This window comes from Anastrepha ludens, chromosome 4 (genome assembly GCF_028408465.1).
Source record: "Anastrepha ludens isolate Willacy chromosome 4, idAnaLude1.1, whole genome shotgun sequence".
NCBI lineage: Eukaryota > Metazoa > Arthropoda > Insecta > Diptera > Tephritidae > Anastrepha > Anastrepha ludens.
This window is the reverse complement of record NC_071500.1, coordinates 64,657,138-64,729,226: the sequence shown is the minus strand read 5'-3', so window position 1 is coordinate 64,729,226 and position 72,089 is coordinate 64,657,138. Positions and strand designations below refer to the sequence as shown.

The 72,089-nt window shown below is 36.8% G+C and overlaps 1 protein-coding gene across 1 annotated transcript; it reads left to right on the top strand.

Moving 5' to 3' along the window:
• Nucleotides 1-29,755: 29,755 nt before the first annotated feature.
• On the top strand, nucleotides 29,756-56,359 carry LOC128859613 (protein rhomboid-like). The gene is made up of 4 exons (XM_054096560.1): nucleotides 29,756-30,737; nucleotides 52,540-52,999; nucleotides 53,294-53,617; nucleotides 55,298-56,359. Exons 1-4 carry the CDS (start codon nucleotides 30,192-30,194, stop codon nucleotides 55,417-55,419), a joined length of 1,452 nt encoding a protein of 483 aa, XP_053952535.1. The 5' UTR covers nucleotides 29,756-30,191; the 3' UTR covers nucleotides 55,420-56,359.
• The last annotated feature ends 15,730 nt before the right edge of the window (nucleotides 56,360-72,089 follow it).

Below are 72,089 nucleotides of genomic sequence, written 5' to 3'. Positions count from 1 at the left end.
GGTACACGAATAATTTTCAATTTTGCATAAAAATAAACCTCGTTCGATGAGCTTATGTTAGAAATCCTTATTTTTTCTTGGTAAATTCTTGGAAGTAATTTTTATCCAATCAAGTCTTTTAAAACGCATTTCTTTTGTTCATGCCTAGACTTTTTTCGTGCAAATTTAGGAGCAATTTCAGATGAACAAGGGAAAATGTTCAACCAGGGTATCTTTAAAGGAGACCGTCAGAGAAGTGGAATACAAGCATGTTAGCAGATTTGTGTCGATTTTTCCATTCCATTCTAGAATATAGACGAATGCCAAGCACCGAATAAAGAATATAGACATTATTACTCTTAACATTTGATGTTTTACTTTTTATCTACTTATACATTTTATTTTTTTTTTGTTTTGTAAAAATGGAATTTTTAAATAATTATATTACATTGTGACAAGGCATTAGTGACTAAGACTATCGATCATTTAATATTTTATTTTTTATTTATTTTTAAATAAAGCTAAACATTTTTACTATTCAAGTCCAAGTGCATATTTGTGGTCATAAAGCCATCTGAAAGTAAAAATATAAGAAAATGGATTGCGAGCTCCTAGAAATCAGGTGATAGGTGAAGAGGACGTTCATATTCAGATTAAGAAGAGCTCTAATTTGTTTGCGCACTGGCGAGTGTGTTTGGTTAGATTAGTGATGACTAAGGGAAATAGAAGATTACTTTAGTAGATATTTTGTCTTTGCAATTTTAGGGTTTGGATATCAAAAGCATGACACTCACGGAAAAGAACAAATCAGCTGCCAAAGCAATGCCACCTTGTGTGGATTCGCGTTGATGGGGACAAAATAACCTTTAAGATTTTAATGCATTTGTTAACGTTGTATTTCACTGCTCACATCACTCATTAAGTGCTTTAGTAAACTTATCACAATTGCTGTCCCGATATTTTAAGTTTAAGTTAATTTTAAGTCCAAATTTCAAGCAAATCAGAAAGACTGAAATAATCTACTAAGGGAAACTTAGAACTAGTGAGACCTTAAGCACATTTGATTGATTTTTTTTTCCAATAACCGATTTTGGTATTTTTCTTTCTCACCGTCTAATCTAAGCTGTAGGTTCTATTTTTCGCTCACCATTTAATCGAAACCGTGGATTCTGTTGTGGGGATAAGCTAATTTTCGTTGCTTGCACCACAACGGTTATTCCTGCTAAGTAAAAAATCTTTAATAAAAACCGTTATGTTTCAGCTGCTTGACACAACATACAGTAGAAGAAGCGAGGCCCAAAACGAACGAGATTGTGTGCGCCACCTCATAGTATTATTACAACAATAAACAACAGTGGCTTAATAAAGCCACGGCTCCAACATACACACGTTTTTTTTGTTTATTCAGAAAAAGTTTTTCGCAGGAATGCATACGCATATTTTAGCTCATAATTATTTTGCATTAAAATATGTTAGAATACCTACCTAATTAAATATGCATGTGGTATTCCGCTTGAAAGGAAAGACCTACGACGAAGTGGTGCAAGGCCTAATTAAAATGATGAGTCTGCTAATTGTGGTTCAGCTGAAAAGCATACGAATCATTAGAAAGTAAAAGGGACTTTAAGCACGCAATAAGCAAGAAACCAAGTGCCCGGACATTACGCATGCGCATAGAACGATTTTGTATCGTATGTTTGATTCAATTGCCATTACTTGTGTATATAAAATGTATATTTTACATACATACGATAATTATATGATTATTTTTATGTGTAATTGCGTGTCTAGGCAACATTGAAACGTAAGAAATTCCGTACGGTGCCTGGTTCCCACTTATCATTGAATACAGAATCGCCAGCTGGTATAGGAGTAGTTAAGTCTAAACTTCCAACGAGTTATGGCTACGCTTGTTGTCTTAACTTTTCCGTGCTAATCTTTTGAAGGAGAAGCATTAATGGGTTGGTGGAAAATTCAAAACTTCTTTCAGATAAAAAAAAAAAATTCCTTTGGGGATACAAATTCTTGAAATCTTTGCAGTCTTGAGACAGTCTAAATACTTCTTCACTTGAAATAATAATAATAATTATGAGCCTCGGGATTAGCCTTATAAATATCGCGTACAAAGTCCGTATTATGTGAAAGGCAGAACCCCACCATCAACCAACTGATTGGACCTTGCCAGTGTGGGCTTAGGCCTGAAATGTCCCCCATCGACCAGATCTTGACAATACGCAAAGTCTTGGAAAAGACCCATGGAAGGAGAATCGATACGCACGTCGATTTTAAAGCTGCATTCGACAGTACGAAAAGGAGTCACCTATGTATATGACGCGATGTCTAAATTTGGTATCTCCGTGGAACTAGTACGACTATGCAAGATGATGTTGCTCAATACCAGCAGCGCCATCAGAATTGAGAAGGACCTCTCCGAGCGTTTGATACCAAACGAGGTTTCAGACAGGGTAACTAGCTGTCGTGTGACTTCTTTAACCTGATGCTGGAGAGGATCGTACAAGCCACAGAACTTAATCGCTCAGGCACACATTTTTATAAGAGCGTGTGATTAACAACGATTAACGATTAACAACCCGTCATCAAACAAACAGTCGGCGCACTCGCATATGGGCACCCACGTCACTGTTGCCAGTTATGATTTTGAGGTTGTAAAAGACTTCGTATATTTAAGAAGCAGCATTAACATTGATAATAATTTCAGACTTCCCCTGCATTGGAAAGAGCAGGTGGAGAATGACTTGGCTTCCTTTTATATTTCTAACTAGTGCCAAAACCGCGTAAGCATTTATCGCGCCAATCAAGAAGAAGAAATCAACTGATTATTTCTCTGAGAGCTTGATAGCGGTTGTCACCATCTTTTGTGCCGTATTTACTTCAATTGTAATCACCTTTTAGAGGAATTAATAAGTTGTTCCTAATTTATTCAAGTCAATGGACTAAACTTATTAGCTAAAATTGGCTTTGGTTTTTAACTCTTCTGTAAGATGCTTTCTTAAGCCCAGGCACTCACCTATCCTGTCTTTCCACTCCAACTCAGTATTATGCTTCCGTGTAGTTTCTATTCCTGGGTGAGTTGTACCAATTACTTTCTAAGGCTTGCTAAAAGCCAACGATTTCAGTAGCCGCAATTTGGTAAAGGGGTTTTCAATGAGAGGTGTTATTTTGATATTCAAAGAAAAATGCTATTTTTTAATATAAATCATCGGATGTTTATTTCATTATAAAGAGGAAGGTATGCCGTTAATTGTAGAAAATAACATCAGGCAAATGACCACCACTACGCTTACAGGACAATATAATTTTCATGAAATTTTCCATAACCGAATTGCAAAGTGACCTTCTCTTTCACGTGGCCTCAGAAAAAAAAATCACAAGATGCTAAATCACAAGATCCCGGTGGTCAATTGTGATCACCTCTTCGAGAGATAACACGGTTCGGAAACTTTTCCCGTAAAAAATCAATGGTTTCGCTGCGCTGTGTGGCACATAGCGCCATCTTGTTGAAAATAAATGTTGTCCAATTGCGGCCATAAAAAATCGTAATCGTCTCTCGATAGCGCAATCCATTCACCAATAGCACCTGTTATTGAAAAACCCTTTATATGCACCGATAAGTTCGCGGCATAAAGGACTTAAGGACATATTTTCCCTGATTTTCATTAAAATTATTTAAAATGAAGAAGTCAATATTTTTTTTTTTCAAAATTAGCATACAGTTTATTTATACATTAAAATAATATACAATGTTTTTTTTATTTTAATCATTTAAAATGGCCGATGTACACTCAATTCTTCCAGGAAGGTCGCAGCGGGGCTTCTCAATGGGCGGGCATTGTAGCATCGGCGTCAGTGACCTGAATACAATAAACCAAATTTTTTTGTTTATTAATATCATAATTTCTATATGAATTAGTTTTTCGAAAAATGATGTGTGAAAAATTTCAGGGAGATCGGTCGATAACTCTTCGAGTTATCGTCTGCACCAATTCGAAAAATATAGTTTTGAGAAAAACGCGTCTAAAATTTGAATACATAAAAATTCAACCTCTACCAGCGCTCGAACGCAAAGAATAGAGTCGTCACGGTTGACGATTTATAATATAAGAAATACTTAAATTTACGTTTTAAAAATTTTTTGACAAATTCTTAAAGGATTATATCATTTTATGAAAAAAAAAAATTTTACAGGTGCTATTGAGAAAAAAAAAACCATTCAATATAATTTTTAAGACCAATTTGACCCACCGTCGCTATCACTATTCGTCTCAGTAATTTAATACGTTAATAATAATACATATATGTATATATTACCTACCCGTTCTTGATATAGGTACTGTATCGACCCTCTCTAGCACTCCGGAATTCACTTATGAGTCCAAATTTCATTAAAAACCACAATGGCATAAGTCTAACAAATATTTTCAACTCGCGAATTGTCGCTATTGCCGAACGGTGTGAGCATTCGCGTTGCCCAATGCGTCCTAATTTTTTTCATGTGCAAATATTCATACAAAATCTCAATTATGCGTTCTCTTCTAATTTCCAGTTCTTTTGATACCTGTCACAATTCAGTTATTTGACCAGTAAGTACGGATTTTTCGTCTTTTTGAACATTTTCTTCGATAGCCACCATCACTAAGCAAACCGAGTGGGACTGATTTTCACAGATCTCTCTTCTTTGTTGAAATAACGGAACTAATTTTTTACCACTGTACATGCGGTCACCGAAGCTGAATGGATTGGTGCGTGACTGCTATACGGGAGTGTACAGGTTCGAAACCCCAGTCACCAAATACCATGAGTTATTGGTGTTATTAATAATGAGGTGTTGAGTCACTGCTAAGAGTATTATCCGTCAGGATTGTCTAAGCAGTGTCGTTGTTCGCTTATTTTCGCTAAAGTATTTCACTATATCCCATTAATGTCTATCACTTATAACATTTGTGATCAAATTCAAACTATGACCACTAAGCAGTTGGGCCATTTAGAAATCTACTTCGCCCTTTGATCTGTTTAGTCAATCTTCAATGCTTCGGATGAGCTGGAATATCCAGCAGCCAGATGCAGACGTGGCAAAACTTTGTTGCCATCAAGTGAGGTTTTTTGTGAGAATACGGCCGCAATCTCGCATATGGAGAATTTGGTTAGCTAGCAAACCGTTAGCATTGTAGTTGCAATACTGCCACTACCATACCCGTATATCTACCCGTTGCATGTGCGTTGCAATAAGCGTGGCAGCAACTTTTCTCAAAAAAATACCTATGACAAATACTTCGTACGCATCTACGCGTGTAGGTACTCGTATACGAATGCAATAAAAGCATAAATGGAAGCTTCATTATTTCATAACTCCCAAAAGGTAGAGCAAATTTATCAAAGCAGATCTAAGGGGTGTTTGTTGGTGTTTTGTGGGTGGCATCTCTTGAAAGTGACTTTATTGTTGCAGGTTGTTGTGCTTTTTAATGTGATTCAAACAATTGCATTTTATTTGTATGTACCTATGCATACATATTTCTTTCTCCTTTGGCATTTGTATTTTTATTCCAATTTTAATTGTTAACGCTATTAAAGTGTTGATTTTTGCTGTTGTTGCACTCTTACCTAAATTACGGAAAAACAAACTAAACAAAAGGTAGAAAGTGCCGCCCAGCATACCACAGTATTTGCATTATTGTTTGCAGTTACATTTGTGCATACATATGTACACTATACAGGGTAAAATCAAGTGAAATGTCTATTTTTAATTTAATTTTTTTAATGCCTCTTACACTTAAATATGTCAACTTAACCTATAAAAATATATTATATTTATTAGCTTAATAAATAAATAAATAAATACATGAATAAATAATAGCTTGGACCGAAAGAAGCAAAAAAGCAATAGTTATGGATCCGTATACCAATGGTTTTGGAGATATGACATGATATTATTTTCTGAAACATTTGCTGCCGCTCACCTCTCTATTTATTGTGTACGTACACACAAACAAAGCAAAAACAAACAAAAAAAAAGGTGCATTACATAAGATGCTCAAATTGGCTTGCTTCTATTTCCAAGTTGGAGGGACATATTTCTCTGAAGGTATTCGAACTCTTTCTAGATCCCCCTCAGCTGCTCTCATTTAGATTAGATTTCGACTTACTTGAGGTTTGCCCTTGAACCTCATGATCTTTTATGCGCTCTACTCATCTCAGCATCTCATCCATACTAAGTTCCCTTATTAAACTTAAGGGGTTATACGCAGTTATGAAGCAAATAAAAGACGGGTTGTCAAGGATTTATCTTGAAGAAACTTCAGAATATTGAAAATTTTTGGCGGTTATAAAAGCATCCTTCAAGAACGTAACAAAATTTTTTATTTATGAAAATGTTGATTATAGAGCGCGCTGCAGGCGATTTCTGGAACCTCCTTTAAAAAAAGACGATTTACGGTGTACATCGTAACTCAGGATTGGATTATCTGAAATCAAAAAACCAAACAAATTTTGTTAATATATTAGATTATCTAGTAATTAATCGTTCGGCTAATCAAAATAGTGAATTTTCACAAAATGGCAGCTTTTAAAAGAAATGATTTCGATTTTTACGTTAAAATTTGGCCGTAAATTGATTATAAAATGGAAAATAAGTATCAGATTTACAAAAGGAACGATTAATTACTAGAAAATGTATCTTTAAAGATTGAGTTAAAACGGTTGATCGATCAAACAAGCCGTTTTCGAGATATCGTGTACACCGACTTGAAAAATGCCTGGTAGAGCCTGGTTGGATTGAGCGTGTGTGCTGGTTACAAATAGATGAGATACCTCAACATGTGCGCATTTTTTCCTGCTGTCATTTGCAGTATTTACGGGTCATTTACAGGATTCTTCTTCTTCCTCTTGATTGATTCGATAACCGCTTACGCGATTTTGACCGAGTTTAACAATGCGCGCCAGTCGTTTCTTTCTCGTGCTAACCGGTGCCAAGCAACACCAATTGAAGCCAAGTCTCTCCATCTGATGTTTCTAACGTAGAGGAGGCCTTCTCTTCCTCTGCTACCACCAGGTGGTACAACATCGAATACTTTGAGAGCCGGAGCGTTTGTATCCATTCGGACGACATGACCCAGCCAGCGTAGCCGCTGTATCTTTATTCGCTGCACTATGCTCATGTCGTCGTTAAACTCGTACAGCACATCGTTGCATCGTCTGCGATACACGCCGCCACCAACATAGGTACAAAGGGGAATATTTCTCTCAAAGGGACGTCTCATCGGATGTTGACATCATCCAGGATTACAGGAGTACCATAGACTAATGTTTTCAAATATCCCTCAAAAAAATCTAGTGGGCTTAAATCAGTTGATATTGCAAACAAAAACATAGTTTCTACCCATCTATGTACGTGAAAATGTTTAGTGTAAATTCTCAATAAGGGCAATTGAAAGCCATGATCCTTAGGACGGTCTTGTTCGAGCCACATGGTTATGGTTCAAAGGAATGTCAACTAAAATATCAACCATTGTACTCTTGAGAAAGTTTGGGTAAACAGCACCTATTAATGGGTTTGGTAAACCAACCAACAAACCAACAAAAACTGGCATGTAACCAAGTACCTACAAAAAGAGTACTTTGCCATATCTCCAAACCAGTAGTTTGCGTGCCCATGTACTCGTATATATGTAGATATTTTTTCCTTTTCTTCTTTTAGTACAAACTATTATCTCCTTAAATACTGCTTTTCCTTTACACCCTGTATATAATATATGAAACATATGTATCTGAAGTAAAAAGAAAATATGTACACAGGTACAAGTGTTCCCGTGCGGGACATGGAAGTGTAGCGCCAAACAAGTGCACAGGGTAGCATTTCTTATATTTTTCGCTTACCTATGTATGCACGCTTATATTATATTTTTATTATTGTAGATAGTAAATGTGTAGTTACATAGTAAAGTTGTTGTGTGCTTACTTACCTTTGTACAACGTATGGCAACAAATGACGACGGCCCACACGCGCTGCATAGCGTCCCACATTTACGCGATTGTTTTCTCAGTTGTTTCGCTGTTGTTGAACGTAAATATGTGCGTATGCATGTACTCTCAATCGTAGCTCTGTGTATTGTGCGCATGCGTGCGTATGCGTTGACCTGTAGAGAGTGTAAAAGAAATGTAAATATGTATTTTTTGTACTTAAATAATTAAATACTTGCAAGTTTCTTAGTGGTTTCGTAAGTTTTGTAATGAAATTAGAGCAAAGTTGTTGAATCTTTTATGGAATTATATTCTTATGCTTCAACTGGATGGTTTTGAACAACCAAGAACATACAGTTGTGGACATAAAAATCGGAATAGCTAATAAGCCTGCTTTCACATGGTTGCATAGGTGTAGATTATGGTTACAGATATACAAATCATACGAAAAAAATATGTATAAATAAATAAATAATATAAATGCTTTCAATATTTTTGCTTTGGATATAAAATGGTTCAAAACAGAACATACGGGTATTCTTTTGCAACCAAAAATTGTATATAAACGAGCCCAAAAGCGCGCGTGAGTTAAATAACAAAATTATAACAATTTACTATAAACTGAACTTTTTAGATCATTGATAAGTGGGCAATAACGAACAAAGCCAATGCAGGGTGGCTATTCAGAAAGTCAAGCACTCATTCGTGATTGCCTCCAAAACGAAATAGCGAAATAAATAGGGTTGGTTCATAGTGTTTTTATATTTTTCTTTTATTTTACAACGATTTGTTTGCTGTTTGGCAAATGGCAAGTATCTATTCGATAGAACTATTTCTGCTCTACAAAACTATGTTAATTGTATAATACTTAGGGGTTTGTTAATTTCATTTATTAGTTTTGAGGCTTAGAAATGGAATACCCAGGAGACAATAATCAACATTTACGACACCTGCTCTTCTTTGCTATTCATCGACGCCAAAAAGCTGCCGAAGCAGCCCGGGACATGTGCAACGTGTATGGAGAAGGTCTCATAGGCGAGTCTATAGCACGGAAATGGTTTGCAAAGTTCAAATGAGCAAATGATGATCTTGACTGACGATGGCACACCCCACAGCCGAAGGCCCTTTGAATTCAATGCAGACCATCTCAAATCATTTTTGAAGGAGAACGATCGCCAAACCAGTCGTGAATTGGCGGAAAAAATGAACTGCGATGTTAAAACGATTCGCAATCACCTTCATTCAGTGGGATTTACCGAAAAATTGGGAGCCTGGATGCCTTACGAGCTGAATGGAAAAAACAAAGAAAGTCGTCTTCAAATTGCTTCTCCGCATCTCGCCCGCCATCGAGTAACACGCGGTTATACAGGGTTTGATTGAAAAGAAATGAGCCTTCCTGCGCGGAGCGTCTGCCAAGCGATCAACCGAATCGGCTGGTGAGGGAAAATGATCGTTGGACCTTCCCCTTCTACTAGAAACCGGTCCCAGTTCGCTGGCAACAGCGGTGCAGTCAACATCGCTCCGCGCGTGAAAGCTATTTTAAAAGTGTGTTAGGATTTTGCAGTGGCGAAAATGCAGCGATCGTTGGAGCAACGTTACTCGATCAAATTTTGCGTAAAGCTAAACAAAACGAGTACCGAAACCATTGGGCTACTCAAGGAGGCTTATGGGGGCCAATCTCTGTCCAGTGCCCAGGTAAAACGGTGGCACAAGTCGTTCAAGGAAGGCCGGGAGGACGTCGAAGACGAAGAGCGATCTGGAAGGCCTTCGACGACGCAAACAGACGAAGATGTGAACCGGGTTCGTGAATTTTTGAACATTGACCGTCGTGCTAGTCTACGTGGGATCAGTGAAGAGTTAAATTTAACTTATTGCAATGTGCGGGAAAAGAAAGCTGAAGGGGAGGCATTTCGACTCCATCGAGGCGATCCAAAAAACTGTGACAGCCGAATTGAACGCAATTCCGGCGGATGAGTTTAAAAAATGTTTCCTGCAGTGAAAGGACCGCTACCAGCGAAGTATTGACGCTCAAGGCTCCTATTTTAAAGAATATTAGTTGTATAAGTCAAAAGGTTTAATAAAATTGCTTAAAAAAAATAAGGCTCATTACCTTTCAATCAAACCCTGTAAATAGCGCTTTTGTACCGAATCGTCACGGGAGATGGGAAATGGTGCCTACACATCATTATGAAGCAAAGAGAGGTGGGAAGAGGTTGTAAACAGCAACGGAAAATAAAAAATTGATTAACTTATTGATATAATTATTGTTGTTTGTAAAATAAAAATATTTGATAAAAATGCTTCGAACGTATTCCCCAACCTAATACTTCCCTTACAGCTCTATAACGCGCTGCAATAGCTCGAATAATAGTGAACATATGGGATAATTAACTATAAAATATTATTAAAATAAATAATTGTTCTATTTTCATTTATATTTGATTTGCCAGCTATGACTGAAAGTAAAATAAGTAGTGAGTGGTACTAAGAAGTATTCCAGTACGTATTTTAGTTATATTCGCATATTTAATTTGTCGAAAAAATTCTTAAGTTAGAAGAAGATGCAAAATCACAAAAATGTTTCCAGCAAATTTCCACATTGCCATTAAGAATATTATAGACACTTTTCTCTGAGAATTGCCGAATATTTTCATCAACAGTGATCATCATACTCGTATAACCCGTCAGGACTGTGATTGTTTTTGTAGGGATGCTCCTACGAGCTTTGCTAACTATTTGCGTTGTTCGCTCTCTCGATTAGTATTGCGATTTACCGTGTTTACTCAACATATTCATAATTCAATGGGGCATTTGGTTTGCTCGAATTAGTCTCACTTTCACTTCCACTTCATTTTTCTTGAAAAATCCAACAAATTCTGAAGAAACTATGCAATATATTAAATAATACAAAGCGGCGCAAAGTTAATCACCCTATCGGAAGATTTATAGTTTTTGCAAATGGCCTCATACGTCAATTAAGCAATAGAGCGCATAAGCGTCACAATAAACATTTCGGTCTTTTTTCTTTTAAAAATAGATATTCAACAAGAAAATTGGATTATTAATTTTGCGTCACCTTATGTTACAGTATTTGTAAATACTTCTTCATTTTGTAACTAAATAAGTTAAAAAATTAATTTAATTTTTTGTGGATTCTATTTTTTGTGGATTTCACCACTACACTTTTCCTTACAACTTCTGAGCTTCCTTGAAATATTTACTATATAGGATATGCCAGTTTTGTTTAATAGTGTTTGAAAGAAATTAATGTTGTACTATTGACCGTTATCGTACACTGTTCTAATACTACAAACTTGACATTTTGCAGTTTTTTTAAATACTGGTCAAAAATACTCATAGAGCTAAATATATTGCCTTAAAATATTTCACAAAAATTGCTTTATTAAATCTGTCAACTAACAATCTGTACACAATTTTCAAGAATTTTTTCCAACTTTATTTTCTCAGAGGTGAGTGTTAACATTATCCTATGAAGTAGGTGCTTGATTCAAAATGGAAACGCAAAACACTTTATAAAAAGCCAACGAATCAGATGGCTGGGGCACATTTACAGAATGCCCAAATGGAGAGCTGCATGTAAAGCGTTACAGAGGCAAGTAATTGGACGGAGAGGTCGGGGAGACCAAAAAACGCTGGATTGATGAGGCCACAGTCGCCTTGCGGACAATAGGGAAAGGCGTAACAGAAGATCGATCGGAGTGAAGAACCGTAGTTATGGAAGGAAGACTGATGATGAGATGCTTTTACTAGAGATACAACAGTTTTCTTGAACTCAATTTCGACGCATCCGATAATTTTGAAGTGTAATTTTGTAAATTTGTAATTTCATTTTGCCTCCATCATGCAAAACTTATGTATGTGTTTGCTTATTGTTTCGGCATGGTAATTTGTTCCTTGTTTTGGCTTACTAATTTTTGTTTTGTTTTGATAATTTATTTCGATAAACTTTCGATTCGAATGCGGGAAGACAAAGATTTGTATGCAATCCGCCAAGTAATTCTCAGTCAAAATTTTGTGAAAATGTAAAAATGATTCAAAGATTAGCCTATCAGAACGGGCTCATTCGAACTACCATTTTGCTATTATATTTGCAAAACAACTTTTTTGCAGCATTAACCGTCGTTTAGAAAGACCCGCTACAATGTATGTTTCTTCTAAGATATGGCCCATGTTTAGCTTATGCTTTATAGGTAAGTTTTTTACTGGCGGCGTGATGACTTACATTACTAGCAATGTGTTTTGCTCACAGTCAAGTGGTGTTTCCCTGAGTTTCAAGTGTGCTCAGAGAATTGCTCATCGGCGTACCGACTGAGACCGAAAATACGGCCTCCTAAGTCTTCCATCTACTTTGAGCATTCAGCGTGGGCTCATCTCGCCTGGAGATATTCATATCTCTCAACAAATCACCTTCCACTTTCCAAGGTCTTCTTTAATCATATTTAGTAGAATTCGTTGGGCTCTGTCGTCATATTACCTAAATTTGATCTGTTATGATTAATATAATTTTCTTTATTGAAATACTATTTTAACTTATTTTCACCAAAGCTATACATACCCTGAGACAAACCTAGCCAAGCTTGCGTTGGCCTATTGCAATACTTTTGTGGCATTTGCGTATTCATTAGAGAGAAGAATTTAAGAAACAAATTAACTTTCTCTGCATTTACTTTGCCCATTATGAAATCTGCAAAGAAATGATACCAAATGTATAAATGCTTGGTTTTGTAAAAAACCAATCGTTTAACTGAAATTTAAGAAATTTTCAGAAAAAATTAATAGGCTTTAAAAGTGTGGTGACCAGTTCAGTTTTTTACACTATCCCATTAAGTTGAGAATGTTTTCACTTTTCCACAGCAGTTGTTGTTCACTTTTTGTTTTGTTTTGTTTATACATAAATGATTGTTTCTTTTTCTCTGCATTTATGTTGCTGCTACTAACACATAGTTTGGTTTCAATTGTGCCACCGAAAGAAATTTTATAATTATTATTTGGTCTTTGTAGTGGCACTTCGGTTATGTTTCTTTAATACCAGTGTTACTTTTGTTGTGATAGTAGCGTAAATACAGTACACTCGCACTTACATACCGACATTTTTGTAATTTCACAATAATAGGACCAGAAATTTTAATAGCCATAACGGTTGGCCAAAGTAAAAAAAATGTCACACAATTAAAGACCTTCAAACAAAAAAAAAAACAAAAAAACAAAATAAAAATAACAAAGTGAACAGAAATAAGTGCAGTAGCGTTTGTGGTAAAGAGAATGTGTAGATAAAAAACAAATAAAAGTAAGCATAGTTTTTTAGACATAATAACAGCTTAGATAATTTGAGCTTGAACTGGAGTAAGTGTGGAAGAGCTCCGAAAATATATAGTAGGTGGATGAAGAATTTGTGGTATGAAGTTGATGACAATAAAGTGAACGAAGTAAAGTGGTGACAAATTTGAAAATAACAAAGCTCTCAAGCAGAGAATATATTTACTAATGTGAGCATATGTATTTGTGGTGCTCCTTTATATGTTTGCAAAGGTGTTGTGGAGTTGGTCATGGTCTTTTGTGGAATGATTTTTGTCATCCTATTTGTTAGTTAGATATGTTTTCTGAAATTGTGCTCGAACAATGGGCTAATAAGTTTCATCTAACGAATAAAATTTACTTGTACGGAGGGGTGTACGAAGACATATCCTCGTGCCGATTGGGCTGAAGGAGAGCAATCGTTCGGTTTTATTAATATTATTATTACCTCGCCGTAGCTAAAGATTTTGACGAAGTATGGCTTGCTTCATTAATTAATTCATTAATTAAAAACAATGCTACCTAATGACGTTTACCGGATGGTAAGAGTTACATCCAAGACAGAAAATTCTATGTTAAATACAACGACGAGTGTTCAGACATCCAACCTATAAACGGATCATTCCTAAGGCAGTGCCTTAGGACGAACGTACCGAAGTCAAAAGACAGCATGGTTGCAACTTTTGGTAGATGACACAGTGCTAATGATATCTCACAAAGATACAAAACTTGCAAAATAAAATCTACAAAACAATTTAAATGTGAGATTCAACTGCTTCAAAAAATGGAACATCGAAATTGACACAGATAAAACAATAGTAGTAAACTACACAAACCGAAGGACAGCCACTGAACCAATTAGGGTGGGCAAATCCGACGTGCACATTGACACCAAAGAAAAATATCTGCGCATTACGATCGACTCAAAACTAAACTGGCAGGAGCACATAAAGAAAAAACGTTAAAGTAAAAAATCCTTTGATGAAATTGTACTGGCTGCTGGGACCTCAGTCCAAATTATAACTGCAAAATAAATAACTTATATATTGAACGCCAATTGCACCGATCTGGAAATATGGAATAGAGGTTTGGGGCACTGCTGCAAATAGTAATCTATGCAAACTACAACGAGTCCAGTCTTAAATACTTAGGACCATGTCAGATGCACCTTGGTCCATACCTAATGCAGATATTCATCGCGACCTTGACATCGATACTATTGACGAGACAATACAAAGAGAGACAAATAAAGAGAAATCTACCCAACGTCGATTTAACCGTCAAACGCAAACATACCTTGCAAAATCAGTGTAGTTAATTGTCAATTAATCGCATTTGCTACCTCTTCTTAGTCACTCGTTTTAAGTGGTACGTATATTATATTTCTTCTAAAGGAACTCGAGCGCATCGGCCCTTCAATATCACTCTCATTCCATCTCATTCTAAACTAAATTACTTATTGTCTAACGACATGTGTAATAAAGAAAACGAAATTATTATTATTATATTGGGACCTGCTATAAATATTGCTCGTTTCAGAAGGGGATCTGCCATGAATAACGATCTGGAAGAATCGGTTTTCACACCATTAGGTGTAGTCAATAATACAATTTCCCTAAAATACCTCAGAATCGCGGATTGTAGATGGAGAGACCAGACGAAATGCAAAATTAGTGGAACGTTATGGCCCACCTACAACCTTAAGCAATCGTCAGCATTAATGAACATGAAACGACGGGTCGCCTATAGACTAACTGCAGTCATAACCGGCTTTTAGTCTGTGGGAGAACAAACAGTCAAAATGGGCATCCCACACAGCATATACTGTCACAGTTGCAAGCAACTGGAGAAAAAGGAAACAATCTTCCGTTTCCTCTGCGAATGTCCTGCCCTATGGAAGGACAGAATGTTAACCCTGGGCAAACCGCTGTTCGAAAGTCTCGAACAACTGTCTGGCTTAGATGTCAACAACCTAATAAGGTTCCCGAACTGCACAGACTGGGTATAGTCATGCTGTAAGTAACCGTTAAACAAGTTAGTAACGAACGTAGATTTGGCAACAAAATGGTGCAGAAGCACTAGTTGGATTCTGGACGAATCACCACTTAAACCAACCAACTAAAGAGTCCGGTACAAAGAGTTCAATCTTGATTCTTCAGTTCCCTAATCTAAAAAACGCCGCAAGCTTTTTTTCCTATTTAAAATATAGTCAGGCACCCTGATTTCTTTTGGAAAATGATACACAGCATTGCCATTGCCGTAGCATTGCTATTTTACACACCGTTGTGAGAATACTTCCTATTAGAAGGCACGCCGGTATAGTCGCTTTTCTATGGATTTCTCTTAATAAACAATTACACACATACATATGTATATTTGTATATAAATTAGGGGGTCAATAAGTGCTTCAACAGTTGACATACCTCAACTTCTATTTTATTTTTGCCTTTTTTTTTACACCCTTACTTTCTGATTAATCTGCCAAAAAGTATTGAAAGCCTCAACTTCTATTTTATTTTTGCCTTTTTTTTTACACCCTTACTTTCTGATTAATCTGCCAAAAAGTATTGAAATCCATTTGAAATATACTCTCCTGAGAATTTCCTTAAAACGGAAATAAGTGAATTCCATGTGCTCGTTAAAAAATGTACTTCACCTGAAAAATCCATCACACAAGTCAAACCAAATTTGAAAAACTTGAGGTGACGCTAATAAATAGTTCCGGTTGCCCTTTCGCGGCCACCACACCAAACCGAAAGTTTTGGAAATGAAATATTGGATAAAGTACTTCGAGCTAGAAGGAGACTATGCTGAAAATTTAGTAATTTTTTTGCCAACAATAATGTTTCTTGTTTCCCTTTCCTGGTACTTATTGATTCACCCTTCTAATATCTGACCAGGCCAATAGGAAGTGTTTGCAAAAGCAGGTCCGGATCACGTGTGTGAATTATGCGTCATAAAAATGGTTCCATATTTTCATTATAGTTTTATTTTTATTAAAATATTTGGTTTTGATATTTATTTGGTTATAGAAAATGCCGCTTGTTCTTCTTTTACTTTGTGTAAAGGTTTAATGGAAAATCCATTAGTACTTTCTCAGTAGAGAAGAGTCCTTATTTTAGCAACGAATAGTAAATTAGGTCTCTTCGATTCGTCAAGCATTAGCAAGTGGCGAATAGAAGAAGCAACTGGAATAAATAAACATATCTTGTCAGCACTAGAAAAGAGCTGCCACAATTTACATTGGTTTGGATGCATTAATGAGTATTAGTAAGACCGTGTTTATACAGGGCAACTATTGTTGCTTCAACGCGTTACTTGAGATGTTCGTGTTCGGTGTTCTCGTTCTATTCAATAGAAGTTATCTATTCGCCATTCCCCCTCTCGCCATCTCTATGCTCGATTAACTTGCTATGCTATGGAGTAAGATTCGGCGTTAGCGATTATGGCTATAGCTCATTAAGTAATTTCGGGCAGATCTCTTTCCGCGTAGCCGACATATGTTTATTTACTTCATCTATTCGCCACACGGCAAAAAAAGAGGCCTCTTGTTGTTAACTGAGGACCAAAAAATTAACAATTGCAAGCAACGGAGTTGCCGTGTGAATACGACGGGGAACACCAAAACAGAATTCGCAAAGTTAAAGCAACAAAATTTGCTCTACATAAACGTGGTCTAATGAAACATGCCTTGAATTTCAGATTAGAGATTTGGTAGCTTTGAAAATAGTGAGTCATACCACTTTTACGATCGTGCTCGATTACTTTGTTGTTGATTTCATATGGAAATTTTTCGTTAGTTGAGCAAAGCCCAGAGATAACGAACAGAGAAGTGATGGCACAAAAGTGCCTATTATTAACTTTAAGCGCGGTTTTGGCGACAGTGTTTGTTTTACTACCAAGTATCCTCATTCCTTGGGTGGATTTCTGTTCATCATGGCAAGCAAATTAAGGGGGGGGGTAGGGTTTCGCGCTAAAAAAAAACACTTTTTTTTTGAATTTTTTACAGAAATATGGCTTAAGATACTTTAATAAAATCAGTTGCATGTTATTGTACATCTTTTCAATAAGTTTTTAAAAAATATTAATAATAAAATATTGACAAATAAGCCCATGACAGAGTTTTTTTGGAGATATGTTTTTCGAGAGGTGCTCTGCGGTGCCAATCGGCATTCGTCGTAGAATCATCTGAAACTAAAAAAGTCGAATTTTTCAGTTAAAGTATGACGTAATGCTCCCCCCTACATTAATAAAAATTTTTTTTTTTCATTTTTGTAGTTTTGGTGGCAAAAAAACGTAAAACGAGCATTTTTGGCGAAAAATTTCGCCATATTTGTAAGTGAAAAACAACCTTAAAAAAAAAAAAATAAAAAAAAAAACAGTGTAGGGGGGAGGTATTTTTGATTTAGAAAACGTGTGCCAAATTTGAAAAGAATCGGTTGAATAGTTTCGGAGTTGTGATTGGCACCGACTTTTAAGAAGTCGTTTCGGGAAAAACGCGTTTGAAAAAATGACTCTGAGAAATTATCGATGCTCCGCATTCGAGGTAGAGTGCCTACAAAGGCTATAACTTTGAGAGTTCTGCTCCGATCCACTTAAAATTTTGACACAACATTCTTGAAATGATTAACTATAAGATGAGTGAAGAAAAAAAATTTCGATTTTGTGACCCTTCTTTTGTAAGCTATCTGCCGGTCGGAGTCGGCGTAAGAACTTAAGAAGACGGCGTAAAAACGCAAGATATGTATAGATGCAGCATGGGCATGCGCCGCACGTAAGACTGTGCAACAATGCGTGTCGCCATCGTACGATCAACAACAGAAATATTTGAAGCAGTAGCAGTCATCATCATCATTACCAGTGCCAACGTAACGCGATCGGCACATTATCTACCGCAAAGCAAAACAAAAAACGCAATATCAACAAATATATTTAGTGGCATCAGTTGCTGTAGTAAATAGTTATCACTTTGCATTGCTCATTCGCATGTACTGTGTAGGTAAGTATGTTCAAGTAAAACATTTACGAGTATGTAGCAAAAGTGGCACATCACCGATTGGTTTCATGCCACACGCAGCAGCAGCAATGCACGCCCAGCTGGCTAGCAGTCCACCAGCCAGCCATCCAGACAATCTGCCAGCAAGCGCATTGCCCCATCAGAAATGTCAACGAAGTTGCGGTTCAACTGGAGCGTTTATTCCGAATATTTCACGTTTGATGAATTTCCAAGCCAGCTTCTTTTATCTTTTTGCTACTTTACTGTATATGTTATGTACACACATACATGCATACATACGAGTACAAGTACATGATCCGCTGGCTGCTTGATATTTTAATACGCTCAATTTCGAGCAATTTCTTTAATGATAATTTTTTAATTCCATTAAGTGACTGTTATGTTGCCGCTAACACATTGTTGTTATTGTTGCTATAGCTGCTATTAATGCTGCATATGCCAGTAACTTCTCTTGTCGTCAGCGCTGTGTGTGCATAAATACATATGTGGAAGTATGTATGTATGTATGCATGCAGATATGTATTATAACTACATAACTAAGTATACATACATAGGTGCAGATGCCATTGCTACTGAATAACTAAAAATGTATGTTGGGAAAACTTTAAATAAAAGAAAAGTGCAGTCAATTAAATAGATTTTTAAGATGTATTTTAAAATACTCGTGGTTGGCACATGGAAAACTGATGCTACTATGAGTGATGGTGAAAGAAAAGGAAAAGCGTTGCTAATTGATAAACTTTAAAGTATTTATATTTGCTCATATATGAGTATGTATGTGCATGTGTGTTCTCCTTCATTACCTTTACTCGTACATCTATCTAATGCAGCTGGTGCATGCATACATACATTTGCACAAACACAAATATACGTACGAGTGTGTACTTATTGCGGGTAGTAAAAGTATGCAATCAAATAATCACATCACAAAAATAATAATAGCAGTCACATCGTGCGGCACGAATGAGTTTTGCACGCAATATGCGTGTGAAAATTCAAGCATTTCTCGCTTTTTACAATAACATTGTATTACTTTGTGCGCTTCAAGTAATCAATTGCGCATATTATGATGCACTGCTACTGAAGCAACAGAAATAAGTACTTGGAAAAATTCATATGTACACATAAATGCATACCTAATATAATGCATATGTACTTATACATACAAACATATAAGTGGATTAAACCGATTTAAAAAGATGAAAGAAAAAATGAATGAATGGAATTGTGAAATGTTTGCAAAAAACAAACTGCATGGGAAAATAACCGTACATTAGCTAATTAGATGCAACAAAAATTTGTATGCAAAATAGCAAGCTTTTACCAAAATATCTTTGCTTCCATTTAACACTTTAATTATGCTACGTGAAAGGTCTACTCTTCCTACTCTTTTTTTCATCTTCAATGAGTCGTTGGAAAATGCTGACCGTTTTTATGGCAAATGTGGCGGCTTTTCGGCCTTTTCGGCAGATGTCATTAATAAGGGATGCAAAAGCTAGACAAGCTTTGGGCCCAGTGTGGAAAAATCTTCGAATCGAACGTAAAATCAACAATGTTGAATTCGAAACGTGGATTGTAGTACCAAAAGACATACAGATAGTTCAAGTGCTTGCCAATAAGTTCCTTCGCCTAATGATCAAAATCTTCCTGTCCAATACAATAACAAATGACAACCTATGGCACTTGACACAACAGCAGCCAAAACCGAAGTGGACTTAAATTTTTCATACGCTACGCAAACCACCTGATTTAATCGCCAGATGAGCCATTACATGGAACCCACAGGGCAGCAGACGTAGAGTAGGACCAGCTCCTATCTGGAGAAGGCAGATAGAAATGGAGAATTTCCAGTTAAGTTGGAACGAGATCAAAACTCGTACAAACGGCAGGACAGCTTGGAATAAACTTGTTACAGTCCTTTGCTCCTTAATGGAACGATGGGAACTTATATATTATACAGGGTGAACGATATGAAGTGTTACCAATTCAAAACACCATAACTTTTTTGTGTGAAATTAGTTTTTATTGATTTCAAAGACAAAATTGTTCAAAAATGATAACAATTTTAACATATATTCACTTTAGCTCGATATGATCACCTTTTGCCTTGACTATAGCCTTCAAACGGTAAATGGGTTACATACTGCACGAATGTGATCTTGAGGTATTTTGGCCCATTCTCGTATAATCGCTTTTTTCAGCGCATCCATACTGGCATATTTTTTAGTCCTCACCTTGCTCTCCAAAATGGACCAGATGGAATAGTCCATCGGATTTGCGTCTGGAGAATTCGAAAGCCATTGTGTGGACGAAATGAAGTGTGGAACATGATTTTTTAACCATTATTGGTTCACACGAGCTTTATGAGACGGTGCCGAGTCCTGTTGGAACGTCCACGGTCTACGATCGAAATGTTTACGTGTACACGGCTCTAAAGCAGCTTCTAAAACATTTTCCCGATAATAAGTCGCATTCATTTTGACACCAGGCTCGATAAAAACGATTGGAGAGCGTCCATCAGCGGTCATTGCGGCCCAAACCATTACTTGGGATGGGAAATTGCTTCGAGTGGCCATACGTAGGCACAAATTCTCGTATGAGCGTTCGGTCAAGTAAGCACGATCGTTTTGAGTGTTTATGAACTGCTCAATTGGGAAAAGTTTTTCATCAGAAAACACAATGTTAGGAGATTCGCCACGTTCGTGCAAGCGCAACAACTCCTTTGCTCATTCGCACAGAACTTTTTTTTACTGGGTTGAAAGATCGTGTGCTTTTTGGAACTTGTAAGCCTTGACCTTGAGCTCATTTTTCAATATGCGTTGAATGCTGTCTTGCGATATTTTCAGTTCTTTGGCCATTTTCCTTCCACTTCGACGTGGATTTGGTTCAAGTCGAGCCTTTACTTTCCGAACCATTTCTGGCGTTGTTCTGGTTTTTTTTAGTCCACCTCCATAGCGTTTTGCAATGCTACCAGTATCATTGTAACGTTTTATAGTGCGATACACAAACATTTTATTCACTTTGAGTTGACTGAGTTCACGAACAATGGCTGGTTGTGATTTTCCAGCCAAATATAACGCAATCACACTATTACGTTTGAATTCCATCACAGAAAAAAAAAATCAACAAAACTGAGACGCAAATGCTTTGGATGGCTTATAAACAATATATTGAACTGTCATTAGAACAATTTTGACGTTGATGTCATGAGCTGTTTTATAGATACAAGCAGTGCGAAGTTGGCAACACTTCATATCGTTCACGCTGTATAAATAGATCAAGGCCTACTATTTGCTGGGCTTTGTAAGAGAGAGTCTTTAGAGAGTCTAAATTTTTTCTGATAGCCAAGAGGCGATTAAATCTCTTGGTGAGGTTGTCAATAATTTCATCATTGCTTGCAAATGCCGGGCACCTCTTCACGATATGGCCGAATATTTCCGCATCCATTTGGGATGGGTGCCAGAGCACAGTGGCATACCAAGGAATTGTAAGGCAAATAAATTAGCGAGAGGAGCCACTATGCGCTATTTAATCGGTTAAGGAAAAAAATCTCCATGTTAGTTGCTTTGATCATAGGCCACTGCCTCCTATGTCGTCATGCTCAAAGATTGAACGTCCTTCATTTCGACTAACGCAGAAGCTGCAGGAATGAGAAGAAGGAAGAGTCTATCAGGCGTCTTCTTCGTTACTGGTCCGTGTGGCATGCCACAAGGTTCAGATAATTTGGCTCATCGTTTGATGATGCCGATGGTCTTAGGGATATAAGCGCCAGACAGATTAATGGGTTTGCACTTAAAGCGAAATGGTTTATCGAGGAGTCGTACATAAGCAGATAAACTGCTACTGTGGTATCACAATGGGTCGGCAACGGTCTAAGTGAGCTAGTTTAAATAGCAAGTTCCACTTTAACCTACCTACCTAGTTAACAATACGAGTACCACTAGTTTTACTCTACTCCAGAATTTAAAAAAAGTTGAGGTACGTTCTCAATTTCTATTGCAATTGACATAATCGATTTTGTATTAAAATTTAACTACTTTGTGAATAAGTTAAAAGGCATTAGCACAAAACAACTAAAAGCCAACTGTACATGTATATAATGTGTGTCGTGTAGTCCAACTAACCGTAAATGTATTAAGTAGCAAAAGGGCTAACATTTCAGTCGAACACAACTCCTTGTTGGCACAGGACGCAGATTTTTGCTTTTACTAGCAAGGATATATCTATGTATACATTCGTTTATAAAGAAAAAATTATTATAAATAGCTTGTGGCACGTGGAAAGTACAATGTGTAATATGAAAAAAAGGATAAATAAAATAAATGAAGGTAAATTGAGTAGCCCAAAAACTGTAGTGTAGTGAAAGACGCCACAACAAAACGATACTCAGCAGCAGTGGAAGTGATAGCAATGAAAACCAGTTAAAACATGAATATGGCAAACACCTGTCCTGTGTTATTTGCACATACCTATGCACAAATATTTGTCGTTTTTATAATTTTTATCCACTTTTTCACTGCATTATTCGCATTTTTTAGTGTTTATTCTGTTTCATTTCATCTGCTGCTGTTTGCCTAAGCTTACAAGTCCTTATTGCACTCATCCATTGTATCCCAAAACAGCGACAGCTCCGTTTTTACCGGTTTAGACGACTGGTAATGCTACCTATAAGGAAGTTACTATAGTGGAAAGGATACGTTTATGTGTGTGTGTGGCATTCACGTCAATAGGTAAAGGTGTGTTGTTGGCCGTAGTCCTGAGGAAGTACTAATTTCAGTCTCGCTTGATTGCGTTGATTTCACAAATCTATGTGTGAATGTGTGCACAAATGTACATTGGCCATTGTGTGCTTTAATATATTTGTGTTGAGGTATATTTACATATATACAAGCCATACCTGCGGGCGTTGCTACGGTTAAAGCTTGTTTGTTTGTTGAATACTCAGCTCGAAATCACTTTTAAAGTTTTGTCCTGCTTTTAACAAAAATGGAAACACCGGTCGGTAGCGAGAAACTGAAAATTTTTGTTCTCAAATAAAAGTACGCTGACCTGTGAAGTATATATATATATAAAGTCTGGTTAAATTTCAAGGGCCGATGTTGAATGTGAAACACACCTAAATGTCAACGACATCGTTCGACTTCTTTCTTTGGGGTTATTTGAAAGAAAAGGTGTACGTCGATAAGCCAGAGCTAAAGGATGAGATAATTCGGCACATTAACGGCATAGAACCTCAATTATGCCTCAGCGTCATCGAAAATTTGGACCATCGGATGGAGGTGTGCCGCCGAGGCCGCGGCGGCTATTTTGCCGATTTTTTGTACCATACCTAATTGAGCTATACCAATATTATCATAATAAAGACAAATGACAATAATTTCCTAAAAAAGATGTATTTTATTCAAAATCAACACCGCCTCTTGAAACTTTACCACCCTTTATAATTATATATATACAATTGGTGCGTACACCCTTTTTGTGTGTTTGGCCGGGCTCCTTCTCCTATTTGTGGTGTGCGTCTTGATGTTGTTCCACAAATGGAGGGGCCTACAGTTTCAAGCCGACTCCGAACGGCAGATATTTTTATGAGGAGCTTTTTCATGGCAGATATACACTCGAAGGTTTGCCATTGCCTGCCGAGGGGCGACCGCTATTAGAAAAGTGTTTTTCTTAATTTTGGTGTTTCACTGAGATTCGAACCTGCGTTTGTGAATTCCGAATGGATTAATTACCAATAAATCTACAATCTACCCCTTCACATATGGCAGATTACCCCTGCAAAATTGACAATCAGCTGTCAATATTGTTGTGAAAGGTTTTTCTTCATAGGAATTATTTTGGTGGAATATTTCGCTGTTTTTGGTTTCTTTAATTATTATTAACGATATCAAGAAAATACCAAGAGAAGGAATAGCTAACTTAATTGCATAATTGCCTGCTAATAATAAACAGTTGGACGAAATCCGTAAACTACGTTTTCTGAGGTTTCAAAAAATTTTGGCAAAACACACGCGAAATTCGATATTACATTTTATAATAAGCAATAACAGGCCAAAACATCTATGGACGCACCTAAGCAATTGAGAGTATGCCAGATTTTGTTATCAGTGAATATAATAATTATCTCGCGTCCGTGTATTGTGGGTAAGGCACAGCAGGTTCTGACATTCTAGACATTCTAGACATTCTAGACATTCTTTCCAGCTCGTTTCTTTGCCGGCGTTCATTTTATTTAGTTTTTACTTTGACGTTTTTCCTTACACTGATACTGATAATAATAATTTTCTACACGCAGAAAATACAGGGTTATACGGAAAAAAGGATAGTTTCGGTAGAGAATTTTTTTTTCCATATGACTCATGGCTTACCTTACAGATTGGGAGGTAAGCTCGAAAAAGTAAATTATCTAGTTAGATGTGAACTTATTATAAGTCACTCTGCATGTAATGGGGAGCTCAATACTCCCTTCGACTGACTTGCTAGTCATGCTATACGTAACTGTTAATCTATTCGTAAAAGCAAATTATGCTGAGGCTGAAGTTTTGCTGAGTCATTAATACAATATTTGTATTTGTGCTAGAAGCGCTCGTAAATAGTAAACGAAATTGCACTATTGCTGCCAAATCCTGCACATATATGTATGTAAGTAAATTTACTCCAACTACCAGCAATAAAAATATTCTACTAATTTTTCTTCAAAAGAGGAAAAACGAACCCTACAAGTGTTCAAACTTGGTATGAATAATTCTTCTACCCCTTTTCTTTAGCGCAAATTTAATCGCGCTGAAGGATACAAATTTGGCAATGGCGCTGTTTGCGTTAGTTGTGGCGTCAGTCGCGACCACTTTTGTGGGCCAGAAGGAGCCTTGGCTGCTCCATACAGTAAATTGGAGTTTCTCTTGGCCAGCTAAAGACTAATTCCTTTTGTGATTATACCCGTTCATATGGAGTTCACAAGCTTGATCCTATGGTATTACAAATTATTGGCTAAAGTCATTGTCATAATCATTTTACACTAGTTTTAAGGCCGACTTAAACTTGGACCATTCCAGCTCATCAAAGCAAATTTGGACTGAGGTAATAGAGATCTTTGAGGGCCAGTTTGAAAAGGGTCAAGTAATGCATACTTTTGACATGCGATAGTATGCATGCATGGCTGTGTATATCTTTAAGCATTTACTTATATGTCTGCATGTACATTTGTATGTATGCAGTTGCCTAAAATACTGCAGTTCTTTTCGTTTGCCAAAACATTTTTCTATGTCAGTTCCCGTCCTTGTTTCTATCCTTTAAAGTTTTATTTCCATCGGTTTGCTTTTATACCCGCGCATTTGTGCACAAGGGTATTCTACCATTTTTATGTAACAGTAATCGAGATAGTTGTAGGCATACACATATGACCTATGTGGGTCAATAATATTAGACACTTGTCAACTAGACAGTTGGCGTATACAAACAGGCAAGCAATGGAGCGCGCAAAGGTAAAATTAGAGATTTCCCCCATTCAAAAACATTTCTTTTTTATTTAGTGAAAAAGTCACTCAAAAACCAAATTTAATGATTAATATTGCATCAACTTGTTTATACCAAGCTCAGAACGATGAATTTAGTTGTCTTAGCCATGTCTGTCCGGGCTCAAGGCAACTTGACCCAATATTTATATGTATATAATATTTCAATGAAACTGGGTAAACATATTATTCTTTATCCAAGGTGGTTTAGTATTGAAAATGGTCGAAATTGGTTAATAATACCCAATTCAGTGTAACCTCTCCTAACGGACATCTTTATTAGCTGGGCATATCTGTTATGAGGACATTTTTTCCTACACAAAGTTTTAACTATAAAGTTGGGAAAAAATGTCTCTCTCTTAAGCGGACACTGTCGTAGCCAGACGCGGAAAGGTGTTTTTCATAAAACTGACACAAAAACCTTTATTGAGCGGACGTGAACCTCTCATCAAAAGACATTCAGATTTCTTTTAATAACAAATCAAACAAAAATCTCTGTTGAGCGGGTGTGAATACCAGGAAGAAGGTGTCTTCCCGGATAAAAAGGAAAAACTACTTGATATTGGTGATATTAAAAGCCTTCCTATTAATTGAGAATCAAATAAGAAGGCATGTATGACACGTGAAGTGATGACGCAATGGATGATGAAATTTGATAGAAAAATGCAAAACAGAAAATACTATAATCGTAATAACGTTTAAAGAATTTCCAAAGAATTTCATTACGAGTAACTAGTAATACGACTTCAGTTCTCCAGCCTTTAGATCAAGCAGTGATTCGAAATTTTATAACTTATTAATATAGCATACCTTGCTTATCTCGGAAAGCTTAGAGACTGGCTCGACTAAAAAAATTATAAATGTTTTAGAGAAAATACATTTCGTAAAAGAAGCCGGGCAAAGGTTCAAACAGAAACTATAAACAACTGTTCCATAAACCCTGCTTGGTTTGACAAAAATTGAAATGTGCCAACTGAATTCGAGCCTGAAGATGATTTGCCGCTAGCAAGTTGGCTTCGCTATTTGAATTACCAAAAACCTTTGGTGAATCTAATTCAAATTCTGATGAATTCATAACAATAGATAATAACACATGGACCGAAAACCTTGCTTTCGGGTTAAATTTCGTTACTGGTGAAAACGTGGAAACTATCAGGAAGAATCTAACAAAATTTTCTTCAAACGTAGAGCGATTTCAGCCAATCTACTTTGTCATCAACTTGTCAAGCATTTCGGGTTTTATAGCGTCGATTTCGGCACGAATGTTTGCTTTAAGCTGACTGCGGCTTGTTGGCGTAAACCTTTCTTTTCAGATAACCCCACAAAAAGAAGTCCGGGGGGTTAAATCAGGTGATCTGTGGGGCCAGTCAATCCTGCCTCTTTTTGACAATAGACGTCCCGGGAATTTTCGTTGCAGAAGTTCAATTGTTGCATTCGCAGTGTGCCATAGCGCACCGTCTTGTTGAGACCAGTAACCGTCTAAACCTTTTTCTCACATTTGCGGGCAGACATAATGAGCCAATATCCATCGATATCGGTTTACGTCGATGGTTTCGATTTCTCGGTAAAAATATGGCGCAAATGCCGGCCCAAACAGATACTTTCCGGTCATGCAATGGCGTTTCATGGATCTCGTGTGGATTCTCAGTTCCTCAAATGCGGCAATTTTGTTTATTCACGCTGCCAGAGAGGTTAAAATGTGCCTCGTCAGTCATTAAAATTTGCTTTCAAAAATTGGGTTCAGTGTCAACCATTCGAGCGACTGTTTGGCCTATTCCAAGCGACGTGAATGGTCTGTCGGCAATATTTTTTGTGTCAGTTACACTTTATACGGAAACAAGTTTACGACGATACGACACTGTTGGCTCCTGGGCAACGATCTCCCTCAGTGCTTCAACAAGTTCATTGGAAAGTCTTGGTCGTTGATGCGATTTGCGTCCGTCTATTTGAGGCTATAAACTATAACTCTCATTGCCTATGAGTTTGCTTGATTCGAAAAATGAACATCCAGTCCAAATTAAATTTTACTGAAATGTGCACGGGTATATAAAGTTCGGTCCGAGCTAAATTTAGCCTCCATACTTCTTTTTTTTGTTTTTGTTTTTTTGAAACAACATTTGTTGCTATGTGTGCTTTTAATTCTTTATACACGGCTCGTTGCTATTACGGTAATAGCGGAGACAAATAAATTCTTGGCTCATTTTTAGTCGTATATAGTAACCCTGCTACAGTGTGTCGCGTCATGGCCCGTTGGTGAAAAAATTCCTGTCAATTTTGTTTTTTGAAAAAATGTGTTGTTTGTTATTTATCATGCCACGTTTACATTAGCAAGTTTACGTACATATGTAAATACCGATCAGATATACAAAAATGTAGTCATAATAAAAGTTGAAAAGTTATTAGTTGGTTACCGCTAAAGCTTTCTTCATTTCCCTCTAAGAAACAGGAGCTAATAGTAAGGAAATAATATAGATATATGTATGTAGCCACATATGTATGCTCAGAATGGTAAGATATGTGATTTTGTTAAGCGCATAGACATGTTTTCCTAATTGAAAAGCTAATTTAAGCTATGACCTTCTTTACTTGGTTTTTTCAACGAAGAGGACTTTTCTTGTTTCTCTCTCTCGCTATTAAACTCATACAGTTTTTTCATCGTCTGAGATATTCATCATCGCTGACGCTTAAAGGTCCTTAAATTTTCCACAGAATCTTTCTCCTGAATGCTTAGTCTAAATTAGACCTTGTTGGCTTAGTTTTCATGGCTGCTATTATTAACTGTATTATTGTTGGCTTCTTAGTGAGACACTCAAACCACCAAATGATACATAGGGTCAAGGACCTGAATTATTCATTCTGCATTTCACCTAAAGGGTGGGCCATGTAAAATTTGCTTTTTAAACCGGCTATAAAAAAAAAAACTAATCAATATTTTTTCAAACTTTTTATTTTATTTTGAAGATTGAACATTGTCATTTATGAATAAAAAATAATATCTTCAAATGACTGCCACGACAGGCTTTCCAGTAGGCCATTCGATAACCCCAATTTTTAAGCACATTTTCGATTGTTTTGGCTCCGATTTCGTGTTTTAAAGCTTCAATCGGCTCTGGATGGTTCGCATAGCATTTGTTCTTAACGGCTCCCCACAAAAAATAGTCCGACGGGCTTAAATCACAGCTCCGAGGCGGCCAATTGATATCGGAATTCAAAAACGGTAGCCAAAAGTTCGAGTGTAACTTTGGCAGTGTGACAAGTTGCACCGGCCTGTCATCCTCTTCAATTTTTGGAAACAACTCGTTGAGCATGTCACGGTAACGCTCGCCATTTACTGTAACCGCGGCTCCTCGCTCATTTTCGAAAAAAATGGCCCGATGATGCCGTCAGACCAAAAACCGCACCAAACAGTGACTCGTTGCGGATGCATTTGCTTCTCTACAGTAACGTGTGGATTTTCTGAGCCCATGCACCTTTTTTGGGTGTTTGGCCGAGCAGTTACAATTTTAAGCCGACTCCGAACGGTAGATGGTTTTTCTTTTCAAAAATGCCTTGCTTTTGGTCACTGTATCATCGGTCGTTCCAGTCGCTGCGGTTACTGAACGCTTCGTTTACAAGCATCGTATGCGCTCTTATGCTCACTAACCGGCTGGCTGGCGGACTGGCAGTCTGCTTGCTTCAAGGCGGTCTGGCACGCGTCTACAGCGCTTTTATATCTATTATTGGCAGCCGTTTTGACACCATTGTAGCAGTCTGTGCCTGCTTTGTTGGCGCGGCGACAGCGATACGGTTTACACTTTGTTTGTCACAAATAAAAGAGAACTTTTGCATTTCCAGACGTTTGCTTTGATTTATAGAAACACGTTGGATACAGCGCCTCGTATGAAGCGAGTGGCGAGTTTCGAGTGTGTCAGTGCACCTATTGCTAATCTGAGTTAGTGTGTGGAAATGTATGTGTGTGAGTGCATCGTGTGTCAGCGCAAATTCCACGAGGCCTGATGGCGCGCCTTGGCGTTCCATTGCGTTTTATTTTCGTACGGAAGTAACCTTGAGCCAAATAAACTAATTTTCTTTTTTCCTCTGATATCTGCTTATTTCTTTTGTAGACACTCGAAGCAGCCGTAAATAAATTGTTGCCAACTCCATTCACATCACTGGCGCATAGCGACAGTGACAGTGCACCAAATGGCGGTGAGGACGTAAGTACGTGGCAAGGCTATAATAGACACAACGTTTGCACCACAACGGCGGCGCCTCACAACAGTCGGTGCCAGCGCGTCAATGTGGAAGATAGCAATTCTCAGTTGCTTGCTTGCGCGAAGTGGGCTGGATGAATACAAATAGTCGTACATGTGCAACATAGCAAATGATTACATACGCAAACACATATCAGCGCGATGTCTGCAGCTGCATTAAAGTCAATGTCAATTTCATCCGCATCACGGCAGCTACAACTCCAATTTAACCAGCAAATAAAGCAACAGCCAAAGATTGAATTGGATTCATCGGCTATGATAGATGCTGATGTTGTTGACGCGAATGCAAATAATCCAAAATGCGCCTATGTAAATGGAACTATAGGCGCTACTGTCCCAGATGCTTCACAAGTACACACACAAAAGGAGGCTTGCGCATGTGTGAGTTCTCCACCCGATGCGGCTATAGTGTTGCGCGTCCCTGCGACGTTTTGTAGCGCCAGCTTTTGCCCAAATTCCGCTCAACTGCATATGCCGGTGCTTCTATCGACCTATGAACCGTTTCCAGCAGCCGTAGCTACTGTTGGACCGGAAACGTTGGCGACAAATCAGACCACATGTCGCACTGCCTGCTCGCTCTTAGCTTTAACCGTGGAGCCAACAGTTTTGCAGGAGAAAAAGTATTTGGCAGACTATCAACGCTGCTGGCCGCCGCCGCTGTTCATTATACTGGTGTCGCTTCTGGAGGTGAGTTTATCGAAATTAAATTTTAATTTGATGCTGAGATATTTTGCAGGAGGTCGTTACTTGGCTGTGGGTATTTTTTGTGTTGCACATACTTTAAAAATTCATTTATTCCGGCGCGTCTGAGCGCGTACTGGATGAAAAAAATTAATTAATACTGTAGTAAGGATGCACATTAAAGTAAACGTTCAAAATTTAAGCGGCACTTTTCGACTCCCACCTCGTTTGGGAGAATTTTTGGTCATAATTAAGTAGTGCAGCACAACAGCACACAACGGCTTACTAAAAAGCTTTAAAGAGTTAGCTGCTCTGTTTTGGCTAACTGGATGGTTTTGCTCCAGTTGCTGATTTTTAAGAAGTCGCACGCAGAGCACACAGCAAAAGTTCACCAAACGCCAACACAGCTTTTGAAGCCAACAATGCCTTAATTTCACCAACTGCAACACTGTTCCAACACCACACTTTCATAACAACAATTTTGTAGTGAGAGGTCGCTGAGTGCCTCAAGCAGCATAAGTCCAATGATTTGTAGTAACAGAAAGATCAGCGGAATAAATTAGGCTCCGAATAATATAAGGGATGACAGAGTGGCCTGTGGTGAAAAGAAAGGCAACTACTATCATAATAAAAAATGCTTAAAGTGTGGAAATTACATACCTATTTATCATGCGTACATATTGTTGTATGATTATACGGTGGAGCCGTTCCCTGAACACCAATGGCTCTCTTATTGTAGAAAATATACATTTCAATAAAATCGTTCATTATTACATATACATATATACATTATGTCAAAAAAATATTGGAAATTGTTCATTTAAAAATCGTGCGTTTGTATGTATGTCTAAATTGTCTTTTGCTGGAATGTTGGTATAACTGTCCTCTATAGCCTCGCAGAGTTTGAGCGTAATCTGGCGATTCCAAGTAGCTTGTTTTTGGCATTTAATCATATGGATAAAAATATTGTATCAAACAAAGAATTTGTCTTAAATTTTGTGCTTCGAACGTGATTTCGTGTGCCGAATCATTTAAAATGTTGCAGAAAGCCTATGGCGAGTCTGCTTTGTTAAAAAACAGGAGTATACGAGTGGTATAAGTCTTTTGCACAGGGCCGAGAAGTCGTGGAAGATTTGTTCCGATCTGGTCGCCCAGGGAAATAGTGTCTGCCCTCGTAAAAGAGGTGTCGCTGCTGATACTTTTTTTGTGTTCGATGTTTGGTGACGTGTGAGATGTTTCTTGAACGGCATGTTTTCTGGATCGCATCGTCACTGGCGATGAAAAATGGATCTACTATATTATGATAACCCTGAGCGTCAAAAGTGTTAAAGCCTGCCAGGTGAACCAGGTGCATCGGCAGAGAAAAAAATATTCATGCTTCAAAGGTAATGTTGTGCATCTGGTGGGATCAGAATGGTGTCATCTATTATGAACTTCTTAAACTGTCTGAAACTATCACTAGAGATCCTTAGCGACTGTAGCTAATGCGTTTGAATCGAGCTCTCAAAAAAAAAAAAAAGCGGGCAGAGTGGAGATATGACAAACTGATTTTGCTGCATGACAACGCCATGCTACACGTTGCTAAATCGGTCCACAAATATTTAGAGGGGCTGAGTTTGGAAATTTGGGCCACCCGCCGTATTCCCCAGACATTGCACCTACGAATTCCCATCTGTTTGGATCAATGCAGGCAGCTCTTATTGGAGAGCGGTTCACTTCTTACGAGAGCATCGCAAACTGGCTCAATGAATGGATCAAGTCAAAAGAACTCGAATTTTTCGTCAGAGCGAAACCCTTTTCGGGTGTAAGGCCGAACTTCGTGCGTGCGTCTTGATGTTGTTCCACAAATGGAGGGACCTACAGTTTTAAGCAGACTACGAACGGCAAATATTTTTTGCGAGGAGCTTTTTCATGGCAGAAATACACTAGGAGGGTTGCCGTTTCCTGCCAAAGTGGCGACCGCTATTAGAAAAGTTTTTTCTTCATTTTGGTGTTTCACGGAGTTTCGAACCTATGTTCTCCGAATTCCGAATGGTAGTCACACACCTACAGCGGCCGCCGAAAATTATTACTCTCTCATTTATTCTCATCACTTTTTGTTGCGAAAAACTCGAAATGTGATTCCCTGCTCTCGTTTTCCTAAAATAACCGCGCACGCATACAGCATTTTACGAAATGCGCGCATTTTAAGAAGACACAATTAAATCAAGATATTTTATGTTGATTTTATTAACAGCGTTTTCACTTGTGACCTGTTGGTTTGGAGTCATCACACTCCTCAATAAAAAAAAATTAAAAAAGAGTTTATGTAATTTTAAAAAAGTTTATGCATGGAACATAATGTTCATACTGATCGCATACAGATATAAGACTATAAACATATAGATTTGAGTACTATAAATTGAGTTAAATAATTTCAGCCATTTACCACCATATTTAATTAATTAGTGATAATGAACATGAAAGAATTACTTGTTATATAAGCAAATAGCTTTAACGGTTTTCCTGTTTATTATCTACTTGTTTTATTTACAAAAGCTACAAAAGTATGGTGGGATTATCTGCTCAAAAACATATCACTGCGCATATTATCCCATTGCATTTAAAGTTGCATACTTGACATGTTTAAATGTGTATACTTACAGTGGCTCTAACGTTTGATCGCACAAATATACTTGTAGACTATTTAATTTATTCACATACATATACAAAATTATATTCACATTCACATTTTTATACTGGGAAATAAAAGGTATTAAATTCGGAGGACTCATGTCAAAACGAATAATCGTACAAAAATAGGATTCGAAGAATCCCGATACATTGCAAGCATATCAAAATTTATAAGAAGTGCTACGGTTTTTGGATTGCTACAAGTTTTGAAGTGATACTCCTAGTTCCCGCCAAGGAAAATCTGTGAAAGGTGGTATCAGTAGACCAGCTAATTGGTTTTTTGTTCTTGGCAGTATAAAATGAAATGTCGAAAAGCCGTTCCGTTTGCAACATCGTCGTATGCTTCTGGCTGTTCAACGTCTGGATGTTCGTCCGTTTCGTTTTCTTTTTTATTTTCTTGAAGAAACATAACTTCCACGTATTCTACTTAAATAATTCATCAGTTAAACGGGAGAGGTTAAAGAAGATTTTGGTTTAAATATTATATATTTTTGGAGAGGGTTCCCACATGTTTGGGCTGTCAAATTTGAATAAATTAAACGCAGGTTATGTGAAATATTTCCCCGAAATAAAACCCGAATCCATTGATCAAGTAAAGTAAACAAATATTTTTTTTTTCATAATTGGCAACCGGTACGGAAAACCGAGTTCATTTTTGAAATGCTCTCATCATGCCCGTCCTAACGTATGGCGCAGAAGCTTAGACGATGACAATATCCGAGAAGGCGTCCCTTGGACTGTTTGAGAGAAAGATTCTGCGGATTCGTAGGCGATAGAACAATGAGTTGTATGCGTTTTATGACGACATAGACATAGTGCAGCGATTAAAGATGCAGCAGTTTCCATTGGCTGGGATATGTTGTCCGAATGGATTCAAACAGTCCGGCTCTGAAAGTATCGATTCGGTAGGAAAAGGAAAGCTTCCTCTGCGTTTTAAAGATCGGGCGCCGGTTAGCACGAAAAGAAACGGCTGGCGCGCTTTGTTAAATTCGGCCAAAATCGCGTAAGCGGTTATCGCGCCAATTAAGAAGAAGAAGATGATCATTTTAGAAGTAAAGAAGTCGATCAACTTTGCACCCGCTTGAAATTTCCTACTAAGTATATAACTAAGGATATAGCCTTTTGGAAAACGGTAAAATATAACTACTTTAAATAACTACTATTACTTATTCTATGGTTTTAAGGTATTATCCACTGATGAAAGCAAATATCTATATTTTAAATGAGTGGAAAGTGTTATAACTGGAGTAAACTCAATACTGGATTTGAGTTGAGGACTACAAAGGCTACTGCGTAGCATGGATTTGGTTTTGTGATGGTGTGAGAGTGTGTTTTAAGCACAGGTGCTGGAAATGTTCATTTTGTAAAGGGTGTTTTTTTTAGAGGTTAGGTTTTCAAGTTGGCACTACTTTTTTCGTAGATGGTCTTTTTGACAGCTGTCACTTGATTTATGCTCAGTTTGGTGTGCCATTTCATAATGAATAGACTTACACCTGAACAACGTTTGCAAATCGTGCAAATTTATTACGAAAATAATGGTTCGGTTCGCGCGACGCATTGCGCGCTGCGTCCAATATTCGGTCGACATAATCGTCCATCAGAGTCACTAATTCGATTAACCATGAATCGGTTTCGCACCACGTTTGCTCTAGTGGATAATACGCATCCTCAGAGACGTCGTACAGTGCGCATCGAAGACGCTATTGCTGCTGTGGAGCAGAGTATCGAAGAAGACCCGAATGAGTCCATCCGCCATCGCGCGCAGCAATTGGAGATGTGTGCCCATCCACTTTATGGAAGATTTTGCGAAAGGATCTTGGTTTGCGGGCTTACAAAATCCAACTCGTGCAAGAATTGAAGCCGAACGACCATCAAGCGCGTCGCACGTTCGGTGAATGGGCCCAAAACGAGATGGCCACCGATCCCGATTTTCACAAGAAAATTTTGTTCAGCGATGAAGCTCACTTTTGGTTGAATGGGTACGTCAATAAGCAAAATTGTCGCATTTGGAGTGAACATAATCCACAAGCCATTGCTGAGACGCCGTTATATCCTCAAAAAGTCACTGTTTGGTGTGCTCTATGGGCAGAGGGAATCATTGGTCCATATTTCTTTAAAAATGAAGCCGGCCATAATGTTACAGTCAATGGAGAGCGCTATAGAGCCATGATTAATGACTTTTTCGTGCCTGAATTGGACGATGTTGATGTGGACGACCTTTGGTTCCAACAAGACGGCGCTACATGCCATACAGCCAACGCAACAATCGATTTATTGAAGGAAACTTTTGGTGAGCGCATTATCTCGCGCCGTGGACCTGTGGCGTGGCCTCCAAGATCGTGCGATATAACACCGCTGGACTATTTCTTGTGGGGCTATGTGAAGTCGCTTGTCTACGCTGATAAGCCCGAGACGATTGACGTATTGGAAGAGAATATTCGGCGCGTTATTGCTGACATACGGCCCCAATTGCTGCAAAAAGTGGCCGAAAATTGGGCCTCTCGGCTGGAATTTATTCGAGCCAACCGCGGCGGCCACTTGCCCGAAATCATTTTTAAAACATAATGGCAAACCCTTATCTTTATAATAAAGCTAAATTTTTGGCCATAACATTAAATTATATACGTTTTATTTCATCTTGAAAACCTAACCTCTAAAAAAAACACCCTTTAGAAGGCGATAGGGACACATTTCAATAAAGCTAATGTTAGGGAAGGTGTCGAACGGTTGGGTGTATTGCTCAAATGCACCATCAGGGTTACCAGAATTTAGCTAACCGACAATTGCCCTAAGCCATTCGAAACATCCGCTCAATTGCCTAATATCGATATAATCGAGCATGTTTGGGAGGAATTGTCCATAAAACTAAGAAACAAAGTACTTCGGAACGCAAACCAACGAAAGGAAGCTTCGAAAACCGAATGGTTCAATATTTCACCTGACATATGTACAAACTAGGAGGAAGATGTGACTCGACGTTTAAGGGGGTATTCTAGTCTAGAGGCCGGAATTTCGAGCATTTTTTACGGTGAATAAAAAAGAAGCTATTGATATTTTTTAATTTTTATTTATTCATATATTAAGAGCACACAAAATGAATTTAAAAAAAAAAAGAAATTTCCATGGAATTATGCGTCCTTGAAGTGGAATTATGCGTCGTCACGATTTCTACCCTTGTGGTCATTTGAAAAAAAAAAAGATGACAAATTCTTAATTATAATGAATGTCATTATCGTATGACGCAGAAAAAAAAGGGGAAAACGTTTTTTTTTTTTTCATCAAATAGCGGCTACTCAAAAATAGAGGTCGATCTTTTCCTAATTTTTAAGCTTTCTCGAATCGTTTACACATATTAAAAAATTGAAATTTCCAGAGATAGAGATATATTTAAAGAATATTCATGATAAATTTCAAGCAAATCGGTTGATTAGAACTTGAGATATCGTGCCAACCGTATCGAAAGAAGTAGTTTCGAGAAAAACACGTTTAAAGTTCGCCGTCCGCTCAAACCAGTCTAGCTGTCGCGTCCCTAAAAGAGTTGTAACTTCGAAAATAATTCGAATTTTTAAAAAACCTTTAGGGGAGATATTTTTGAATACTTAAACTATCGAATTTTGAAAAAAAAAAATTCGATTTTTTCAAATTTCTATACTAGAATACCCCCTTAAATGGTGTAATAAATGCCAAAAGACTAGTCCAGTAACTTCTGATCAGGAAGTTTTTTATAATATTTGAAAGACTTTAAATTCTGTACCATAATTCGGTTGGCTATGAATTCTACGGTTTTGCTTATATTTATTTTCCTGTATAAAACTCTTGAATATAAACATACTTTTTTATTGTTATTAAATGGTGATTTAATTAATTTACAGTTCTGAAAATCTGTTCAGCAGTAAATGCTTACGGCTAAGTGTTTGAGTCACTGTAAGTATGTATGCATGCGTATTGTTGCATATTTGCATAATAAAGCGTGTACGGCAATAACCGATGTTACAAATAGTTCAAATTTGCAAATGTTTGCTTTCATTGCAAATTGTTGAATTTTACTCTTTGCTCAATCGATACGATATACTTCACGCGGTCTATAAATAGTGTGGCTATAACTGCATTAACATATTATGTATGTATTAGGGATACAATGTTGGCGGAACCGTTTGCTATTTTTGAAGTAGTCCCGGATTTTCGGGATTCACCTTGGGGCATATCGTTTTTATTATGGTTTAAAAAAATTTTTTTTTTTTTTATTTATTAAAAGAGTAACAATAATAAATAACTATTCCACTTAAAGAGCTAAAGCACTGGCTACTATGGCCTTCGGCTATTAGTATAATAAAAAATGACAGCGTGTCTTATAGCCTTAACTTACATCTAGATACATAATCACAAATCTTATTTAAATTGCATACCGTTGTCTGTTTGAGGAGTTCCGATGGTTTGATGCTTGAGAAAAAGGTTGTTCTGATATTTTGTAGGGAAGGACAAGCATCTATCAGGTGAAGTGTAGTAAATTCATTGGAGCCACAAAAAGGGCATGTAGGCTTCGGTGAACCGCTGAGCAGGTGGGCATGTGTCATGAGTGTGTGACCGATTCTCAGTCGAGTAAAGGTTTTTGTTTGGTGACATAATGCAGATGGAGGGTAGGTATTTTTTTCCCCAAAGTGGTTAAAGTTTTTATAAGGATGCTGTTAAGTTTTCCATTTAGTTGCTGCGTTATCTGCGGCAAGTTCTTTCGCTAGTATCTTTATGTCATTGCAAGTGATATAGTTAAATGTGTGTAGAGGTTCCTTATTCGCCTCTTTCGCTCTCTTGTCAGCTTTTTCGTTACCATTTATCCCAGAGTGCCCAGGAATCCACATAATTTTGATTGCACCTGTGTGTATTGAAATTATATTGCGGATTTTTGTTATCATCGGGGTGTCATTTGTGGGGTTTAAGATAGCTTCGATTGAGGATTTGCTATCGGTGCAAATTAAGTGCTTGCTACATTTCTGGGAGGCAAAGATTACTGCTTCAAGTAACGCAGCTGCTTCAGCTGTAAATATTGAAGTGAATCTTGGCAAAATTCCGGCACAGATGGTAACACCTTCTGCGTTTGTCACTGCAAACGATGTGCAGGTGTCGGTTTTTGATCCGTCGGTAAAAATGATCTCCCAATCTTTCTTTAATGGGGAAATGGTTTCGAGAAAAATCTGGTTGTATTCGTTTGTATTAGTGGAATCTTTTAAATGTTTGGATAGATTGTTCAAAATCATCGAGTTGGGAACGACCCACGGTGGATGTATTGCGGGTTCTACAAGTACTGGCTGAGCAATGATATCCAGTTTTTCGGCTTCTTTTAGAATGATGGAGATTGTTGATTGCCGGCTCTTTCTGTTTAATTTTTGAGTACTCGAGTTGATGTGTTTTAACAAAAGTCTGTTTCTATACTGAATTATCTTCAAAATACTTGTCCTTGTATTGTTGGCCACTCTTTCCGAGATGGTGGGAAGTCCAGCTTCCGCTAAGGTAACGTTTATGGGGGAAGTGGGGAAGGCTCTGATGCTTCTCCTGACTGCAGCATGGTAAGGTGCTTCTAGGCGTTTTAGATGAGTTTTAGCGCAGTGTCCGTATATAACCAGACCGAAGTCAATTTTAGATAAGATTAGAGATCTAGTGATACTTAATAATGTACTTGTATGTATCAAACAGTGCTTTGAGGATAAGTATTTAACTATGTTTAGTCTAGATAATAGGCTTAACCTAACGTATTCACAATGTTGCTTATAAGTTAGTCGCTTATCAAAGATAATGCCTAATATTTTAAGTGTGTTGGTGTGGGGGATTGTGATATTGGAGAAGGATAAAGGTGGGAATATGCATTTATGCTTGCGACATATATGGAATGTAGAACTTTTATTCATAGAAATACTGGCTCCCGAAGCTTGTGACCAAACTTCGAGGTCCGCAAGGATACCGCTAAATGTACTTTTAACTTCTGATAAATTTTTGGTATTTGAAAAAATTACCACATCATCTGCGTAAATGAAGTGTTCGAAATGCAGATGTTTGGATATTATAGAGTTCACTTCATTAAAAGCTATGATGAACAAAATGACAGATAGAGGTGATCCTTGAGGAATACCATTAAAGAGGGGAAGGATTTGGGATTCATGGTTGTTAGCACGAGCATAAAATTTGCGATTGCATAAGTACGATTTGATAGTATTATACATTTTTTCCCCAATCTTCCAGTGACTTAGCTCTTCCAATACATTGTGAGAGCCTATTCGATCGTATGCCTTTTCAAAATCTAAGCTAAGCACAGATACATGGTTTCTATCGGCAAGTGCTGAGTTAGCGAAATGATCAAATATTAGAAGCGGATCTATTACATCAAGTCCTTTTTGAAACGCAAACTGGTGTGGGCTAAGAAGGTTATTTTTTTGGGCAAACCAGATGATTCGCCGGGAAATCATTTTCTCTAGAACAAATTTAATAACCGCAAATAATTTAACTTACCGTTAAGTTAAACCATTTAATAATTAGGATAAACTGTTTAGCAGGGGACATAGACACAGCTCTTAAATAAATATCCCCAGGGGGGGAGCCGGCTAGAATGACAGCATGGGATAATAGCCACTGCTTGTACTGGATAGGAAGCTGAATTGCGGGCTCACAATTGCAGATAGACTACGCAATGCAATGACGGCGTTGTACTCCTGCAGAAGGCTAATTGGGGAAAAATGAGGGTTGGAACCCAGAACAGCGATAGTTAGGTAAATTTTATACTATGGTGGAATGTCCTTGTGAAGGGTGTGAACATTAAATGTGTTGACCAGGTTCAAAGACTTGCATCTCTTCTCACAACCAGTGCAATGTCAACCACACCATCGAAAGCATTAAATGCGACATTAAACTTCCTCCAAGTAGATCTGCAGGCAAGATATATTTATCGGCATTAAGGTTAAACACCTTAAGAAGATGGTCAAACATGGGCTGCGGCTATGATAAGGAGCTTCCCAAATTGGTGGACGTTGCACTCCTACCTGCAATCGCCATTACAACGATCACGACTCTCATATTCTGAGAACGGGATGATGCAAAACTTTGCGAGACTATCCGTGTATACACAGATGGCTGAAAGCGCGAGGGCATCTGGTGATGTCCTTTAGTGTTCAACTTTCCGACTACTTCAGTGTCTTTCGGGCTGAACTGATGGCAATAATAAAAGCCGTGACACTAGTACAGTGTGATGCGATACCTGGAGATGATATATACATATTCACTGATAGGCCTTCACAAAGCAGTAGTCCACTTCTATTAATGAAATTCAGCAAATTTCTTAACGAGATGGCTGAGTAATTTTACCTAAAGGTAACATGGGTTCCTGGCCATTGTGTCATTGAGGGTAACTTTGAGACCGATGCACTAGCGAGACTTGGCACCAAGTTGACTGATGAGTACAACGACACATCCTTACAGTCTTGTAAGCTACTTATTTTTGTGGGAAGCGAATGAGATCATCTGCGGAATCGCCCAACAATTTTGACCGATTCTCAATGCTAAACGCACAGAATCTCAAAATAAGCATAAAATTGGCTTTCATATTTCCATTATAACGGGGCATTATATAGTAGGCAGACACGCCCAAAAGATGGGCATGTAAACACCTGACTTCTGCAGAAGCTGCTTAGATGAGAAAGTGGATGAGACCTGCTCTATCTAGAGGTAAATTCACCATTTCATATAGATATTTTTGTAATTTTCCCAAATATTGGATGAGGAGCCGGCTTGACTCTCGGCTTTGGTGTATCTCTTTGATCTACCCACTCCTTTCTTTGCTTCATATTGATGTATAGGCACTATTTCACATCTCCCATAACGATTTGATTCAAAAAACGCTATTTATGATCGCGTGGCCCGATGGCGGACGAGAGGCTAAGAAGTAATACGAAGACGTTTTTTTGTTTTTTGTTGAGCTCGTGAGGCACCCAGGCTCTCAGTTATTCGGTAAATCTCCTTAAATGCAGGTGATTATGAATCAGCTTATGATAGTAGTTAATTTTTCCCCCAATTCAAGACTGGTTTGGCGACCGTTCTCCTTCAAAAGTGATTTGAGACGTTCTTCATCGAATTAAGAAGGCCTTCCGTTGCGAGACGTATCATCGACGTCAAAGTCGCCATTGCAAACATTGAACTTTGCAAACCATTTCGGTGCTGTAGACTCGCCTATGACACCTTCTCCATACACGTAACAACTGTCATGGGCTGCTTCGGTAGCTTTTTGTCCTCGTAAAAAGTGGTGTCGAAAATGTTCATTTTTGCCTCCTGGCCTCCTTTCTAAGCCACACAACTATTGTAATAAAAAATTAAATAACTCAAAAATACAATTAAAATAGTTTTGTAGAGCAGAAAGAGTTCTATCGAATGATTTTGCCAAACAGCAAACAGATCGTTGTAAAATAAAAGATAATATAAAAACGCGATACTAAGAATATGAATGATGAGAGTACATGATGTGTTGTTAAGGTGACCAGATGGTTTCACAACAATATATAGCCATATATCTAATTGGAGCGTACATCCTTTGCTAGGTACATGAATCCTTCCTCAATTTTAGGTTATCCGTTTTGATGTTGGCGGACGATTTTTTATGGGAACCTTTGTCAATGCCAAAGCTGCAAGGAAATTTTGTAGAGCATTAGCAGAGGCTACTGTTAGTGAACAAATAGCTCAACATGTCAACCCCTGCAGGCGAGCCCCGATCTTTTCTGCAGTAAAATCGTTCGAATTCTCTTGGCTATCTGTTAGTACAGTTGGCTGCTTACAAAGGCACTCGCGATAAAATGAACTAAAATAGATCAAAAAAATGCGTAGGTCAACGATCTGAAAAAAACAACCATTTTTGAAAGGTTAAGCCTAAGTTCCAATAAAAGCATCAAATTTAGTTAAAAATAGCTTCTAGTAACTGCAAATGCGAACTTACCCCAACGTCATTGAACTTCAATGCGCCACTCCACATTGCGTCGGCCTTTGAGGTGGAGCAGGGCGTGAATGTTGAAGAGAAGGGCAACCGCTCCACTTTAAATAAACTTTCAAAGTTGTTCAACAACTCTTTGCTGTAAAGCCACAAAAAAATATAAGTAATAAGAAGAAATGTATGTTGGCAGCTAACTCAAAAGCGCTTATATATCATCAAAGCCATTGTGCAGAAAATGTGTAAAATAAGAGAAAACTACAAAGAGGAGGGCTGGGTGGACGGCGACTAAGTATTTCAACTAATGTCTGCCACAGACTGTGTTGTGACCCACAATGACTTGGTAACTGCCGCCGCAGTGGTAATAATAAACGTATGCACTACAATTTTGCAGGGCCATTCAATTCATACAGTCCGTCGTGCTGTGCGAACTATACGAGTACACACATACATACGTACGCGCCCATTGGAGTTAAGTGCGTAAAAGGGGCGCAAATGTCTATGTTTATACGAGTTAATATTACATTTCATAGTCTAGCACTTGTCTGTGCAATGGACTAATATGTGCTGTGTAATATTTTTAGGTGGTTTGAGGACTATTGCCTCAGCAGTCTGCTGAATTGTCTGCTGCCCTAACTGACTACATACATCTACATAGTGTAAATGAAATTTGAAATTGACCCTAGGGTGCATGTGTTTGTGCGTGTAATAGAAATGTTTCCACTTATGCAATCAAAATTGTTTCCGAGGCTGGCCTCCAACAGCACCCCCCGTTCTTGGCGCGATTGCTAGTTGGCATTTTGTAATTTCCCCCAATTTGCCGCCCAACTCTCTGCTCCGGCATTTTCCTTTTTTCCTTGACAATTTTATGGTGTCTGACACAGTGTCTCGCCAAGGCTCAATGGACTCTGACTCCGAATCCGACTTCGATTGCGCAGACAAGGCGTATTGTCTTATTCTTTTGTTGAAGCCGGTGTGTTATGGTGGCATAGTGGCATGATGAAGTGATGACTTACTGTATTACAATTTCATTTGGGGGAGAGTTGCACGTCGCTACAATGCTCAACCTCAGTCACTTCCTTTATGATGCTCTGTTCATTTGTCATCACATTTCTACGCTTTATTTTGCAATCAGGAAAATTCAGGGGAAACTTTAGTTAATGCCAACCATTGCGAACTTTTACACTGAATAAATTCACTTTCATTTTACACACAAACACTTGCAATTTCATTTCGTTTTAATGGTTGATGGCTAGAAAAACGTGTACAAATAGGCAGGGATGCATGCGAGGGTGTGCCGCAAAGTTAACCATCCAGAGAATAAACTTTTTTTGATTTATCAAATCAATAAAGATTATTTGTTGATTTCCACCTGAACCCTCAAAATATGTACCGCAGATTTTGTCTGCAGCGTGACAACAACCTTCCGCATCTCTTATGTCTTCGTAGTAGGTAATGCTCCACTGTACTATTTATTAGCTAACTGGAGAAAATCAATGTTTCCAATACTGGAACTCAGTTGCAAATCTTCTTTTTAGCACTTCACTGTTAAATTTAGGGCCGAATGTTCTAAAAATTATATAATTCTATAGTTCTGTAAACATATGGTATTTAAATAATGAGTGTGCAAGGATAACCTTTGTTGTTATACGAGAATTACCTTTTACATTGTGGGCTCAATATTGAAAAATAGAAAATTAATAACGAAAATGGCTTTGATATGTTAAAAAAATATTGTCTTTGGAAGTCGGTACATTTCTGCATTCGGTTGAACCAATTTTCAAAGCACTTTTGCTACTCAGAAGAGGATACCTCGAAAAAAGCTATTTAAATGCTTTAACCGCTTCTTCAGGCGTTGGGATACGTTGACCCGCATTTGATTTTTGATATTTGGCAACAAAAAGTAATCATTAAATAAAGAAATCAGGTTTTGGAACAGCCATAGGAGAGTAACAACAATACGCAACGACGTATCATCTCCCAAACTTGCTACACTGTCTATCACTTCTCACGCAAATTGGATAACGTTTTTAAAGAAATGGATATCCGCACGACTCAAAAAACTAGCCTCCTAGGCATACATTGAGTCTCAGCCGCTGCGATTTTTATCACCAGTCTGAATACCTTGATGCTTAAATGGCAAAAGTGTGCAAAACGGGTGTATATTTTTATTTAGACAACGTCAGCAAAGTCTACCTCGTATTTGTTCCTGGTGTGACGCTGCTCTAAAGATTTTACTGGTTATTTTTCTCCCAGATATCATGTCGGTTGCTTTCAAAGAAACTGCTTTCGTGTGGGGTTTTCGAAAAATTTTGTATGTTTAACTGGATGACCTCACCACTTTACATGTATATATATAGGGTTGTTCAATAGGTGCGCTTCAACTTTTTTACGATAGGGAGGGCGAACGACGCAATATTTTTTATTTTTCGCTTGTCATTTGTAAACTTCATTAATATACATTTCATCATGGAACGCTACACACTTGAGCAACGATTGCAAATCGTGCAAATTTTTTATGAAAATAATCGTTCTGTTGCTGCTACTTTAAGAGCATTACGGCCATTTTACGGTCAATTTAACAAGCCGTCCCGTTTTGGGGTTATGTGAAGTCATTGATCTACAGTAACAAGCCGGCGACGATTTGTGAGCTCAGAGCCAATATCGAACGCGAAATTGCTGGAATTTCGGCCGATTTATGCAAAAGAGTGGTCGAAAATTGGGTTCAACGATTGGACTTCGTAAAACGTGCACGCGGTGGTCATGCAAAAGAAATCGAATTTCATACTTAAATGTATATGTTCAAACTCGATAATAAAAAAAAAAAAATTAGTTAAAAAAGTCAAACCGTTTGTGTTTTCTTCAAAAAAGTTCAAAAGTTGAAGCGCTCTTACTGAAAAACCCTTTAGATGTGCATTGGAGTGCATCACTCTCCATACAAATAAAAAGTGTTCCTGTTTTTCCACCGGAATTATAAAATCCATTATATTGAAACACTTTTGCCAAAATAATTCGGGAAAATATCGATATTTACGTGACCTGAACCGATTAGAATGTACCTAAAAAATCAAGTTTTAATTTTTTTTTATTAACGCATCTTAAAGTATAAACAGAATAACGTTTAGAAATTACAATCAGTACAATTAGTCTTTATACCAACGAGGAATTTTTGTTGAACATATACATATATTAAAGGAAGGAAAACTAAGATACCTCATTTTACAAATTCAGTATGAATGTCTGAACATACTATATGTATAAGGTACAGCTGCTACTCGGTGGCTATCTGGTCGAAAACTGTTTTACGCTTGAGCCGCCGACGATGGGTATTTGGCTGGAGCAAAGTTTAGCATCAAGGGTTATTCCGAAATATTTTGCTTCGTTGGTGTGCGATATATTTACGCTATTTATGTAGACTGGCTTCTAAATTTTTTTTTTCAGACCCAATACAATGTGCACCGATTTTGAATTATTTAGTTTCATACGCAATTTTTTGGCCCATGTTGCAATCTCGATTAATTCTCCAACTGCTAGGGTAGCCATGTCATCTGCAAAGCTTGCGGTAACGAGTTGCTCATGCACCTGTAAGTCATGCGTATACAGGAGGTATAGGAGATGGTCTAGGATGCTTCCTTGAGGCCACCCTGCGGTTGCTGTATGTAATGACGGCTAGGTGTTGTTAAGTCTGACACGAAAGCAAAGGAATTCTCAATAATTCCTGGGCAAAATCAATTTTAGTTTGTGGAGTAAGCCCGCATGCCAAATTATGTCAAACGCCTGCGAAACGTCAAGGAACACCGCTGCGCAAACTTTATTTTCCTCTATCGTACACGCTATGGTTCTTAAAACCCTGTGAACTTGGTCGATTGTTGAGTGATTTTTGCTTGCATTTTGAAAATTTCGCCCATTACTTCTTCGCTACTAATAGACTAAATGGATCATCACTTTCAATCCAATTTGACGCGATGGCAATATCTTCAGATCCATCATTGGCAGAGAAGGTTTTACGAAGACTCTCTGCAAATAAATTTGCTTTTTGCTTATTGGGTATAACTTATTATATTTTGAGGAGTGCTGCGTTTGAGCTGGTTTAATAAGTAAAATTGTTATTTATTTTTTGTTTTTTGTTTTGGTTTGCAAAAAACTTTCTCTGCCGTGATATAAGTCCGGGTCGTTTCGGTAACGTAGAACCGACTGTCGTGGAAACGAATCATTGAAAGTATTGCCCATCGCGGGCTATTACTTTTTTCCATCTTTCTGGTAGATCTTGTATACCGTCGCTGTAAAACTGTTCATCTTATGAGGCTATCCACAGATCAAGCCATTTTCGGAACAGGTGATAATCGGATGGCACAATATCTGGAGAATATAGCGGGTGGGGTAGGATTTCCCATTTCAGTGTTTCCAGGTAGGGTTTAAGGGGTAACACCACTGTAGAAATTTCAAAAAATTGATTTGTTTTTTATAAGCTTAAAAAATTCTTTGAACCTTTTAAAATACAGAACAAAAGTTTTATATGTTACAGAAGTTTATTTCATAAATATTTTAAGCTTTTTACCAAGCGTTAGTGACTGCTACCTAACGACTTCTCCAAATTTCCAAACTTTAAACGCGTTTTTCTCAAAACACGTTTTCTGAAATTGGCACGCAGCATAACTCAAACAATTTTAAATATTTTTAATCAGGTTTTTCACTACGTCTGTATAATAACCTTCTTAAGAGAAGAGCGTAGGGGATTTTCGATAGATTAATTTAAACGATTGTTATAATTATTTAAGTGCCGCTTTTTTCGTCCAAAATAGAGTTTTTTCCTTCAAATGCTTGCTAATTACACAAAAATAAATATTTTTTAAATCCCCTACGTGTTTCTCTAGCTATTCTTATCTAGATTAAGAAAAAAAATGTTTCTTTGTTCCAGATTAAAATTTGCACCCTCTGTGCTGCGTGCCGCGGAGCTCCTTCGAGAGAAACCACATTACGCAAATGTCTCCAATGCCGCCATTTTGTAAAATTTTTCGATCAAACTTTGTAGTTTTGTATTTTAGTATATAAGTAATAACTTCCCAAATCAGAGTGATTGTTTTCCCTTTCCTTCTATACAAAAAAATTCTTTAAAAATCGTGTTTATTTTACGCGTGTACAGTGGTGTTACCCCTTAACGGATTTGGCAACGTGAGGCCGAGCGTTGTCATGCTGTAGAATTACTTTTTCATGCCTCTCCGCGTATTGCGGCCGCTTCTCGCGCAGGGCTCGATCCCCAGTGATGGGTTTGCTTGGTTTTAACAGTTCATAATAAATAACACCAACTTGGTCCCACCAAATACATAGCATAACCTTCGCAGCGTGAATATTCGGCCGAGGCGACGATGTAAACGTAAACGATGACTTTCTTTTCTTTGGATTGCTGTAATGAATCTATTTTTCATCACCCGTCACGATGCGATGAAGAAAACCCTTCCTTTTTTGCCACTGGAGCAGTTGTTCACATTCGAAAAACCGACGTTTAACATCCCGTGGTTTTAACTCATAAGGAACCCAAGTCTCCTGTTTCTGAATCATTACCAATGCATGCAATCGCTTGGAAATGGATTGGCGGGTAACTCCTAATACTGAAGCAAGCTCTTCTTGCGTTTGACCCGGATCCTCATTGAGCAATGCCTCTAATTCAGCGCCTTCGAAGGTTTTTGGCCATCCTTCACGCGGACGGTCGTCAACATTAAAATCAGCGTCATTGAAGTGACGGAACCAATCTCGGTACGCTGTTTCACTTACAGCAGCATCTGCATACACTTCTTGTAGCTCTCGATGCACTTCAACCGCCGTTTTTTTCGAATGAAAGAGGAAAATCAACACTTCCCGCAAATGACGATTATTCGGCACAAAATCAGGCATTTTCACAAAACTTAGGTGGTATTACCCACATTGGTGTTATGCCATCTTTGTGGGAAGACTCTGATAGCGGTTTTGATGACGAGTGTTGAGTTTACATTTAGTCAGAGGAGGAGTCCAAAGGAACGAAGCGAACAATACAAAACTGAGAAAGGCAGCATAAGTAAAACTTTTGGACTAGATTATAAAGGTTGATCAGATTGGAGGCTACATCAATAAGCCAAATTGTCTTATTTGGGCTGAAGAGCAAACCGAAGCCATCCGAGAACTGCCGGAGGGATCATCGGTCCATATTTCTTCAAAGGTGAGTTTGGCGACAATGTACAGTCAGCGTCAAAATGATAGCACAATCACAAATAAACTAAAAATTGCTTCAATATGTTTGTATTCCTTTTGTTATTCTTTTTGTTTTGCAATGTAAGAGTTAAATGTGTCCACTTGTTTATTTTAAGCGGGATAGCGGTAAATATTTTTTAGTTAAACTACCGTTATCTGAAAAATGTGTGAAATCGGGGCGTCAAAATGATAGCACATTTGCACAAAATAATTCGTAGTTATTGATGGGCAATCGTTAAATGTGGACAATAATTTTGTTTCACAAAAACCGTGCTTATTTTGTACAATAAAGATAAAAATAACATTTATTGATAACAATGGGGTGAGGAACGCAGCTTAACAGTGCAGAAGTGAAAGTGGCTCTAAATTTGCATAAAAACAAAGCAAAAATAAGTGAAATTGCAAAACAATTAAATAGAAGCCGTAAAGTAATTTCAAATTTATTAAAAGATCCCGAGAATTATGGAAAAGCTCATTCCGGAGGCCGCCCAAAATCAATTACGACTAGACAAGAGCGAGCGATTTTGTGTGTTGCATCCAATTCTGACCTCACTGCCAAGAAAATTGCAGAAGCAGCTGGTGTTGAAACACGTGTACGTAATGTACAAAGATTTTTGCAAAAATCTGAAACTATCCAACGCAAAAAACTTCAAAGGAAGCCACCACTAACAGCGACGCATCGGCAAGAAAGATTACAAGTGGAATAAACGTTGGCGGCGTGTTATTTTTACTGACGAAAAAAAGTTCAATTTAGATGGACCGGATGGTTGGGCTTACTATAACCACGACTTGCGGAAGGAGCTTAAGGTTTCGAGCCGTCGCCAACATGGAGGAAGATGTGTCCTGATATGGGCCGGGATTGGTTATCGTAGAAGGAGTGAAATTAAATTTGTACCTTCAAGAATGAACAGCAGAGACTACATAAATCTGATTGGCAACGAAGTGGTAAACCGTGGCCATCATGTTACAAAAGGTTCCGTAATTTTCCAGCAGGATAACGCAGCTGAGCATACAGCAAAAATTGTAAAACAATTTTTCAACGAAAAAAACATTAATATTTTGAAGTGGCCCTCCCGATCTCCTGACCTAAACATAATTGAAAATTGTTGGGGATCTCTTGCGAGAAAGGTTTACTCCGAAAATCGTCAGTATGATAGTATTGACGAACTTAAAAGCAGAATTTTAGCACAGTGGGACGAGATTCCGCAAAAGTATATTAAGTAACTATTTAAATCACTTCCAAATCGCATGACTGAAGTCATAAAGAAAAATGGAGGGTTCACTCATTATTAGAATACGTTTTTTTCTTTATTTATTATTGTTATGTGTTTAAAACTCACTGATTCCATAAATGTGCTATATTTTTGAATCTAAATTTATCATTCGTAACATATGTAAAATTAAAAATAAAAAATTAAATGTGCTATCATTTTGACGCTGACTGTAATAGTGAATAGCGAACGCTATAACGCCATGATGAACGACTTTTTGACGCCGGAAATGGAAATCCGTGATCTACGCAACATTTGGTTCCAACAAAATGGCGCTAATTGCTGTACAGCCCGTGAACAAATGGATTTACTGCATCGTCGTTTCGGTGAGCAATGTATCTCTCGTTTCGGACTAGTGGATTGGCCACCAAGATCGTGTGATGTCACACTTTTGGACTTTTATTTGAGGGGGTATGTAAAGTCTAAATACTTTGGGGATAAATCAGCTTCGATTGAGCAAGCCAACAGTACCTATTAAAGTTATTCACGAGATACCGACCGAAGTCCTCCAGCGAGGTTCTCTACAAAAATAATAAAGATTGCCCAATCAATTTAAAATGTGATACCTCTAAATTGATCACCCTTTATAATTAAATGCTACCCGCGGCCGGCCTTCTTTTGTATTCATTTAGTATATTCTTAATTTTTCGACACACGCAATTCCAAGATCTCGTTCTTACAATCCTGAGATCCCGGGACAAGGCCCGACATATAGATATTCATATCCATATAATAAATAATAAATAAGTTGGTTTTAAATAAACTTTTTCAATCAAAGTTAAAATTATTTCAATTGTAAAATTATCAAAAAAACAAAAGGGAATTATTAAAGTTAATGCCTGATAAAGCAACTCAGGGCATGTTGAAAAAAAGAGCAATACAAGAAAACTACAATAAATAATTAAGCAAATACATATTTTATGGTTGAACGAAGTTCATATGTTTTTAATCTCGTACTAGTGCAATTTGAGCGGAATGAGTAAAAAGTAAGAGCTTTTAAAGCATATTCAAAGGTAAACATATACTTGTACTGGTTTATATATAAAAAAAAAACAAAAATCGTTCAAATCCGTATCTAATGCCATGCTGATGGCTCGTCCGGGTCCGGCCAATTCGTTGGAGAAATCACGAATCACGTCGACAGTTATCGTCGTGGTACTAAATGAGTAGGTTGAAGCTGTATGAACTTAGTTAGTGTTGTTGGCGCCTATTTTTTATCTGCAGGAGTTTATCCTACTACTATATACAGAGCGTAATTGTGCCAGAAGAGTTAAATAGTTGGTTAATATATCTACAGGAGGCAAGAGTATGGTTCATTATTATTTCTCGAAATCATGATTTTCAACTTCAACTTGTCTTTAAGAAATATTCGATAAAATGTGAAAGCCCCATTATATAGGGTATGACTAATATAGCCGTGCCCGCCATAGCTTATTTATTATGACCAATTATTTATTTTACCAATTCGATTCTAATAAACTGCATTGTATTGGCTTATAATACTTGTTACACGGACAAATTGGCGGTGAACACTAATAAACGGTCAAATCCTTTTACGGAGGAACAGCTCTAAGCATGTGGCCGACGTAGCCGAATAGATTGGTGCGTGATTACCATTCGGGAGTGCGTAAGTTCGAATTTTCGTGGATGAACATCAAATAATAGACAAAGTTTGTTTACCCCTCGACAGGCAATGGTAAGCATTCGAGTGTATTTCTACCATGAAAAAAGCTCCTCATACAACAATATTTGCCGTTCGAAGTCGGCTGAAAAGTGTAGGTCATCAAGGTCATCAACATCAAGACGCACAGCACAGATACTACATAGAAAAAGCTCGGCCAAACACCTAACAGAACACCAATTATTTATATTTTTTTTAGCTCTGAATATAAACCTTGAACATAAACATAAACTATTCGCTCAAAAGGAAGATGCCTCCGTGAATATTACGTTTGCCCAAGTTCATTTTGAATTTAGCGTAGTGCATGCAAGTCTTTTTTCAATGTACTTAGAAATTTGAAGCCTTCTGCACGTAAACATCCTCGCATCATGTCTTTAGATGCAAAAATACCACTTTTCGTCAAAACTGCTTCAGCTTCATTCAACAATTAGTTCGTCTTTCTCGCAAACAAAGCAATGACCTTCTGATGTTGCTTTGGAGAGATACGTTTGAGGCCTTGTCCGGGGAAGTCGTCAACGCTTTTCACTTCGGTAAGCCATGGTATCCATTTATTTATGAGTGCCTTCGACTTCGACAAATATTTTGCTATAGATACATCCACATGACAATTTGAAACCTTTAGGGCATGCATTTAATTTTTTTATAACGGAACTTTAAGTTTGCCGGTCTCGCTTCTATTACATAGACCTTATATATCTTCCAAGTCTTTACTTATAAATTTGTATCACATATTTTCGAATGCCATTAAAGCAGACTTCACTCACTTTCTTCATGCCCCTCGCCAACTGCTTCAACTAATGTCGAATAAATTTTCGTAACTGTACTCTACATTTAGACAATGTGCATACACCTTGCGTAACACAATGAATTTCCCACATTCGCTGGCGATTTCCCAACGATATTTCTATTGCAAACAGGCAACAGTCATCTTCAATTTCAACATTTAGAGCATCTAAGTTTTCCACTTTTATTCATTTGCACTTCCTCCTCTTAAACTTTCAGATTGCCGTCTTCATATACGATTACATGACAGTCCAATTGTCAGTGGCAGCGTTGGCGGTGGCAGTGACAGGGGCGCCACCAGAGGCCAGCACCAGCAAGCTATTCATATCGAGTGAATCGTCGCTTATCTATCGGCCAGATTGTCGTCTAGAGATGTGGCGTTTCATCTCGTATATGTTGTTGCACGCGAATTGGTTCCACCTGAGCTTCAATGTTGTCATACAGCTGGTGTACGGGCTGCCCTTGGAGGTGGTGCACGGTTCGGCGCGCGTTGCCATCATCTATTTGGCTGGCGTATTTGCCGGCTCGCTGGGCACCAGTGTCGTCGACTCGGAGGTGTATTTAGTGGGTGCAAGTGGTGGCGTTTACGCGCTATTGACCGCACATTTAGCGAATATTCTGCTCAACTTCAGTCAAATGCGTTATGGCATAACCCAGTTGGTACGGGTCATCGTATTTGGTAAGTTGAGATTTTTTTGTTTGCATCTTTGTAGACTGTGAAGGCCATTGACTATTTATAATTAAATTACCATAATAATATCATATTGTATTGTATTTTAAATGTGCGCACAGTAAAATGTAGTTATAAACAAATTTACGAAATATACCATATTTACTATGTATAAGTACATAAGTACCTCTGCATAAATATGTTACATTGAACTGCAAACCATAAACACGGAAGTGCAATAAATCTTTTCAACACATTTTTTAATTAATTTATTTGTTTTTGGTTTCACTTTTATTTCAACAGTTTCCTGTGACCTGGCCTATGCATTCTATGCCAAATATTACAGCACCAAAAGCGTCATAAATATGGAGGCCAAAGCACTACCAAGAGTTTCATATATTGCACACCTGACTGGCGCGTTGGCGGGTTTCACAATGGGTTTGCTGGTGTTGAAGAATTTCGACAGTCCGAAATCGGCGCAGTCGAAACTGTTGTGGTGGCTGGCATTGGGCGTCTATTCGGCATTTACGATATTCGCGATTGTGTTCAACCTCATCAACACAGCCACTGCACAAATACTCGAAGAGGATGGTGAAGTGGTCACGCAACATTTACTTCATAATTTGGGTATTTCATAAGTTCGAAATATAGCATATGCAGTTGGATAATTTGCGCGTTATTTAATATTTATTTATTTATATAAGCAACTTGAAAGCATACACTTTAGCAATTGCTGGGGAGAATAATTTTAGGTATACGTAATATTGCTCCCTAATAGATTCTTTTGTACTAAATCGAATGCGTTGTCATCTTTGGAAGCTCTATTTGTATAGCGTAAGTTTCTATGAACAGTGAATGAGTCTATAAGTCGTATGTGTAGGAATGGCTCCCCTAAAATCTGGTTCAGACCAAAATTTAATTTCGTCAAAATAAAATTAATCTCTTCGTTGATCTCGACTGTTCACATTGCTAGAGATTTATACAACAGCTGTTTCTGACTCATTGCTTATTGTTTTTCAATATCGAGCAAAAATTTAAGTGTCTTATATAGTAATAAAAGTGCTATAGAATTATTCTTTTTAAATATTCTCCATTCAATGGAAATAATGGAGGAATTTTTTGATTCTAGGCGTCAAGCAATGAAACGTTTGTTTCTTGCTCAAACGATACGCAAAATAGTTAGTGAATGTGGATTAAATTTAACAAAGTGATTATCACGATGATGATCGTTTGGCGCTACAGCTGCTTGTGAGATTTGGCCTCCTGAACAGTACTCTTACACTTCCATGCTGCTCTATCCGTAGCAGTTTTCTTTCAGTTCTTTATAGTAAGCTTTGCCAGGTCTTCTTCCACTTAATCTATCCACCTCGATCTTCGTCTTCCTCGTTGCGCTTTAATACAATGCACTACATTTTCGCCATTATAAGTTCGTCCAATCCATCATTCCATCGAATGCGAATTTGCCAAATATTTGGACAAATGTATGTAATTACATATACCGGTTGTTTAAAAAATGTCTTAGTTTAACTTAAATAAGTTTTGCACTTATGTAGGTTCGTGGCCAATTTTCTGAAAAGTTTATTCCCAGCTGAATTCAGATGAATTTTTTTTTTAAAGAATTTCCGAACATTTTACATTGTTTCGAAAATTTTGTAATATGCTAAACGGCCTGGAGAGGAGAAGCCGCAATTACAGCAAGGCAATTACAGAGGAAAAATGAATTGCATGTGTTTTGTAAGCCATTGACTCTTCTGCGGAATACTGGACACTTGCAAATATGAACAAAGTTCAATAAAGGGATTATCTTAATAGTTTTGAGTCACTGGCTTTAAGGGGACCCGGTTGTCTAGAAATTTCCAAAAACCGATTTTTTGTTTTTTTCGATATTTCGAAAGTATAGTATCTTAAGAATATATTGAGAAATTTTCATGCGGAAATTCCCAATATTATATGTAGCTTCTACAGCCCATGAATTAGGTAGAGAGCGTTCCGCGCGCTCTTGTACCTCAAACTTTAAACTCATTTAAACTCAAAAAAAAAAAAAAAAAAAAAAAACACAAAAACCATTCAACCGAATCGTCTGAAGTTTTAATATGTTGTTAACAACATCAATGGCTCTCGCCCGTAATAGAATCACATTATCATTTGAATTATTTCGATCTTTTTTTTATTAAGAAACTGAAAAAACCCCGATTTTTAGAGTGACAAATACAAAACCGCGCCATTTTGTAAATTTTTTTTTTGTTATTCTATATTAGTACGGCTACAGTCATACTGATTAATAATTTTTCGGTTTTTGTGTTTCAGATAAATCGAAAAGCCAAAATGGACAACACTTTCCAGGTTCAATTTTCCGGGAGGGTCTACTTCAGCGCCATTTTTACAATTATTACAATTTAAAATACATTTTTTTTAATTTTTGTATGTAAAAGGAGTTAAGTAAAAATCTTGAAAAATGTAAATATCGTTTTTCATTTTTTATTGTAAAAGAAATCCTGAAAATACCCTAAATTGGCGAGCTCTAGACCACTGGAACCTCTTAAGTGCAAGGAACTTTTTGATATGAAAGTTTCAGATGGGTACCCTAAAGAAGTTCATCCAGCAGCAACAGATGCAGATGAGTATTGCAATTATAAAGGCTCTACAGATGTTTTCTAACAACATCAAGATGCACGCCACAAATAGGAGGTGGAACTCCGCCAAACACCCAAAAAGGGTGTAAGCGCCAATTATTCTATTCAATATATCTACATCGCTACATCAAGTGATCACCAAATTGTTTCGTTTTGTTTTAATTGTTTGACATTTGATTATTGTCAGGATTAGGTGCGATAGATTTTTTCTGAAACAGAGGGCGCTTATTCGAAGTAGCACACAGGTATTTCATGTGGACTAACTTTTGATCTGCTCGGTGATGAGATAATCAATTCACATTTTGTATGGTGAAATCTTGCTAAATCAAGTGGCTTTACCAGATCGTCCATTTAGCAACAATAATTATTTGATTAAGTTTTGGTCTGAACATACTGTAAAGTTCCTTTTCCCTTAGGCGCGACCCCATACTCCAATCGGTTTGCTTACTGCATTTCACGTTGCTCTCGTTGCACGAATAAGGGTGTAGGCTAGAACTGCATACCAAATGTACCAGGAGCTTTGGATTTCAGCGCCTGGAACGCTTAGTGTGTCGTTCTAGCTTAAGAGTGTTAGGAAGAGGTACCGATTTAAATGCACATATTTTATTTATTTCCACAGTAGTTTCTTATAGTTAAAATATGCAAGAAAATATATTACATATCACTAACAAATTATATACTCACAACTATGTATAAGAATTTAAAGAAATTTTATTAGAATATTTAAGTTATAATACTTGAAATAATTTTCAAATATCTTATATCACATTTTTTTAAACTATTATCTTGAGATATTATTAAGGCATTTCCAATAATTTGCAAAATACTTTGCTGTTCTATACTGGTGTCAATTCCACTAAAACTTGTTTAACACACTTGATGAGTTTTCATTATTACACTGCACAAGCTTTTATGAAGAGTATCACGTTTATAATAAATACCATAGTTACTCTATTTTCACAGTCTATTTAGTCTATTAGAAAACAACTCTTTTGCGTAGACTTTTATATTCAAATAATAATTTACTACCTGTCATTTACAAAGGTCGGCATCATTGCAAAAATAAATTAGTTTATTTCCTAACCCAAAATATGAAGCAAATTGCTGTGATATCTGCCAAAGACTGTATGGAATCTAAAAATTCAATTAATTCGAAAAGTAAATGCGAGAAAGAAATAAAAGCAATAAAGTCATATGTATGTACAATAAATGCTCAAACCTTAGTTTAAAAAGTATATATGTGTGTATGTATCTACTTAAAATTGTATTGGCATGTGTTTGCAATAGTTTCTTGCACATACACCTCTGTAAAATATTACTAGCAAGCCGTTATGTAAGTAAATGCTGAAATAAATTAGTAAATAAATAAAATAACATGCATTTAGTTAATAATATCGAGTGTGCTGGAGAGCATGGAAAATGATTTTACCCGCTAGTATCAGTGGTCGGTCACGGACTGACGAATCGTCAACCACTTGGTATATACCAGTAGTCCAAATCTACCCGCTTAGGAGTCAAGAGCTAAGCGAGGTTAGCTGGCAGCAAATTATGGAGCTACTCTGGGTCAATTTTTTACTGGAAGGGTACAATCACAAGCGGTTTAGGAAAGTCATAACACTCCCTAGGATAAGCCGAGAATGTTCACGGGCATTTTCACAGGCCATTGCAGATTGCGCAGTCATCCAATTCCATCTCCGCATACTCCACTATATCTTATCCTTGAATGCAGAGCAATAGCGCGGAGGCATCTCGGACAATTGCAACTAACAAAGTTCTATATTAAGTTGAATAAGAGAACTGAGTTTGGATGTAGTAATACGATGAGTAGAGGGCCCAAAAGACCATGAGTGCTCGGAGTACAAACCTCAAATCAAATTTATCCATCTATCTTAACTTTATACTCTATTTTACCTTTACTCTTCTCAATAACAACATCATTTAATTTTAATTCAATTTGACTGTTCAAATTTATTTCCACCAATTTTGTTTTCTTTTCGTTTAATTTTTGTTTATTACCTTTGAGCCACAGATTTACTCGTTGAATATCATTCATTAGTTTGCTTTCGCATTTGGTTTCGTTTTTTCCTTCTGCATATATTAGGGTGTCGTCTGCGTAAATTACTATTTGACAATGCTTCAATTTCATTCTTGTAAATAATAATTAGTAGAGCACCTGGGGCGGACCCTTGGGGGACTCTTATATCTACTTTTCCAAAACTAGAGACGCGTTCATTTACTTTGTTGCTTTGAGTCCTTTTGGTTAGATAGGAATTGAACCATTTTAATTCATTTTCTCTCCATATATTTTTAGTTTCCCTGACAGTATTGCTCTTTCTACCGTTTCGAAAGCTCTCTTAAAGTCTAAAAATACAGTCTTAATTTTAGTTTGTCTTTCAAAACTTTTCCACTCGTTTAATGTTAGGTAGTCTACTACAGTTTCGCATGAATGTTTCTGTCTGAAACCAAATTAGAATTTCGAGATAGGTTATTTTTTCATATATTGAAGAAGCTGTTCTATTGATTGGATTGATGTGTAGAACCTATTGAATGAACCAAAATTCAGTAAACTGTTTATTAATTAATTCATCTATATTTGCTTTAAAATAATGAAATATCAAAACGTTCTTGTTTTAAATGAAAATTTATTTTATTTCATGGAAAAAGTCGCTCGTTTCCTTCTGTTAGATGCACCGGTAATGCTTATAGGTGGGGTTTTCATATACGGACCTTCCGCGTATAGAATCAAATCTCTTGAATTCCAGACGGTGCTTGTATTCAGGAAATAGTTTACTTACTTCTCATGTCCCCGAATCTTTGTACTATAAAAGATAAAAAATTGCATTATTGTTAGAGTGTTCTCAAATAAAATGATTACGATTTCAATAAATTGATGAAATTACAAAAAAAACGCAACACATACCCTTGATCAACATCCTCGTTATTCACACTTCTCTGCTCGTTATGTTTTGGATCTGCTTGCGTGACGAAATTTTGCGTGTGAAAGCAACAAAGAAGTTATTGAGAAATTTTCGCTACTAGCGAAGATGGTTATACTTCATAAAACTGGTATAACTAACTATTTTTAATGCTGCCAACTCTCTTTCGAATAGTTTCATTAGACGGTGTTCATATAAGGAGACTTTTTGAGTTCTCGTTTTGTGTTGCCCGCCGTGTTCACATACCTTGTAATTGTTTAGTTTTTAGTCAACAATCACCGGCAACATTGAGAAGAATGATAACAAAAAGGGTTTTGACAGAACACGAGTATCACCAATAACGAGATGAAGCAAGAAATGCTACCCTGTATGAACATGAATAAGTGCTTTCAGACAAATTTAGTTTTTGGCAGCTCTTTTCAAGTGACTTAATATTGCTGCGTCGCTGGTCATAAAATAAAACTGAAAAATGTGCAAAGAACAACACGCAACAATAAAACAATAGACATTTTTTTTTAGTTCTTTACCTGCAATTTGATTATACAAGTCAAAATGGTTGGCGTGCATTTTTTCACTGTTTGCAATGCATTTATGACTTTTACTTTTCGTTCGCTTCAGGGACTGTCACAGAACGCACGTATTATAATAAATAGATGGCGATAAACTCCTAGCTCATATTTTGCTATCCACAATATAATGACCCGATGCACATACCGGTATTTTGACAATCTAGGCGGCCAAAACTATTTTAACGTTTTTTATAGTCTTAAATACTTTTATTCACCATCATTTATACAATGGACTTTTTTTATTGAACTATTATATTATTAACCCTTAAATAACCGTGGTGTCTTTAAAGATACAACATTTTGTACTAGAATAAATAGAAAATGAATTTTTTTTGGGTATTTATAGGTTAAATTATATAAAATAGACATCATTATTAATGTTCTAATTATTTATTATCAAATGCCAAGTTTCACAGAAGGTGTCAAATAAAATACATTATTTGAACCAAACAAAAATATTTAATTCAATCAATAATCTTAAGTCAATAAGAACTAAAAAATGAAACAAATTAAAAGAAAAAATTACAAATTTTCATTATCTGATGAATCAGATTCGCTAGATTGGGCCGGAATGAGTAAACTTAACGTTTCCGGTAAATATGATTTTAATTTTCAGTAGGCGGATACAATTCATTTTTTGCTTTTTGAATAAGTGTGTAGCAGGGAAAAATTTTTGTACAAGTGTTCCTTATAACTTCGTACTGAGGACTTGTTAGATCAGCATCAATCATCATTTTCAATGCTTGCATTGGTGATAGAGAGTGGATTTCTTTGTTCCTGTTGTTGGAAAATGCCTTTTTTGTATTTGGTCGCACGTATCGGAGAGTTTTGAATGTCTTTTAATACTTTAGAAGCATCTCTCATTCCACTTTTGATTAACTTTACTGAAACAGCATGCATAATCAAGTTTTTGCCCTTTACTGTAGATCTGAATTCTGCAGTTTTGCGTCTTTTAGATCTTTCACCTGAGTCACTGAAGTGTTTCTGAGGACGGCCACATCGTTTCGGTATTACTGCAACAGTTAATTCAAAACCTCTTTCCAACCAAGACTTGTACTTTGATAGGAAAACATCTTCCTTTTTATGTACTTGTAGCCACTTTTTCTTGATTTGTGATTTAAAATGTGAAAAATTGTGCTTAAGAGCTGATATCTGTTCGTCAGAGTATTTTTCACTTGACAAAAGCTCCTGTTGTAAAGAGTTTAATTTTTTGTCCAAATTTGGTAAATTCTGAGCTTGCATGCGGTCGAATAGGTATTTTCGAGTCACAATTCGAACCCCTGAAGTGCTTTGAGAACCTTAAACAAACCAAAAAATAACAAGTATAGAAACGCTTTTAAAAAAAACTCTTCCATGAAACTTTTGAAACTCCACAATTAATTAAGCTGCTTTTTTCTGTGGCTAATTCTACTTTATTCTACATCTCAAAGCATATGTACACAATCTGAAAAAAAAATTCAAGCTTGGACGGACTTGGAAGTATAACTTTCAGCTTAACGAATAAAAAAATATGTGTAAAAATGCACTATTTCTCCTTGTACGGAATTCAATAAATTACGTTATTAATGAACAAAATCTATAAAATATTTATTAAATTTGGAAAAAACATACCTGAAGCTTCAATTTCCATCATTAAAACGAGAGATATAACATTAAATAAGTTAACTTTACTTTTTTGAAGATTTGTTGCTTGCCGAACGCCGAGCGAGATATGTGTAATATGATAAGCAATGAACTTTTGACTGCCAATACGGCGGTAGCGCACGCGACGAAAAAGCGCGAGAGGGGGTGGAGTGAATACTCTATTGTGTTATCTTTCTATTTTATTCATTATTAAAATCAATTAATGCATTTTACAAAATTGACTTTTGGCCGCCTAGATTATCAAAATACCGGTATGTGCGATGGTGGTTGACGCCGACGCACACTAAGTTCTATTTACGAAAAGGTAATATTTACTATGTATAGTGCATGGTAATAACCAAATATAAAAAGTAAGTATTTGAAATTTTAAAATAACATACTTTTGTAAATATTTGTATACAAAATAGGTTGCTCTGCTCTGTCTCACAATTACAGGCCAGTTAGAATTCGTTTAGCTGCAGCTCTTAAAGTTTATATTATATAATTCGAAATTTTTTTCTTTTAATATAATTTTTTTAGAATTCATCTAACTGCACCTCTTTTTTTAAAACATAAAATTTTGAAACTTGAACATTTCTCAGTCCGATATTATATTTATTAAATAATTAACTATGACATTCGATAGCCCTCACTGGAATATTTTTGTGGGTTGAAATAAACTTAGGTTTTGCAATATTTCTTGTTGATCATCAGGCTAAAAGTGCTTATTACGAGGTAGATTTTGGTAACTTCGTCACTAAGGAAATCTGCTTTTATACGCAGGTTAGGTAGCATCAAGAAGTTTGGAAAGATGGAATCCCCAAATCTTGAAATGGGCATATGGACTTCACAATAGTCTTTGCATTGTAATGAGTGATTGTGCTACCGTTTCTCTGCGTCAGAATCTGTTATCTGAAGCCATACAAGTACACAAATTTTAAAAAATTCAAAGCAGGGAATATTTATATACAAAAGCCTGCCTCGCACTTCAGTTTCTGGTAAACAATATGAGGCTGTTTTGAGAATCTCACTACTCTAATTTCTGTGGGTAACGGAGCAAACTTCTAGCAGTGTTTGTGCGCTGGGCTTGTAAGTTGCTGGCAAATTTAAAAATCAATACCAAAAATGCAGAAACAGTAACAAATGGCATGTTTGATACCCAACTATGATACTATCAACTCCATCTGCACACTTCACAGGCATTCGCGAAGTATTTTGCAATTGGCTGAACTAAAAATTTGTGTCACTAAGTCAAGGTGTAACAGAAAATAAGTAAAAACCGCGTATAAAGTACGGTTGAATTTAAGGTACTATATGCCGAATTATATAACCAGACTCAATTTTCTATATCCGTATCAAGAACAGTAATACACATGTCCGAGCAAGCTGATAGGGTTCAAAAATAATTGGCAATTTAATTTTACTACACTTTTTTCAATCTGAATTTTGTTAGACATTACTGAATAAATAAATAAATAAAATAGATGAGTTACCGTATTTAATATTACTTAACAAAATATCATTAAAATTACAAACGGACAATTTTCTCAACTAACCTCGAATATTACAGTTTACGCTTTTGTGTCAATGAACAAATTTCAGTTTTCTCCAAAGATTGTTCGACTCCTGGGTCGACATATTTTAAGGTAGTTGATGTATTCTTTGATATTTATACTAAGGCTTAAATTTAAGTAAAATCACTTTAATTTAATATAATTAAAGCGCAGCAACCTGAAATTAATTGATGTGTACAAGCGACTGGTGAAGGTTAAGAAAAAATTTTATTACGTCAAAATATTGAAGCGTATTAAATGGAGGTAGGAAGATCCTTTTTATGGCAGAACGTTGACGTTAAATTTCGAGCAAATATCGATTTAAAAGCTTTTTTCTTGACTTAGTTCAGTTTTTATTTTAATATAAATGAATTTGCATTGTAGCCTTTTACTTTCGGCTTATTTCGCTTAAATTACACGAGTACAAATTAAAAAAACATATGAGATTTCAACCATAAAATATGTACATTTGTTTCTTTATTCAGTTTTCGTTCATGTATATTTTTTCGACATACCATACTTTAATTTACTTTAAATACGTATAAATATAATTAGTGCCCTTTTTTTGTTGTAAATAAAATAATTTTCACTTTCATTGGAAAAGTTTATTTAAAACCCAGTTATTTATTATTTATTATATGGTGGGAAAATAGTGAATATCTACATGACGGGACTAGCCCCGATATTTCAGGATTGTAAACGCGAGATGTCAAAAATCTGGAAATCGAAAAATTTTAAATAATACACATTAAGTACAACAAAAAAAAAATCTAAAACTGAATGTATGTTACACGCGAAATTTGAAAAGTCAACATACTTTTTGAACACACCCGTCATATGTATGTAAATAAGAGTTTTTTTCTAACGATTATAATTATTAATAAAATAAATAATAGTAATAATTAATAAATAGAAAATGGAAAACATTTTTATTGCTGGAAAGCCTATGAGTTTATATCAAATGACAGGTTCTTAAACAAGCTTTAATAACAAAAATTTTACCTGGTAATGTCACCTATTTTTAAGAAAATAAGAAATTTTTTACTTTTTAAAATTACTAATTTCCAAATTAATATTTTCATATTTTAATATGAAGAAAACTAGTGGAAAAGAGGAACTCATGACTGCGATCGACCTAGATATTCGTATATTAAAAATTAGAAAAAAAAGGCATTTGAAGATGAAGTGACGTATGTATATTTCGGTACATAGATTCCGCTATAGAACATGAGAAATCAACAATATTTTCATTCAAATTTTTACACACCAATTGAAAATATTGAATATTGGAGTTCCGATAAATTTTTTAAGAAATTTAAAACCGTCTCGATTATGCAGCTAAAGGGGTTTCCAATAAGAGGTGTTATTTTGATATTCAAAGAAAAATGCTATTTTTTAATATAAATGATCGGGCGTTTATTTCATTATAAAGAGGAAGGTGTGCCATTAATAGTGGAAAATAACATCAGGCAAATGACCACTACGACCACGCTTACAGGACAATATCCTTTTCATGCAATTTTCCATAACCGAATTGCAAAGTGGCTGCCCTATGTCCTCGACAGCCTCACGAATTCTGAATTCCATTTTCGAGGTCTTGAATCGACCCTGGGCTGTTGGCGTACACCTTCTCTTTCACGTGGCTCCAAAGAAAAAAGTCACAAGATGTTAAATCAAAAGATCTCGGTTGCCAATTGTGATCACCTCTTCGAGAGATAACACTGTCCGAAAACTTTTCCCGTAAAAGATCAATGGCTTCGTTGATTGTGTGGCATGTAGCTCCGTCTTGTTGAAAATAAACGTTGTCCAGATCAATACCATCCAATTCCGGCCATAAAAAATTGTTAGTCATCTCTCGATAGCGCAATCCATTCACCAATAACACGTGTTATTGGAAAACCCTTTATCATGTGCAAGTGGAATCCGCGCATTGCAAAATCTCACTCTAAAAATAAATCACTGGCAACTGGATGTAAAGAGTTAAGGTATATCTAGCTTTCTTTTATATCTATAAACGTAATATGTCAGTGGGACAAATGGTGTAAGCTCCACGATTGTTTGAGACTGTCTATATGCGGGCTTCCTAAACAAGCCTATATGGATAATTTTTGGATAAAATAAAAACCGCTCAACTTCAAAACCGCATAAAAAGAGACCTTATTGTATTTATTTTGCTTTAGATACTTTTTCATTGAATTTAGCGAAAGAGTCCTGCACCTATTAAAAGGCAATGCTCCAATCTAAAGCGCTAAGCGCACGAAGGAGTTTTTCGCGTCGAAAAATATTCCTTTGCTAAAGTAGCGCGCAGTTAGTCCAGACCTAAATCCAATGGAGAGTTTCGGAAATATACATACATAGCAAGCAAGTTAATAAAGGCGGAAGCAATTATTAGCCCATTGCACCTTAAAATGGCTATTGAATAGGAATGCCCCCCAAAAATGCCCCGTAATGCCCCATAGTATTTCGCTTAGTGTATTACAAACTGGGTAGAATCTATATCAGGACGTTTAAGTGCAGTGAGAAGCGCCACAGAATCAGCCACTATGGTAAATACTGATCAGGAAGCTTTGTGTAATACAGATATTTAGAATATACAAATTTGTACGATTATTCGTTTGGACGCGAATTGGTATTTGGCATTGTTTATATTTAATTTCCAGTGTAAACATGTTGAATGTAAATATAATTTATATATGGAAATAAATAGAATAACTCCAAGTAAATGGAAAATTAGCTTTTTAAGAAAATTAATTAATTCACAGTTCTGGAATGCTATTTTAAAGTTTATCCTTAAACTTTTTGAATCACTATATGTGTACCGTACATGTCGTTATTTTCCGTAAATGTGAAGTAAACATTTGTAATTACTATATTTACCCAAACAAACAAATAGCAACAACTCCTTATTTACGAGTAAATGTGTGATATTCAATAAACTTCATTAAATGAATGAAATCGTGTTTTCTGTTGTTGTTTGCACTTTTAGCTTCATATTTTATGAAATAATCACAAATCATAATAAAATAAATTTTCCAGGAAACATTCAACCTGAAGCGAAAATTACTATAAATCACGAGTGAATTCCACGTTGCTATGCACGTAATGAAATTCACCAGTAGCCGCAAAATTAATTAATCATTTCAATTATTTTGTAAGTTGCATTCAAATCACAGAAATTATTTGACCACAATGTACTGAGCAATCTCGGTTCGCTGATGCGTATGCGAGTATTATTGCAAAAATAATCCAAAATAAACTACAGTAAATTGACTTTCCCAAAATTCCAATTCGTTTGTGGGTTCACAGAATATCTTTAATCTGACTGCTTTTGAGGAAACTACTGACTGTAGCTTGCAATGGAACGAAATTTGCTTTCGATCTGTTAATTCATTATTTGCCTGCAGGCCATTTGAAGTAGACGTGCCAGTGTATTTTTGCAATAACCGAATATCGTGCTCCGATAAAATTCTTTGGTTTGAAAGGTTTATCGGCTAGAGAAATTCGTAACAAAATGATGAAAATTATTAAGGAATTTGTTACGTCACTTCCAATGATGCGTCGATGGGTTTAAAGTTAAAACGTGGTAGGACAATCGATGAAGATGAGCTACAGAGTGACGCACTAAGACTGCAAACTTTCCTTTATAAAGGAAATACAACCAAATTGGTATAAATTATCCTTTTTTATTCCATTGCATTTATGTATGAAACAATAACCTCTGGCAATACAAAATGTGCATATAAATATTTTCCATGACTTCTTCACGTAGTTCGGGTTTTGTACCGTAGCCGCAGTTAACGAAACCCGATGGTGCCATATCGTAAAATCTCGGCACCCATTTGACCTCGTTGCTCCGTGACATGATGTGGCCTGGGAACTTTGTTCGCAATAGGGTTATGAGTCATTTCAAAGACGTCATTCCGATGGCGGTCCGATGACTACGGCCACTTTTCCACGTTGTTGAACTGAGTATTGACCCATTACTAATTTTTCCAAAGTCTGTAGTATCAATTCTCTGAAGGGGTAAAAAAATGAACATGGCACAAATAATTGCTGTCAAAGACCTGCATTACTCTTGAATCACCCTGTGCATCGTCCCCTTAGATTAGGATTGTATTGTACAAACTTTCAGTTGCTACGAAATCCAGCAATTTAATGCTTCTCAGGTAGAAAGAATTAAATCGACTTAAGTTGCTTTGTAAAAAGTCCATAGACACTACAGGGTCCGACACTCGAGTTCCAAAAATTTAGTTTTGAAAATTACTTTTATTCAATTCAAGGAAAATGTGTGAAACTAATGCAAAATTAAGAATCAATTTACTTTTGCTCGATTTGAATCGCAAGCTCCCAAATGTGAATTGCAGGCATTTTAGGCCACTCGCGAATAATGGTTTGTTTTTCAGTGCCTGGAGACTAGTGAATCTTTTAGTTCGGACCTTGCTCTCCCAAATAGCCCAAAGAGAGTAATGTATCGGATTCGCGTCTGGTGAATATAAGAGCCATTGTGTGGACGTTATGAAGTTCAGAACGTTCTTTTTTAGCCATTCTTGGTTTACTCGAGCCTTGTGAGAAGGTGCTGAGTCCTGTTGAAACGTCCATGGTCTACTACCGAAATGTTTGTCTGCCCACGCCTTCAAAGCAACCTCCAGAATACTATGCCAATAATATTTTGCTTTTACCTTGACGCCGGGCTCAATGAAAACGATTGGAGAGCACCCATCTGCGGTTACAGCGACCTCCATGACGTTTCGCGATGCTACCAGTATCTTTGTAATGAGTAATGGTGCGATAAACAAAAGCTTTATTTACTCATTATTGCTCAAGCTCTCGAACAATCGCTGGTTGTGATTTTCCAGCCAAATATAATACAATGACACAATTACGTTTGAAATCCATTACTGATTTTCTTTTGTGTTTACTCTCAGCAAAATGCCTCAGCGCGCTTATAAACAATACTCTGGACTGTCATTTAGCCAACTAATAGACAGCTGATCCGCGAACAGTGTGAAGTTGGTTACACTTCGATTGCCGGACCCTATACTTAACCTTCTAATGCACAAAGCGCAACAGCTGCGAATTGAGAGACCATCATATTTTTCAGAGTAATAGCCTGCGCGCCATATATGATACTTTTTGTGCTACACACTAGTAATGAATCACCAAAATTTATAATTTTCTTTAAACTGTTTTTAACTCTCCCAACGAAAAAAGAAAGCAAATTATAAAATTATCATTCAAATCTTCTGTTTTCGATGACTGTTTACACCCTATTGATAGCACCTTCGCATTTTTTCATCGACAATGCGAGGGTGCCTAATAAGATATTGAAAGTTATTAGAGATAGTTATATATATCGAGTGTTTTTTAGCTGCATGAGAACTATAGCTGCGAATAGCAAACTGTGTTGACATTTCTGTTCAGTTTGTCATGAATCCTTTAACGCCAGAACAAAGTTTCCAAATTGTGGAAAAAAAAATAATAATAATAAATTTGATCACGAAATTCATAGAGCGAGAGTGTTGAGGAAGTTGCCGAAACATCGATTCGTCGTCGTTCTTAACTTGTTAGGCTTTGTCTTTCGACTGCGTGGAAAAGTTTACGTATATATATATGGATATATTGGATCCTTTTTGGGTCTTGATGTTGTTACCCAAATGGAGGGACCTACAGTTTCAAGCCGACTCCGAACGGCAGATATTTTTATAAGGAGCTTTTCCATGGCAGTATCTTAACTTACGTGCCTATAAAATAGAGGTCTTGCAAAAATTGAATCTCAATTACCATCGTTTGCTATTTGGGCTCCTTTATATTTATTATTCAGTTTTATTGGAAAATGAAGTCAAAAGTTGAACTGATCGATTGGACTATGTAACTCGTAGCCGCGGCGGGCATATGCCGGATATCATATATATAAAAAATTAATGAATTATTCGCAAGCTTCAAGCCATCAGCATGAACCGGATGCGCGTAAAAAAAAGCGAAATCAAGTTGAAGGAACTTGTTGGTAGGTCGCCTATCCTAAGCAAAACCAAACTAAACATGTTATTTACGCACAATCGCACTGTGAGTGGCGTCCTTGCATTTGTAAATTATAATATTAATTTGTTGTTGTTCTGCCATGGTAAATTAAAAATTTTATGATTCCATATTATTTTCACTTAATTATGAACTGCAATAATACCAAATTAGGCTGAATGTTTATAAAATTTACGTTGTCATGCGTTAAATTTTTAATTTTCGGACATTCTGATACTAATCGAATAAATTAAATTAATTGGCGTAAATTCTCGCAAGTTAATTTGTTCAGCATATTAAATTAGTTGGAATTTGAATCTACTCATTTACATGTAACAAATCATGTATTTCATTACAAAATAGTTGCTAATGTTTTTGTACTCGTCCAAATGTATGTACATATGATGTTGGTCTGAATCTAATATTTGTGCATTTTTTGTTTAATTAAATGATTTAGTTTAATATTCACTAGTTTTTAGTGGCTTTGAAATGCAAATTAGGAGTAGCAGAGTATCTGTTCCATTTCCCTACCGTATATGGTATTCGACGATGTTCATTATGCTTGTGTGGGTTAATTGGTGGTCATATGAAAGAATAGCTTAAGTGGAAAATAGCAGTTTTAGGACAATGCAAACTTACTATCACTTTTATTTCAACTTGTTCTAGGAAAAACCATTAGCTGAAAGTAGTTCTTAAAGTTCACATAATAAGAAAATCAATTAAGGAAGGCCTAAATTCCGTCCCGGAATCAAACAAAACGCATAGACGATGCGAGTTTTTGCTCGTAACAACCAATGATCTGAAATTTAGCCGTGATCCATAAAAAAGTTCCCGTTGTTTTCAATCTCAAATGTTTATGTCGAACTAAAATGAGAGGAGAGCAAGTGTACGAAATTTCAAAGTTTGGGCGAGTGTGATTCGTTACACTAAATCGTTATCAAGATAAACGAATTTACCCACAACCGCCCGGTACCGCCAATTTTTTTTAAATTCTACTGCATTGTATTCATAGTATTATGTTGCGTTTGTCACTTTTGCCAAATTGAAATAATTTAGCTTCATTTGTAACAGAAATATAACGAGCTTTCTGTTTTGAAAATTAGCTTTGTATGGTAGGATAGGCACGGCTATCGACTGGTTCTACTCATTTTCAATACTGGGCTACCTTGGAAAAAGGGTATTGTGTATGCCAAGCGAGCTTGATAAACTCGTTTCTTAATAAAAATAAAATGAAAAATAATACAACAATTAGTATGTCATCTTAATGGCTGATTCGGCAATTCACTGAGAGCCGATTTTGCCACCTTCTGTATTCTCTTGACCGTGATTAAAAACCAAATCTAATATAATGGGAAAATACTAATAATTCTCTCCTTTTCTCACGCGATTTTAAATTTATTAGCATCCAGTTGTTAAAGTGTTACGAGCGAAGAGCAGATCGGATAAAAATCATTGAATATTTTTTGTACTTTTAATATATAATATAAGGTTGTGGTCGAAAAGCGGTGAAGCTGCCCAGACGGTGTCCAAGCCTGGATTGGCGGCCAGGAAGGTTCTTCTGTGTGTTTGGTGAGATTGGCAGGGAATCATCCACTATTAGCTGCTCCCCTATGGCCAAACGCTCAATTCGGACCTGTACTGCCAACAACTGGACCGCTTGAATGCAGCACTCATGCAGAAGAGGCCATCTTTGATCAACAGAGGCCGAATTGTCTTCCATCAGGACAACGCCAGGCCACACACATCTTTGGTGACGCGCCAGTAGCTCCGGGAGCTCGGATGAGAGGTTCTTTTGCATCCACCGTATAGTCCGGATCTCGCACCAAGTGATTACCACCTATTTCTGTCCATGGCGAATGAGCTTGGTAGCCGGAAGTTGTCCACAAGAGAGTCCTGTGAAAATTGGCTCTCCGAGTTTTTTGACAATAGGGAAGCGAGCTTCTATAAGAGGGGCATTATGAAGTTGGCATCTCGTTGGGAAGTCGCCATCGAACTTAACGGCGTATATTTGACTTAAGGGGGAAGTCTACTGTGACAAGGGAAAAAACAGGCTTATTTTCCGGATTTTATTTCTAACAAAATATTGCTCGTACATAAAATCTATTTAAACTCTTATCTTTATTATATATTTAAGTTTTTGAAAAAAAAATTTTAAGTCAAAATATTCAAAATGGCCGCTGTGGCACTTCTGCAAGCGCAGGTCCGCTTTTCTTAGGTGCCTAAACGGTGTACATGAAATCTTACGTTTCGGTGATCTAAAACAAAAAAACAAAATATTGTTATCATATACATAGTATTGACTCTCGTCTGACGTAGGATTATGTCGATAAAAAATTTTGACGTTGAAAAAAAAATTCTTGAAATTTATTTCTTTTTTTTTTTGCCTAAAATTGATGTTACTATTGTTTATAACAATTTAACAAATAACGATATCAAAAAAATCCTATGTCAGACGAGAGACACTATTACAGAGAATATATAATTAAATTTTTAAGCTGATTCATTTATCAGAACTCGAGATATCGTGTACACCGTATACAAAAACTTAGTTTCGAGAAAAATGCGTTTAAAGTTTCAGTATAGCAGGTACGCGCTTTGGAGCGCTTCGGGAAAAGGTCGAAATTTCAACGAAGAAAAATTTAGCCAGCTGTAACACATATTGTACCTTATTTAAGAGGGTTCAAAGTATTTTTTAAGCTAATAAAAAAAAAATCGATTTTTTGAAAAATTCACAGTAGACTTCCCCCTTAAATCGCATTATTATAACCAATTTTATGAACAATTGAAAATTCAATAAAAATACCGCAATACTTTTTTGACAACCTTATAGTATAAGTGTATTACAAGCATTATACGGTCTCTAGATATATGAGGCATAGCTTAACCTAGATTTCACATGGATCGTGAAAAGTAACTTTGAAATACATGGATCTTAAAATTCAGAAATGTTTCGATGAATAAAACCCGACACTGCATACAACTTCGAAATAATAAAGTTAATATGGTTGACGAAAGCAAATTAACTGTTAAAGACTACTTCCAAGTTTTTGGAAAGATTATCATATAATTGGCGTTTACAGTCTTTATTAGATTGTGCGAGTCGGCGAATTTAATCGCTCAGATACCATTTATTACAGGACGTACAATTGTTAGCGTATGTCGATGATATTGACATTATCGGCCTAAACAACTGCGCTGTTAGTTCTGTCTTTTTTAAGAAAAGCGAATAAGTGTTGTGTCGAAGGAGTGTACCTCCTTTCATCAATCAAATAGTGGGTGTACCTACGTCACTGTTCACTGTTATTATTCTGAAGTAGAAAGAGACATCATTTAGTCCTAACATATGGATTAGAGTAGTAAACATTTCTTTTAGTTACGTTTAATGATTGACTCTCAGTTACTTCAACTTGAATGGCATAGGAGTGCGGATCGCAAATTTCTGTACCTAGATTAAATTTTGTACACGAAAAAGCTGGTATCGTTGTAAAACAATTTTCATCACTTGATTTCACCCAACATAGCACCAATGGTTTGTGATTTGATTAGGAAGAGAGCGACCGCCATAGTTGAACGGTTGGTGCGTGACTGCCAATCGGCAGTTCCCGAGCTCTAAACTCGCTGTGGCCACGAAACACAAACTGATAGCAATGGTTTTATCTAACAACGACCGTTGTCGGTAGGCAATGACAAGCCTCCGAGTGTATTTCTGTCATGAAATTATATTTATATTTGATTAAATTCCCCATTGTAATTGCTATGTGGTGGAGCAA

Excerpts from the sequence above, each read along its gene's own strand:
- LOC128859613 (XM_054096560.1), top strand. The coding sequence starts at position 30,192 with ATGTCTGCAGCTGCATTAAAGTCAATGTCAATTTCATCCGCATCACGG. Across the intron at positions 30,738-52,539 it reads TACTGGTGTCGCTTCTGGAG|ATTGCCGTCTTCATATACGA; the intron begins GTGAGTTTATCG and ends TTAAACTTTCAG. Across the intron at positions 53,000-53,293 it reads GGTACGGGTCATCGTATTTG|TTTCCTGTGACCTGGCCTAT; the intron begins GTAAGTTGAGAT and ends TTATTTCAACAG.